At 44.7% G+C, this 57697-nt stretch overlaps 3 protein-coding genes and 1 non-coding gene across 9 annotated transcripts; 1 reads left to right on the top strand and 3 right to left on the bottom strand.

Moving 5' to 3' along the window:
• Positions 1-1085: 1085 nt before the first annotated feature.
• Positions 1086-7530, bottom strand: il34 (interleukin 34). Of its 5 annotated transcripts, none has more exons than XM_028958475.1 (7): positions 7148-7530; positions 6156-6247; positions 4401-4510; positions 3438-3515; positions 3089-3277; positions 2827-2989; positions 1086-1929 (listed from the first exon to the last, which is right to left on the bottom strand). In XM_028958475.1, the coding sequence occupies exons 2-7, from the start codon at positions 6193-6195 to the stop codon at positions 1874-1876; spliced, it is 636 nt and encodes a 211-aa protein (XP_028814308.1). In that variant the 5' UTR covers positions 6196-6247; positions 7148-7530; the 3' UTR covers positions 1086-1873. The 5 variants fall into 5 exon arrangements, with proteins under 5 accessions (XP_028814308.1, XP_028814310.1, XP_028814309.1 ...); XM_028958477.1 differs by lacking the exon at positions 7148-7530 and adding an exon at positions 6754-7122; XM_028958476.1 differs by lacking the exon at positions 7148-7530 and adding an exon at positions 6482-6661.
• A 2153-nt stretch (positions 7531-9683) lies between these two features.
• Positions 9684-26625, bottom strand: sf3b3 (splicing factor 3b, subunit 3). Of its 2 annotated transcripts, none has more exons than XM_028958218.1 (27): positions 26491-26625; positions 25803-25929; positions 25566-25721; positions 25297-25467; positions 24672-24844; positions 23927-24068; positions 23183-23295; positions 22724-22861; positions 22402-22505; positions 21954-22119; positions 21726-21821; positions 20966-21038; positions 19988-20139; positions 19619-19774; positions 19376-19531; positions 18737-18880; positions 18017-18139; positions 17778-17932; positions 16968-17142; positions 15099-15304; positions 14530-14686; positions 14143-14268; positions 13477-13689; positions 12085-12183; positions 11342-11485; positions 10873-10977; positions 9684-10234 (listed from the first exon to the last, which is right to left on the bottom strand). In XM_028958218.1, exons 2-27 carry the CDS (start codon positions 25870-25872, stop codon positions 10094-10096), a joined length of 3654 nt encoding a protein of 1217 aa, XP_028814051.1. In that variant the 5' UTR covers positions 25873-25929; positions 26491-26625; the 3' UTR covers positions 9684-10093. The 2 variants fall into 2 exon arrangements, with proteins under 2 accessions (XP_028814051.1, XP_028814052.1); XM_028958219.1 differs by having other exon boundaries at positions 26388-26519.
• Positions 23025-23107, bottom strand: LOC114767550 (small nucleolar RNA SNORD111). The gene has a single exon (XR_003742971.1). It is a non-coding gene; the product is annotated as a small nucleolar RNA SNORD111 (small nucleolar RNA).
• A 3077-nt stretch (positions 26626-29702) lies between the features above and the next one.
• mrpl23 (mitochondrial ribosomal protein L23) lies at positions 29703-49108 on the top strand. The gene is made up of 5 exons (XM_028958673.1): positions 29703-29807; positions 30642-30764; positions 34929-35011; positions 37853-37926; positions 48607-49108. Exons 1-5 carry the CDS (start codon positions 29791-29793, stop codon positions 48769-48771), a joined length of 462 nt encoding a protein of 153 aa, XP_028814506.1. The 5' UTR covers positions 29703-29790; the 3' UTR covers positions 48772-49108.
• Positions 49109-57697: the final 8589 nt, after the last annotated feature.

The raw sequence follows: 57697 nt of genomic DNA, 5'->3' as shown, positions 1-57697 counted from the left end.
GACCCTGTCATCCTTTCATGGTTCTCATAACGCCGAGTACCCCATGCTGGGAGCACCACACAAGCCCTGCTGTCTGAAAGCTATGGGAGATGCTGAGAGATGCTGGGAGACCCAGGCGTCTAGCAGGACAACTTGATGCCACTGTTTTCCAATTTCACTGGATTCGCTCTGAAATGCAGTGAAATTGATTTAAATGCTTAAAGTCTTTTCAAACCATGTAAATAGAGCTGACTGCTTGTGTTTCGTCAACATAAATGGAATCTTTAATGGATTTGTGTTGTCGACAGGTCACAGTCAGATTCACTTTTGCAACTCCGTCCTCTTCCCCCCGCCAGTGAACCCGAGGGCAGTCTGGTAATAGTAATAACAGGGAGAGTACATTCAGATGACGGTGATAAGATTCTGAAAATGCTGACAACATGAGACAATACTGAGATTATTTTGACCTCTGGTGCCCAGAACTGTTATGAGAGTTTATCCACCCGACTCAGTATTACTTGTGAAAAGGGGGGTAGAATATGTTTATACTGTTTATACTCAATGACTGCAGTGTAGAACTGGATCAGCAGCTCTTGTTGAAGACTGGACTTCCCCAGTGGCCTCAGGAAGTACATCCTCTGCTGGGTCTTTTTGAGGATGGAGGAGATGTTGGTCTCCCACTTCAGGTCCTGGGAAATGGTGGTGCCCAGGAACTTGAAGGTCTCCACAAAAGACACGAGCTGTCTGATATTGTGAGGGAGAGCATTGTTGTGGGATGTAAAGCAATGTATTAAAAAGATGTATTGTCTAAATGTTCTAAGATATGAAATTATTATCTGGTTTAGACCACAAAAAAATGTACAGAGTTGAATTAGTGTTGACAAGTCATAATTGAAACATTTTTGGGCACATCTGGCCTGTCCAAATTCTTAATAATGGATTGCATTTTTTATTGGTGTAGGAATTGGACCATGTCTCAACAAGCCTTTGAGAATTTCAAGCTCACTTGAATCCGTGAGAATATTGTACGTTATTGAGCAAGAACGGTGCGCTCAGCTCACGTAGGGGCTGCCCGCTTATATCGTCACACTGTCAGAACACAGAGGTGATATAATATAACATTTATTTATGAACGTACCACAAATCTTACAAAAAAAAAAAATGGAGCATTAAAAATAAATAAGACCTTGGATAATATGTGACATAGAATCCGTTCTTTCCAAACTTACAATAGATTACATTTACAACTTTAGGATGCATTGTGATGATGACTATGACCAAAAAGCTGTTGTTTGTTGTAGGTGGGGATTCACTGACTAAGCCAGCAAGTCAGGGAATCTGCATGCAGTAAAAAAAAAAAAAAAAAACACAAAACTCAGCAGACACCGATACTATCAACACTATCTTGCCAAAAGACGAGCATCTGCTTGAGCACACACAAATCCAAATATTAAAATATAACATTTTTTTAGCTCATTTAAAGGGGTTACAATATGCATAACCTGTACACACCCTCATACTTCAATACATTTACAACACAGTAACTCAGTCACTCATTAGCTGCGAACTACAATACAGACATGACCAGGCAAGCGGCGGATGGTGGCACAGGCGGGCCAGACGGATGACGGAGCCGAAGCTGCGAGAGCCTGTGGCATCCGCGGAGACAGCTGGGCCAAAATGTCCACAGAGGAAGGGAATACTGGGGACTCATAGAGGCTACCCACAATGTTTTCTTGCATATTTCAATCCCGATGCAGCAGCCTGAAAATAGTCTGACATACTGCTTCTGCCGATCTGGGACTTTTTCAGATGAACTTCACACAATGGAAAGTTGAGGGGAGCGCGAAGGGGGGTTGGATGGATGGATGGAGGTTTGCTGGCAGACGGTGCCTCAGGCCTTTTGCAATTTCGTCCTTTTCTCCCCTCGCCAATGAGCCCGGAGACAGTCTGGAGAAAAAAAAAAAGAGTAAGGGTGCCGTTTAAAGATAGTTTGCATTTCAGAAGATGGTGATAAGATTAAGCGTACGATGACAGGATGAGACAAGCATGATGTGTGGCAGGTGCTACACACCTACACTGCTGATCCTGCGACTAGATCCATAATGGGACGGCCACCGTGGCAATAGGCATGTAGCTGCATGCAAATGTAACTAAACTCACTACATCAAGTGAAACATTTTCACAAAAATACTCAAGAGATCGTGTTTCATCATGATCCCACTGATTCGTTTTAGTCCAACAGTCAACTCGTCACAAGGCTCAGCGTTTTTTTTTTTTTTTTGGGAGCACCGACCGTATTTCGACACAACTCAGATCACATGACCATCACAGGACGTGAACAAACACATGACATCCTTTGTCAAACCGGTCCTGCAGGCAGAGTTTAGACCTGACTCCAGTGGCCTGGTTCTGACTAACAGTGCCTAGTCTTGCGGTAATGAAGCTATTCGTTTTGGATAATCATTGTATAATCAAATCTAACAGTATTAAGGATACACACGTCCCCATGAAGCAATAAGGAACACATTCAAGGCTTTGAAAAGCCCTCAGTGGTGTAATCTAGTCAAGAAAGTCTTTATGCCCGCCTTGCACTACATGACCTGAGTGGTTGTGGTTAAGATGTTGTGGTGAGCGGGCAGCAACTGTACACTCAGGATGTTGTGGCCCTTACCCAAGCCTTGGTATGCCGGAATGAAAGAAGAGCGTCGCAGGGTTAGCAGCCTATTGATTGTGGCTTATTGGCCCAAGAACCCACATGTCAGAACTTCACCCTGACAGATCCCATTACTACCATTGTTTTTGTGGAGAGACATGAAACGAGCGAGTTTGGAGTTGTGGACTCACAGTCAGGCTCGCCCTCCTTCCTCGGAAAGCAGTCGCTGAAGAGACAGTGCATGGTCTGGTAGCAGCTGTCCAGCAAGGATTTGGGCGTGGCCCTTTCCTTCTCCTTTATTGTAGAACTTGCTAATACATCCCATATGCGTTGTATTCGCTCTGGAGGATCCTCCTGATTAAAGAAGAACAATGTGAGAACGTTTGTGGTTCATAAGTTGTGGAAATGTTCATTTTAAGTATGTGTGTGTCCATGCACATGCAGATCAATTACCTCAGTGCTTACCCTGCTAGGGTAGATTTGCTCCACATTCAGGAATAACTTGTGGAGGTTGGAGGTGTAATTGGAAGAGGGGTGTTTACCAGGCAGCAGCACCACTTTTATTTTCTTTAGAACCCCAAGGTTCACCCGCAGCCATGTCTCCTGCAAGTCCCCATCTACCAGACCTTCCACTTTCCGCCTCTGTGCAGATCCAATGAGAAGAAGCAAAAAAAAGAAATATAATGCAGATTTCAGATGCATATATAAACGAAGGAAGCAATTTTCTGAAATGTCACAGTGACTCAGCAGAATGGCTTTTAAAAAAAAAAAAAAAAAAAAAAAAAAAAAAAAAACGACTCACCAGCCGACTGATGTTCTTCAGCTTGAAGACCTCTTCATAGTGAACCCGAATGGTGTAATTAATGGGAAAGTTTTGCTTCTGAAAAGTCAGAAAAAAACCTGGTCACAACACGATGTGTTAGTTCTTTTTGTTTTCTCCCATGGAAAAAAAAAGGTTTTCCACTCGACTGCAAAAAAGCTCTCACCCACTCGACCAACTCATGCTCCACACTGTTTTCTCTGGGTTTTTCTTCTCCAACCTCAGTTTAAACATCAAGCCACTGTTCCCCTGGTTTCTCACATAGAACTGGAGGACGCGGATCTGCTACATTTACCGTGTGAAGACTTTGTAATTCGTGAGCTGATTTGATGGAAATCCAACATTTACTAAAAAAAAGCTCAGAGAAGGTCTCAGTAAACCCTCGGTTCTCCAACTTTGGTGCACGGGAGGGGAAGCTCCCTCTAGGGGTATACATGTGTGTTTGCATACAGTGTAGCTGTATCCTCACTTGCTGTGTTGATGGCATTCAGTGGTGAATTTTATGCAAATTAGAAATAAATGTCCCTATAAAATTACCTCTCATGTAAACTGGCCATATTAATAAAATTCAAAGTGATAACCGAGCTATGCCAATATTATTATTATTATATAACTTAAGTTATAAGAACCACAGCCATGTTTTCTGTCTTGCATTATTCAACCTAATTGCACACCAAACCAGTATTGTAACCTGGTACCCTTAGGCTTGTCATCTAATTGCACTATTGTTCCTCTTACACTTGTCGTCTTCTGTCATTTGCAGTCAGTACAATCCTATCTGCACTTATGTAATGTGTTGTTTTGTGTAGTTTCGTGTTACACCATGGTCTGGGAAGGTTTTTTTTGTTTTTTTTTTCCAATCTCACAGTACTTAAACTCCCATATTTTACTCCAGAATGTTCCGAATAAGGAGCCTAGTTATTTTATATATGAAAGAACACCTACCATGTAGCGTAATCGGTTGGCCAAGCTGAGGCTGCTCTTCACCGTGTTGAGAGCTTTGCAGAGGTCCGGTGGGGTGGAGCTCATCCAAACTGGCAGAGCCAAGAGCAAACCTATGAGCACAGAGGCGGAAAACCAAGACTAATGAAACAGATTTCACTTTTGCTGATAATGCGAAGGACGTAGCCTGAGCAAACATGCTCCCTGTGCACTGAAAGAAAAAGCAAATCACAGCAGCTACCAGGTCATTCTAGTGCAGGTGTGATGCAGTAACCCAGTACGACATAATACAATTACAGGACTTATAATAAGATCCCGGCCAATAGGATCTAGACTTTCTGGCACACAAAGCCCAGGTTCTTCTTTGCTGAGAAGTAGGCACGTGGTGCAAAATGAAGTCACCATAGCCACACACAAGCAGGTCTTATCAGATCGGCCCTTTGTCACTGTTCCAAAACAGGTTGCCCTCAGTTGTTAACATAAGCGACGGACAGCAATAATAATTTTTTTTTTAAAAATCGCCATTCCTGGGGTCTGTGAAGTAGAGCAGTAGTTAGGTAGATAAGGCATCTTTCATTATCATAAGCCACAAACCAGGTCCTGCCCTACTTCTGGGTCCTGCCTCACAACATGAGCGCCGGGTCCAGAGAGATCACCATAACAATGCATTCCTCAAAAAACTTTTCCCAAGAGCTGCCTTCTTTTTCACACAAAAATACGGTCAAATCGTCCAGAAATATCGTCTAAGGAGGAATGTGGTCCCGAATTAGGTTTGGCATTGAATAAACACCTACAGGCCACAGGGCCACAGAACAATAACCCCCGTGGAATTTCTCCACTGTAATCCACATGCGGTCGAGAGCAAGACATGCAATGTACAAGGTGGTTAAATGTGGCACAAAGCACTTTTTTTTACTCTCCCCCCTGTGTCTTCCTTAGCAGATAGGCCTGAGACGACCGAGAGCTTTAATCCCGAGGGCCAGGTTAAGCCGGAGTGGGATTCGGCTTTTTTCTTAAGCACGCCCAGAAAAGCGACGGTGACAGGATGGAGGGCGACTCGACCTCCCCGGGTTCTTCTGTCTGGCTGAGCGCTGTGGTCAATTGGAGGCTTACACAGACCGACTGTCAGCAAAGTCGCCGAGACCGTGCTGCACACTTCACAGCGTCCGGGGGGGAATTTGGCCCACCGCAAGACCCCGGCCTGCCTCTAAACCGCCCCAGTCCCTCCCTCCCCTGTCTCCTGTTTTAATGGACCCTGTGCTATTAATTCCGCCCGTTTGATCACCATCTCTCACCATCTATCTCACAGCCTACCGCTCTGGCACAGGATGTGGGGGTTTTTAGACGTTTTAAGGACATCATCAGCACCCTTCATATTCTTTTTTTTTTTCTTAAGAACCCCGCTGTTCGCTTGAAATTGAGACCACAGTCTCTTTCTTGTCGCACGTCTGCACTTCACGAGGGCGAAACTATTTATATCAACAGCTGGACTGCATCAAACCGATGTTACAACCTATACTCCCAAAAGATCTCTATACTCCCAAAGAGAACTGCGGATAGATAGACAGATAGATAGACAGACAGGCAGATAGATAGACAAACAGATAGATAAACAGATATATAGACAGACAGACAGATAGATTTATAGACAAACAGATAGATATAGACAGACAAACAGACATATAGATATAAATAGATAGAAAGCAGATGTGCTCGGCAGCCTTGGTGAACCTTAAACCCCCCCAGACGCGCTCTTACCCAGCAGAGCTCCCAGGTTCCAGGCTGAGGATCGGACCATGTTTCAGGGTGTTCTGGGACGGTGCACCGGGTTTCCTGCTCGCCGCGCTGACCTGATGGAGACCAGGAGGGGACAGGTGTCAGTTTTGGCTCCTGTGGCAGTCGGCGCTGGGGACGGAACCGGCAGAAGGGCCGGCTGCGTGAAGGAACAGCGCAGCAGCCTCGTTCACTTCCTCTCCCCAGTGCCACTGCACGGAATACTCCAGATGTTTTCTCTCAGAGAAAGTAGGAAGAATTGAGAGACATGCGATTGCGTAGTACATCCGGGAGAAAGTTCTACAACTCACGTTCCAATCCCTCCCTTTCACACGTCTGAGCAACTTGCATTAAAAAAAACTAACACAGTGTAGATAAAAACGAAATGAAAGAAAATAATAAGTCAATAAATTGATTAAGCTGCAATAAACTCCTTAATAAGGTTCTGACTCAAGTTCAAGTCACACAAATGCAGGTCAAGCATCAAAAGCGAGCGCACACTTCAAGCCAACACAATTATTGTGGGAAACAGGCTTCATACTAAAAGCTGAGCTTCTATTCCAACCCACGGTGATGGACCTACTGCTTCTATTCCAACCCACGGTGATGGACCCACTTCTTCTATTCCAACCCACGGTGATGGACCTACTGCTTCTATTCCAACCCACGGTGATGGACCCACTTCTTCTATTCCAACCCACGGTGATGGACCCACTTCTTCTATTCCAACCCACGGTGATGTCTCTACAGCCCTCCCTCCTGCGCGGGATGCAAGACAAGTCGGTCGTGGAAATCTCCCACCACGTGGGACACCGTGGGCATGTTCCACGTGCCTTTCATCGAACGTCACTTATTTCAATCTCTTTTTATTATTATTTTAACAAAGCGAATTACAAGTTGTAAGTCCTTAATAAGAAAACGCTTGATTGTACGGCCGCCGTTTATTGTTAATACGTGCCTACAGAAAACGTACTTACCCCTCCGAAATAAAGCGCTCCAAAAATAAATATTATATGGAAGTATATAAAAAAAAAAAATTCCAAATGAGACTTGATGAGCCGGAGCGGCTGCGTGGTGCGCAACGCGTCCCGCGTCTCAGCGCGTAACTGGACCCGGTGCGCGGAGACCCATTTTTTTTTCCACGCCACACGCCGGAATTTCCCAATCTCACGTCCCAGTCCACTCCTTCCAATAATAATAATTTTAAAAAAAAGGAGGAGAAGAAAAGGAGAATAGCGGCGTGTCCGAGTCGCTTTTCGGGTCTCCTGCAGCTGCCGTGATGAAAGACTCCCACGAAGCCACTTTCACTTTCGCTGAGATTTTTATCCTGCGCCCGGACCTCCGCGTTCGGCCCTGCGCGGAGTTGCCAGATCCGGGGGGGGTTTCCGGCCCGAATAACAAGCGACCGTGAAAACGCCGATAATATAAATCCATCGTCAGATTTATTAACTCTGAGTGCGACTACAATCATTAGGTGTCGGAGAAAAATGAATGCGAGAGTCCGGTCATGTTTGAGAAAGAGCATTTACAGATTCCAGATAAGAGTGGTCCTGTAACTGAGCCTTGTGGGACTCCAAACACCACAATTGATGAATTTCGCAGATCCCATCCCACACAAACAAAGCAAACGATCCAATTATGCCATAAAAATAACCTGTATGGGTCTGTATTACAGCCACTTAAATGCATTTAAAATCAGGTAAAATTGCATAACATTCTTAAATGGAATAAAATAGTATTCTTTTAAATGATAATAAGAAAAATTGAACTTGTAAACATGTTGTAAACAAGCCCCAAGAATCCCCCACGATCCCGTCTGCTTAGAATGAGCCGACTCGGCAACTCGTGTGCATGGAGTTTGCGACTTGACAGCCGAGAATCACCGCAGGACAATTTGTCACGACTCGAACACGTTTGTGCCGAGTCAGGGCCCACAAATTTGAAACGGGAGGGGTGATCCGCCATCGGCCCAGCTCTCATGCCCTCTCCGGCCAGCCGTCCCACCACAATACGCCGCCTCCGTCCGCAGGCGGTTCCTGGAACGCTCAAGTCACATTTACAGAGACGGTTCGGGGATTAATTGGCATGTCAGTCTCGCTACATCCTCCTCGGAGAAAAGTGGGCCCATACAATCACACAAGTCGTCTCAGATTACACACTATTCGTGTTCTGCTTAATTCAGTGTTGGCTTGCAGGACCGTGGGTCCCTCAGGAATCGAAGCCATACATGGACCCCCGCGTCGCTAGAAAGGGGGCATTCCAGACGCCCTCACCACTTTTGAATATAGGGGGAAAAACGTGGATAATTCAGACGAGACTATGTGGAAATGGGAAAATCCCAGAAGAAAACGGGGGGCAGAACATTCCCCTGCATGAGCGATGAATGCCAAGAGGGCCCAGTTTCTCACAAATGTGCCGAGAGCTGATTCACATGGATGTATTAATGCAGTGAAATTATTTCCTACACACACACACACACACACACACTCATTCAAAAGTTTAGGGCCAACTAGAAACAACAAGTTGAGTGCAATAAAATACGGGACGTTGTGAATGACTGGTAGCTGGGAATGCCTGTCAATTATGGAAAATCTGCAAACATATAGAGGAACTTTTATCAGCAACAATTAGTCTTCCAGTGAATGCTGTGTTAATTAACCAAAGTCTGTCACTTTAAAAGCCTCACCCATCATTATACAATTTTAAATGATTGTAGTACCACTGAACATCTATAAATTACCCTAAACATATAAACAGGTTGATCGATAGAAAGACGTAAACGGCAATAATTTGGTTCTCAGAGAAGCTATATGTGGTCGATCTAACCAGAGTTAACCAAATCTGCGTTAGTCGTGTTCGCAATGCCCTGAGAGTCATCGACCAACTCTGAACAACAAACATTCCAACTACTCAAGGCGGAAGGCAATGACTAAAACCTTGGTAACAAGCCAGTGCCTGAGGTTGGGGAATAATCAGCATGGCATCATCAGGCCATACAAGGCTCTAAACGTCAGCACGAGACCACTTACACCAGCATGGTACAAACAAGCCCACCTCAAAATAAAGCAACCCCCCTATTTACTGTACAAAAAAAATCTTACTCATCAGCAAAGACACATCAGATTATCCTGTTTGTCTGGGGTTTGACTTCTGAGAAACATTTCAAAAGAATTTCTCAAAAAAAAAAAAAAAAAGTGGACATTTAGAACATAGTAAGGCCTTGCTCAACCCATAAACATCAGTCCAATAGTGCAGGATCATTCTTTCCTAGTAAAAAGGTAAACATGCTCTCCTCAAATCAGGCATTACATATACATAAAGAAAACATGGTTCTCACCTTTTGTTTGATTTACACTTGTGACCGAGTCATTTATCAGTCGCTGACTACCTAGATCAAGCCAAACTGGACCGCAGCTTAAATTCTTTTGAATAACACTTTGTCCAAGTAGTCATGCAGAACACACACAGTTGACCAGTCAAGTCACTCAACGAAACCCAAAAATAGTACACCGATACATATAAAAACTTTATTTACAAAAACAGTTTTATGCTGATTTTATAACAAGATAATTATTGTCTAAAGACTGGCAAGGTCTGTGCAGCGATTAGGAGAAAAACCATTTAACCATACAAAAAAAACAACAAAAAAAAAAAACTAAAACCTCAGATTATTTTACAAAAGCTTGGACAAAACGAGGGTTGCGGTGTGATCTTCCGACCTGTTCTGCTGGCATCTTACAAGAGATCAGCAACGGGAAGCCAGCGGTGTAACTTGCCAGCCTGCTCTGACTATGAGGAGACGGCTTCCTGTTGACTCAGGCACCGGTTTCTGTCCGAAACACCAGGGTAACTCGTAATCTTCCACTGCAGCAAGCGATGGACGCTGGCCCGGCGAAAAGACGCGCGATCAACTCAGAAGCGTTTTAGAAAGCGTAACGCGTGCGAATGTCCTCCAGTTTCTTCGACACCTCTGGTGGCGTGCGGTCAAGCTCCTCGGCCACGCTCTTCTGTTTGTGGGGGTCCATGGAGTTGAACTGCTCACACAGGTCTCCGTCTATCACATTCTGTACAAAAATAATAATAATAATAATAATGAATTACTGAAATGTGATTTATTGAAGTAGACACATTTAATAGAAGCCAAGGTGGTACACAAAGCCGTGAGGGGGAAAAAGAAGCGAAAACCCCTGATGACATCAATGCTCGATAAATGAACAGCGGAACTATTGTAGAGTACGTGGTAACCCAGAATTCAGTCAGTCAATCATTACCCCAAACACTGCATGGAAAGCTGAACTCCAGCACTGAGCAAATGCTGCAAACATGCCATTTGGCACAGAAACCCTTCGATAAATAAACTGTTTCATGCTTCACCATGTAACAGAAGCCAAATTAACTAAATAAGTGGACTTTTGTGTCCAGTATTAAATGATAATTGAGAAAAAGGGTCACAAACTCTTTGGTTGAGTTTATTTACTTAAAAGGTGCTGCAGACCTTGCCGCAACAATAAAAGAGTGAGATGCATGCAGCATAACTAGTGGATGGAACTCCCAGCACTGTGCAAATAAAGGTGTGAGTCTGAGACACCGGGCGTGCTGCGCCTTTTTAGGAAAGTACATGTATATGAAGCACGCGCGCACACACACACACACACACGTAGGGTAGGGTATAAGGGAAAAAAAAAAAAGTAGGGTAACTCACCTTCACAGGAAAGTAGTAGGAACGGAAACTCAGGTGGTCTCTGCCACAGAGAGGGGGGAACTCAGATCGCATGTGCATCTCTAAGTGCTGGAAGAAGTCGTGGTCCTGATAGGAACAGGAGAAATCACAGATTTATATATGTCATGCATGTCAACATATTCATGCAAATTAATATATTGAACTATATTCATAATAACGTATTTGTGATTATTTCCTTTGATTGCACTGCTGTAAACCCAGGAGAGAATGTGTATTGGTCAATTTTGTAAAAAGGCTGTGGTGATAGGGCAAAACCGCAAGGCAGCACAAAATCCAAGGGTGTTTGCTGAATATGCATTTGTGGCTGCGATTGTGACATCACCAAAAAAAAAAAAAAACTAAGTCCTTCCACTGGAAGCCTAGTAGGATGGCACTAGGCATATGCATGGACAGATGAGCAGAAACAGGGATGAAATCACATCCAAATCACCTCATGAGAAGTGAAGGGCACCAGGATGCCAATGCCCCCTGACAGCGTGGTGTAAACCAGAGACTCCGAGCCTCCAGGAATCAGCGTGGTTTTCTGCAGAGACAGCACCGTCTCACCGATGTGGTAGTTCATGATCACCTCCGCCTGGGAAGAATTACAGGGAGCGCGACAGTGAAAAAGTAGCAGAGAGAAAGCCAAGAGAGGGGGGGAAGGGGAGGGGAAAAAAAAAAAAAAAAAGAAAGAAAGAGACAGACAGAGATGGAAATAGACAAAGACAAAGGGAGGGAAATTTTCAAACCAGTAAGAAGGAGACAGATGTTGAAAATCAGTTTCGCACAAAACACCCCAAAAACCACCAACAGCATACTCTCCACTCATCCCGGGTTTCGGTCACACATGCATTCTGCATAACCTACAGTCCGCAGCGGCAAACTCAGTCAGGAGAGGAGGGAAATTCCCTCGTGACTACCTAAAAATTTCCACGTGGCCAAACTCTGTAATAATCACGGCTGCAGCAGAGCTGCCGCCCTGGCGACGGACAACCACTCCGGGAGTGGGCCAGTGCTTCAGAGGACAGGACCAGAGTGTGTGGCTAACCACAACACCAATCCAGACGCAAACACCCATCCCGAAAGCCCAGTCTGTCATGGGAAACTCGGGGAAACAGGCAGGCGGGCTTAATGGGTCAAGGGTCAAACTCATTTTAATTAGACTAGCTGGCATGTTTAGTTGGAAATTCCTACCTTCTGTGAAGCGCCGTTCAGTAAACCCCTGTCCCACAAGGCTTTGTTTCCTGTGGGGTCTTCATCCACATCATCACTGGTGTTCGGGGGCAGACGAACCTTAAATGAAGGAATCAAAATCTAAACTTTAATTCAATTGTAATAATTCTATGTTTAGTCATGGCTCCAAAGTTTTATAAAAACCATCCTCTCAGTAGTTGCCATGGTCCACGCGGGAGCAGGAGAAAAGTGTCACACAAAACCCTTATCTGATCTTCAGAATCAAAATATGCAAAAGCAACCACAAAATCTGCTTACGGCTAAAGCACAAATGTAGGTGATAAACATATAAACAAGCTGACTTTTCACCACCAGGTAAGTGAATCTGCTTTTCGCTGCAAAAATAAATAGATCAATAAATCAAAACCTGTGGGTTACATAGAAATATCCAAATGTCTATAAATAGATGGACCATGAAAAAAAAATGGAAAGGCCGTTTTGTGAATTAGCAAGAAGAATCTCAGAAGAATTACAGAAGCATGAAATATAAGGTGCCAGCAGCATGAGAAAATGAGCATATGAGGTTTGAACTATCTGTTCAATGAACAGAGAATATATATGAATAAAATCACATAAAAATCATTAGAATTCTGAGCAAACAAAACTGCCTATTTCCACTTTATTCCAGAATGTTGAGTATGTGGTTCTAGAAAGCGGGATGAAATAACAGCTGGGTTTAAAAAGCTTTGTGTTTACAATGAAAACTCATATATATATATATATATACACACACACACACACACACACACACACACATTTTTTTTTTTTAATCTATGGTTGAATTTCAGTTTGTGGGTATGAAGCGTGTAAGTACGTGTTAAATCAAGATTCAGCTCACAGCAGCAAAACCTGATTAATATAACTTATTCATGCAATTAATATTTTTAATGGTTAATCCACTCGATAAACCCCTAACATGGGGAAATACTGCGGGGGAAATGTAATTAAACCCTACAACACAAAAATGACAGAAATGACAGTTGTTGAAAGCAAATGAGGTTTGTCACTTTAATTAATATAATAGATATAATAGATAATGTTTCAACAATATACCAAAAAAAAAAAATAAAACACTGAATAATTGTGTGACAGACGGCGGCTGTCTAGGAAAAGGCTTTGACACCGGTGACCTGCATCTCAGCCATTTGGGTCAGCCGAAGAGCCTCCAACCTTCTGATGGCTGCCACCCAAAAACCGTTAACCAGCTCCACCTACACAACCCCGGTGACTCACCAACACCAGTGACAAGGGTCAGATGTAACATGTGCGCACGCAAACACACACACACACACACACACACACACACACAACCACATAACACACTTGCTTACAGCAGGGGACGCTTGCACTTACAATGCTGATGTTGCCAAATTTATCTGCAGATGCCATGGTGTCATAGTCCAGCAGGCAGGCGGTGGTCAGCCAGCGGGGGTGTGTGTCATCTGCAAAAATAATGAGCTGGTTCTCATTGCGCTTGTACCGAACCCAGAACAGGCTCTCCTGGACGTCCGACACGACGACGCGTTGCCCGATTACGTGGATGCTGGTTACAAGGTTGGGCACATGCTGCAAAAATAAATAAATAAATAAAAAAAGGTTACAGGACAAAACAGCTGGACAGTGACTCAAGAGCATGTGCAGGAACTGGTGGGAAAGTGTGGGTGACATCCTTCCAAACACAACAGTCTCCATGGTGACTATCGGTATAGATACCCTGCTTTTACAGTCATGGTGTCAGCCAGTCTATATTTTCCAAAGATGTTGTATAGATCATGTTTATGCACGTTTAGAAACAAGAGCCACAACTTCCTTGCCGCTTTAATAAACTAACACATAAATAATATGCAGAACCAACTAAACACACCACTGTACCACTCAACTATAAGCATTGTGTCCATTTAAATGCATTTTTAAAGTTGACCCAGACAAGAAAACGCAGATAAACGCTAAATTGGTAAAGACGTTGCAGGGCCCTGGCGAGGGTTTTCTCCCAAATGGATGGAGGAGGTGGGGTCTCACCTTGTTTTCACACTTGCGTAGCAACTTCTTTTTGCCCAGGTCGTAGATGCGCAGCAGCTTGCCCACACCCACCATCACCCTGCCCTGGAACGGCGCAATGGCCAACGGGGCGTCCTCCACCGGGGTCTGTCAATTAACCAGACAGACCGTTTAAACAAATGTGCAATATTTTTAGCATGAAGAATTCAGTAAGAAATAGGGGAAAGTTGCACGGAAGTGGTCAAGGCGTAAACATCTGATAAAGGAGTTTTTGCAAACACTGGTTTCAAGTGGAAAAACTGAAATGTAATTAACGCAGCTGCACAATAAAACAAGTGAAACAGTTTCAGGGGGATTTCCTAACTCCAATCTGGAGCAAAAGCATGAAGCTCAATCCCGCTCACTCACTTTGTGTAAAAATTCCAACTTCTCGCCGCCCCCGACCAACCGATAGGTGTAGATGTAGCCGCCACCCACAGAGCGAGGATTTAGGATAAGATCCCGGGCCACGCCCACGAGTACATACCACTCATCCCCTCCGTTGATAAAGCGGCACACAGCCACACTAGGGGGGGGGGGGGGGGGGGGGGGGGAGAGAGAGAGAGAGAGAGAGAGAGAGAGAGAGAGAGAGAGAGAGAGAGAGAGAGAGAGAGAGAGAGAGAGAGGAGAGAGAGAGAGAGAGAGAGAGAGGAGAGAGAGAGAGAGAGAGAGAGAGAAGAGAGAGAGAGAGAGAGAGAGAGAGAGAGAGAGAGAGAGAGAGAGAGAGAGAGAGAAGAGCAGAGCAAATAAAGGTTAAGTTAAATGTCTTTTTTTATTAATGAAAAATATATTTGCATACACCTAACTACAGACACAGCAATAGTCCATTCAGGGACTATTTCTCAATTTGTAAGTATTTATTTTTATCTATTTATTACGATCTACATGCCACAGGTCCTGATAAAAAAAAATATATATTGAACCTTTCTGACACTTACCTGAAGGCAGCCTCGTTCTGCTCGAGCTGCACCAAGTCCAGGGTGGTGCCCTGGATGGGGTTCACTAGACGCACCAGTGAGGCCCACTGTCCAGACCCAGCCTTGGGAGATCCAAATATGGATTCCGGAAGGTTCTCGTTGAGAAAGGCGGCAGCCATCTCTGCGGCCAGCTCTCTCTCGTCCTCCCCAGCAGCCTCCACCATCTCCTATAGGACAAAGAGGGAAAAGAAAATATTAAAATCACAGATTTACGCTCTAATAATAATAATAATAACTCTGGAAACAGAAAACAAGCATCTAAAAACAGGATAATCCCAGATTATATTAATGGGTAGACTTTTACTGATTTAAACATTTACAATGCCTTGTAGAAGTAGTATTCACCCCACTTGGCCTTTTTACCTATTTTCTTACATTTTAGCCTGTATTTGAAATGTTTTTCAATCATATTTTTACTACGTTAGATAAGTGAACTACTGAGGGGAAAAAAAAAAAAAAAAAAAAAAAAACCTGAAAAGTGGCACATTCTTCTTATTCAGCACCTTTGCTCTGAAGCCCACAAAAAGTACTGGCGCAACCAATTACCTTTAAAAGTCCCATAATTTGTGAAATTAAGTGTCACATGTACTGTTAGTATCAACACACCTTTTAAGCCAAATGGGCTGAAACACCATGAAAACCAAGGAGCTCTCCAAATAGGGCAGGGACAAAGTTGTTTAGAAGTACAAGTCAGGGCTGGGTTACAAAGAAATATCCAAATCTTTGATAATCCCTGGGCGCGGCATAAAATCAATCATCTTCATATCGAAAGAACATGGCGCCACAACAAACCAGCCAAGGCTGCACGCCAAAACTGGGAAACGAGGGCATTAATCAGAGGGGAAGCACAGATGCCAAAAGGTGACTGTGAAGGTGCTACAGAGTTCCACAGAGGACACTGGTGTATGTCCACAATGAGCCGTACAGCTGGACTTTATGGAAGACTGACCAGAAAAAAAAAAAAAAAAAAAAAAAAAAGGTCACATCTTGAAAGTCATGTGGCAGACTCCCCAAACGTATGGAGAATGGTGCTCTGGTCAGATGAGCCTAACTTCGGCAACAAAAGGAAAAATTCTACATCTGTTGCAAACCAAACACATCTCATCGGCACAGTGAAATGGTGGTGGCAGCATCATGCTGTGGGTTTTTTTCCAGCAGCAGGAACTGGGAAACCTGTACAAGTCGAGGGAAGAATGGATGGTGCTAAATACAGGGATAGTCTTGTTAATCCATCTGTGATTCGAGACTGGGACTGGGAAGGTTCACCTTCCAGCAGACCCAATGTATACTGCTAAAGCAACACTTCTTGGTTTTAAAGTGGAAAAAATATAAATGTGTGGGAATGGGCAGGTGAACATCCAGACCTCAATCTGTGGTCAGACTTGAGGGTTGCTGTTCACTAGGTAAAAAATACAATAAACAATCCAACCAATGAACAATTATTTTTCACTATTTATTTGTTTCCAAAAAAAAAAAAAAATCTTCAAAGTTATAGGCATGTTCTGTAAACTAAATGATGCAAACTCTCAACCAATCAAGTGTAATTATAGGTTGTGAGGCACCAAAACATGCCACATTGCCATATTTTGAATAAATACTTTTGCCAGGCAAGGCATTAACATGGACGCAGTCCGCACATGTTAAGTGAAATTAGTGGAGGACCTGGGTTGGCCATACTTTGATCACATGTTAGATTACATACGGCAGGCTACAGAAATGTGCCATGTGAGACTGAGTAAACGAGTGAGCAAATGACTAACCATGCCTGACGGGGATGATCAACATTTCATCTGATCGCGGGAGGTTCTCCCCAGACTCATCGGGTCTTACCTCAGCCATCTGCTGCTTGCGCTGAGCCTTTGTGGCTTCTGTGTAGGCGTTGTGGTCTGTCTCTATCAGAATCAGGTTGTTAGTCTCTGGGTGGATGACGAATTTGCGGGGCGTGTACTGGAGGGGGAATGCCACCTGATTGAAGACAGCGCCCAGCTTCTCCAAAGCCAGAATCCTAAAGCAAGACAGATTAAGGCATGAAATGTTTTTTTGGCATAACCAGTACTAAGCAAGCTGCTTAACCACACTAAAACAGAGAACCAAAGTCAGGTCTTCGCTTTGTGGGCAACAATGTGCAACCTACACATAACATGGTTCTCCTTCAAAATCTCACCAATTGCATGAAAATGCATCAACTTTTGAATGGAAAACAGGCAGCACGTTGCCTCAGTAATGATCATGCTGATGAGTCAATTTCTCCACCAAGACAAATCGCAACCCCATTTACTTTGAACATCTGCGCGGTCACAGGAAATTAAATAATGTGTGAAATCCGCCCAGCAAGTGAAGCTTTAAATTTCATCTTCATGCCAATAATAGCAAGCTACCACCTCGCTACTGTGAAATGTGGTTAACAAATAGGTGCACTACTTGAATAAATACTAATACAATTTATCAAATCCCATAATATAAAAAGCATTGTGATATTAATATGGCATCATGATTGACACCTCTAGTGGTGATGCTGAGAGGAAAAACAAAACAATTGAGCCATCTGCGTTTTTACTACACCACTGCATACCACAGCCATAATGTCACCGATGTGGAGGCAGGTTTTACAGTGTGTGCGTGTATATGTTTTTTTTTTACCTCAGTGTGTTTGTGGAAATGGCCACTATGCCTTCTGGACACTGCTCTGATGCGAATCCGGAGGCATACTCTAACGTCTCATAGGACAACGGAGTGAGGTGGAAACGCGACTGATAGGAGTAGCTGAGCCACGATCGACTGGACATGGCCAAAACCTGTTGGGGTGAAAGGTCAGCCTGTCACACAAATGACTTCTTATACAAATACGAGACAAGTGACAGAAGTGCGGTTTCACTTACGGCCTCCTGTCCCTGCATTCTGACACGGAAGAGCTTCACAGGTCGTGACCCCAGGTAGCGAGTGCGAGTGTCAGACAGGTCGCCTGTTACAGGGTCCAACACAGTACGCAGCAATACACCATTCTGAAACGAGGAGCAGGTAATACAGACAGAGCGTGAGAGCGATGACAGAGTGATCAGGAAAATTGTTAAAATATGCTTAGTCAAGTTTTTAAGCACAACACCGACACATGTACACAAAGCTGCTAAGCAAAGGTTTACTGCATATGGGGGTAGACAGACTATAAACATTCCAGAACCTCAGTGCAAAGCCCATAAATTTTCAGCAGCAAATAGCTGCAGATCAGTCACAGGCGTTTAACTACTCACAAACATAAAGAAAAGAGAAAAACGGGGCAACGCGCTGATGGAAAGTAAAGGTGACTTTTAAGGGTGAGCCACTAACTGCTGTAAAACTTTATATTCGGCCTGTCAAGTGCCAAATTGGCCAGAATTAAAAGGTCTGTCAAGCTTTTCATTTTCCTGTTTCCCAGGACAAGTAGATTCTTTGCCAAAAAGGTACGCTGCTAAGTCAGCAGGATGCAAATTGGTGGCTACACACGTTGAGATTTATTTATTTCTTATCTACAGTAAATGAATCCTGGTCCATAGCCTTCAGGAATTCTGGAAGAGTAGATGAACGATAGCATTTCTAGTATCGCAAAATGGAGCGAGGTTCACCTGCAGACCGATGTTGAGGTATAGGAAGCCGATGGTGCTCTTCTCCCCCAGTTCATCCTGCTTCTCCACACCCCCCATTTCCACAATACACAGAGACTCTGGCTGCGCAGGCAGAGCCTGCATGCTCAAAGGCTGCAGACAGTCCTACAGAGGGGAAAAAACAGGGTTACGAGGGTCATAACAGGGTCATTATTTTTTTACACTTATATCCTTACTGAGCAAGACACTGTATTACCACATTATATTTTTTGGGGTTTAGACAAACACATTATACAACTAATCTTTCATATTGTCTGGGGACAGGAAAAAAAAAAAAATGTAAACATTCCAAAGGCACCAAATCACTTCTGGAATCAAAATTCCAGAAGTGGAACTACCTTGAATTGTTTCCAACAAGAATCCTTATTTGTAAAACTTATTGTGAGATATTGCTTTAATGCCAAAATCACCCGTGTCTCATCTGCACTGTCAATCTCAAACATTAACCTGCATAAAGACAGATCAGAAACAGTGAAACCACAGCTGGCACAACTGCACTTCCTCAGAGCTCTTATCTAATCTCGAGGCAGTAAGAGCCGGTGACGAGCTGAACATGGACGGAACCACACAGAGACGGAATATCAAGGAAGGGGTTCGTACAGAAGGGTCCAGAGAGATTATGCGGACAGTGTTGTCCGCCAGTCCCACTGCCAGGAAACGGGACCGCTGCTCTCCTGGAGGGACGTTAGCAAGACTCATGCACACAACGTCAGCAGACATCTCCTTCCTCTCTGTGTACTCGTTCAGTTGACCTGACTGTGAAAAGAAGAAGAAAATGAATATTAAGTGGAATGTGTATATGAATCTTGTGCAAAAATGATGCAATCGCAAATCACAACTCACAGGGTCCATCTCAAAGTAGACCAGCTCTCCTCCAGTCAATGCAATGACCACCTGTCTCTGGTTGACCGCGCAGCGCACGATTGTCTTCTTTCCCGGGGTCTTCCACTCGTTCACACGCTTGTCTGCGCGTATGTGACGGATTCCATCAGGATAGACCTAGCATCCAATCAGGAACATTTGGGACAGAAATTACACTGAATGCAATTTTAGCATGACATCCTATTAAACGTGCTGCTATTAATATCTTCTGAATGACTTTGTGTGCAATGAATTTATGTTTCGATCCAACTAACTGGTTGAAGTGATTAATTGGTGTAAGACAGGCTTTGTTAGAAACAGTTAGTGGAAAAGAATGGATGCAAGTTGTACCTGAACTAGGGCGTCATCCCCAAGAAGCGAACAGGACAGTGTGGGTGTTGTGCCCAGGAAACCAGAGTCTGTAACTTCCTCCACAGTCTCCCCAATAGAGAGTACCAGAGTGGCGTTGACGAAAGACACGATAATGTAAGCGTCAAACTCATCTGCGATGGAAAGGGTGACAGGTTGACACATTAAGAATAAAACTAAACCATCATTCATCCAGCAGGCTGACTTGGCTATCCCTATGCAAAGTGTGATTGTGATGGATCCCACAAACATCACAGCAAGGTGGATGCCTCTCAGCACAAATGTGAGTCAAACGTGAAGTCTCTGACCCATTAGTAATGCTTAGTGGGGGAATGTGGTTCCTGAATATTTGGAGTTTCTCTTTCATTTTCCATCAGTTACTCAAAAAGAGGCTGTCACAGTGTGTAAAACATCAGACCTGAGCGCCGTTCCTGTTCACTCTCTAATCCGGGAAACCAGGTGCCTTTCACTGAAGTCACATGGTTTCAAGGAATATCCTGGCTCCTGCAACACTGGCCGCTATTCATCGCACTGCCGGCATTTCAGGCATGCCTCAGATATGCAAAGTAAACTTGACTATTCCTCATGCTTATCAGAGCTTAGGAATACACACCACTTTACCATGAGGACTGGTGGACCACTGGATACTTCTAAATAGTCATTATTCTGTTATTGTAATTAAACAACAAATAACAAATTAACCAAGTTGCCACTACCAGTGACTAAAAAGGAACAATGAATTTAAATCACATGTATTAATCAGTCCATCTGGGCACTTTGAAGAATGAAGATCTTGCCGACATTCTTGGATCTCACACACTGTTAATTTGACTTGGCCCCTGATCATCATTATTTCAATTTAAGCTGGCTGCTAATTTAGTGAACTGGCCAGAGCTTAGCTGCCAGGAAACAAACACGACAGTCTTTAAACACCAATGGGTATCACCGATGAGCAATTACCTTCAATATGCCTTCGCACCGTCCACACAGCGTTGGGGTTACCGGGCAGCTCTGATACGGCCATCTCGGAGACCTGTGGAAGGACAGATAGCATTTAAAACATTAGATATGTAAAAAACAATATGGAGAAATTTTTCGGAATATTTTTAAAACATTTAAACATATGCTCTGAGCAACCCTGTATTACACAAGAAAAAGACTCAAATCTAAACCAATCAAGAAATAGTCCATATTAATCTTAAAGCTTACATTTATGATGAGTGCTTCTCCCTGAGCAAATTATGCTCATTTACTCTGGCTAATGCACCTATTAAAGTGAACACATTGCCAAACTGCTGCTGCTTTTGCTTGCTTGTCTCTCTTCTAATCGCACATGGAGTTGCACTTTGTAAAAAGTGTAAATGTTATTTCCACTCACAATAAAACAGCACCATAATGAACACTGCATGTATGCGCTCACAACATGGTCAAGCTTTAGATGTTTATAGAAAAAAAAATAATATGCAGGTTCTAGGAAATTACACAAATTTCTACCCACTATTACGATCCAACTACTCAAGAACTCCCACAAAGTAGAAAAAGTGCATGATTTCATCAAGTTAAGAGAAGTAATGTTAGAGTAAAGTACTGGAGCGTGCCATCTGTGGGTTTCCACAGAAGATTGCACGTCTGAAATCTGACCAGGTGCATGCATGCAGTTTCCAGTAAGAGAGCTTGGTGTGAACATTCGTTTCTGGTGGTTAAGGGTGACAATACAAACCTCCAGCCCATGTCTGAGAATTCGCAGGGTAGATCTGGGGCCTCTGCCACAAGCCGCATACAACTGTGGGGTGTCCTCATTTGCCAAGTCAGCAATCTGGAGTACAACATCAAAAATTGTACATTAATTTAAAGAGGGAATTAGATAAAAATAATAAAGTGTATTATGTGCCAAATACGAAAAAAAAAAAAAAAAATTCAAGGATACAGGATAGATCAACTAACACACCTGGCAGGACATGATGGGTGACAAGTTCTCCTGCTCATCCACCAGAACAAGGTTCTTGAGAGGACGAGGCTGGAAGAAGAAGGTGTCGCCTTCCTCTAAAGGCATGGCAGAAGAGAACTCAGGCTCTTCATCATCATCACCCAAGTGTGCTATCTGATAAAGGTAACTATCACACACAAACACACAGAGAGGGAGGTCAGATTAGATTAGTACATAAATCACAACAAGAGCAGACAACAAAATTACACTGAATGCAAGGTTGTTTGCTATGTAGCTAATTTTAGTAAAACTGAAAAGTTGTGATTGTAACTAACATTAGAAAAATTCCAGAATATTAACATTACATTGTTTTTTTTTTTAAGGGCCTCAATATTTCTAAATGGAAATGGTCCACAGTAACCTCATCAAGGTAATCTCACAATGCTGTTTCCCAACCGCCCCAACTTACTGGTTTCCAAACTCTGAAGACACAAACAGGAAGCCAGTCTTGAGAACACACATAGCGGTGGCCACAGGAATTGTGTCAAAATACTTCATTCTAATCTCCGTAACCTTGAAAAGAGAAACACAAAATGTACAGCCGATCCAAGTGTTTTCCCCTTTGGTATGAACTGGGTTCTAAAATCAATTCTGCAGCGATATTACACACAGCGATATTATCACCTGCAGCCAGATGAATACCACAGTCTTGTATTATATGCACTAAAACTCTAGTTGAATAGATCTGCAAAAGAAAAAAAAAGAAAAAAAAAAAAAAAACTTTCACGCACCATCTCTTCATCAGTCTCCAGGGTGACTTTAAAGATGTCACCTTGTTCTGTCTGAGCCAGGAAGAAGAACATTGATTTGGTTTTGTGCGTGGCTGAGCAGACAAATATCATTCCCCTCTCTGGGTCATCCAAGTCGTTCTGCATGAGGCCAAAAAAAACAAACAAAAAAAATTGCAGTTAGGACTTAATCATATAAATTCAATCCATTTTAAAGACCATCATAGTAATCAATCAAAACAGTCAAGTAATTCCTGACATTTGCTTTACACTTATTGTACGACTACATCTTCGTGGAAATGAGTGCTGTGATCAGAGAAGTAGAAAGTCTCTCCAAGGTTTACAAGTCAGAGAAGAGACATGAAAAATCTCATCACTTCTACAGCATGTTGGCCCCCACTTGCACTGGTAATGATGCAGTGTAGTAGTAGTATTGGACCTGGACGTCAGCAGATGACATACCCTTCTGCGTGGGATGGGACAGCGAATGTCTGGCTGGTCCCCAAAATTCTTGTAGGTAATGTAGTTTTCAGAGCAGATTAGGACTCCGCTAGGACCATCCGAGCCTCCAGGCACTGCCAGGAGAGAAACGGCCATAGCATTACTTAAAATTGACACAAACACAAAGGATGCCACAGAGCGTGCACATCTGTGAGCAGTTATCAGAGAATAATATCTCTTCATTGTTTTATCAGAGAAGAGACATGAAATCTCATCACTTGCAGTCACATGAAGTACCCTAAGACAACATCCATTTTTAACACTCACAGAAACATCAATGAGTGTGTATATGTGTGTGTGTATATATATAAAAAGCCACACACACACTTTACAATTAAATGTCTATTTTTATTGAATGCTTCATTTAGCGTATTTAGATCTTGACTTGCTACCTTTGACTCAAAAAGTCTTGTTACTTTGTGGATTTAAATTAGAACAATTTCCCTGTTTAAATTCTTACTTTACAGTCGATATCAATTAAAATAACCAGACATAGAAAGCGACCATTTGCAAAAACTGCCCGTCTACCATGTCCATTAGTTGGTGAATTTCACAAGCATGATGAGCAGCTAATTAAATGATCAGCTCAACCAAATCACTAAAAAAAGAAATTTAATCTGGTCTTGACCACTGACCACAGCTATATGAATAGCTTCAATAACAAATATGACCTAATAAAGAAATAAAACCTAAAAAGTGCTGTACCAGTGATGAGGAAGTTGCCGTGTTCCTCCAGGGCCTCACTGTATTTGCGCACCACGTGGTTCAGACCCAGATCAAGCTCATAGAAGGTCAGGGTCTGCTGTGTGTTTGCTGCTGCTTCACCAGTGGGGTCATTATCTGCTTCCTGAGAAAGAAGCAGAGATGCACTTTTCAGAAAATGAACAAAAGGTAAGTTTCCCCCATCAGCTACCCTGGTTGAAAAAAAGACTCCTGGGTCTTATGAACGAAAAGACCCCTGGGTCTTAAACTAACAAGCATTTATGCAAATAATTTTGTATGTATGTATATATCTCATGCATGAATATATTCTAATAGTAAATTTGTACGAAAAGAAAAAAATAATATCCAAAAACATACATCAACAAACATTCCCCAGCATTCCCCTGGTCTCATTTCATATTTGAGACCCTTTTTTATTAATATTGAACACCCTTTGCAAAAGGCAACTAGGGGATGCGATTAACTAATTTAGCCACTTTAAAAGGAGTTGTTCGTCTTTGTGCAGTTTAAGTGCTGAGATCAGAGATTTTTAAACTTTCTTCAGACACTCAGTCAGAGAAGAGACATGAGAAACTCATCACATCTGCAGCATTCTTAGAACATTCACACATACACCAACAGAACATTAAAAGTAAGTTGAAAATTATAACTTGAAATAAGGGTTATATCCCTTAAAAATATGAAGACAAATTCAAGAAAGGAAAAAACAAGTCAGGAAGCTTCCCACCTCATAGTCCATTTCAAGACATGCAAACATGGGGTTCTCAAAGCCCACGTCTACCCCGACCACATGGTACACCAGTGTGTTGGCCTTGTGAGCCTCCAAGGGGGAGGAGATGGTGAGGCGAGCTGCAGCATCTCGGTTCAGGATGTAAACCAGCTTCTGCTTTTCTATAGCACCTGAGAGACAGTAACCGAGGGATGATTACCAGACATGTCTGTGTGTGTACGGGGGGGGACATTTACATTTACAGCATTTATCAGACGCCCTGATACAGAGCGACTTACAGTAGTCAGTAGTTACAGGGTTAGTCCCCCTGAAGCAACTTAGGGTTAAGTGTCTTGCTCAGAGACACAATGGTAGTAAGCGGGGTTTGAACCTGTGACTCTGAAGTCTTCTGGTTCATAGGCGAGTGTGTTACCCACTAGGCTACAACTACCCCATTTTAGACTCTCCAGATTCTACAAGTCAGAGAAGGCACATGAAAACTCCTGTCTGCAGCATTGCCCATAAAATTCCTAAATCCAACCCTGTCACCTCTCGTAAAAGAACGTCTCCAGAACAATCCTCACGATTCAAGGATCAGCTGACTGACGTACATACAAAGAGGCACAATTGTATGGAGTCCTACCAATCATGACTGCTCTGCCTTTGGGATCCACAGCAAGGAACTGTCCTGGCACAATGCGTCTGCAGCCACTCTTGCCAAACGTCTCCTGGTGCACCTTCTCAAACATGTTCTTGGATGGGTGATACTCCAGAATTACGATCCGACCTGAATCACTGCCCACCACTATGTAATCTGGAGATCAGAGAGAATTGGAGAGTTGGAAAAATCACACACGATTACAAGAAATCCACATTCAGACAAAAAGCGAAGTACGGCGAGGTGGCAAAAACCTTTAGTTCCTCCAGTCAGTCTGAAGGCCATGAGGGAGCGGACGATCCCAAACACCTCCATGGTGAGCAGGGTGTGAACCTTCCCTGTGTTGGCATCAGGACGCAGCAGCTCCAGAATCTTTCCACGTGACACAACAATTTCCTGCTGCTTGGTTCCTAGACACAAGAACCACAAAAACATTGCAGTTTAGCAGAGGACCAACAATTATGGAAAAAAATGCACCAAACGTTACGTACCGGAGAAGTTTCCATGGATGGCGTGGGTAATGCCGGTGGCTCGCTGCAGCGTTATGTTGTACAGAAACATGGTGTATATCGCTTAAACGTCAGCCACAGAAAGTAGGGCTCCAGCAACACCCGGCACCTAACACAACAGAAGGGCATATTTATCTCTCACCATACTCTCAAACCATACCCACCCACCAAAAAAATGTATCTGGTTTTGCGGCTGTGACCCCACTTCTGACTACTGGCTATCTTTACTGTCAGAACTTCGCACTTAAGTGGTGCGTTTATATACACACTGTACCATCTTTAAAGGCTCAAATTCAGTTAATTAACGAACAAAGGTACCGCATACAATGTTACCTAAATAACTTCAGACCTTTGCTACAACTTGGGTTCAAGGTTTATACCGTGCAAAAAAAAAACTATGAAATAATTGAACATTTTATTAAATGGGGCGGAGAAATTAATGCTAAACGCGTTATAATGCAACGGCGAGAAACACTTGCTGGAACTAAAACCAGGAGAACCGTGTGAATTAGCCGGCTAGCAGCCCACGACCCGCAGTTCCCATTCATCCTGTGCGCAGTTACCCACCAACAACTACACCAAAACGAGCACGGCCGCGACCTCACAACCGGCCCATTTAACCGCGCCGTCGTGCGTGCGGCTGTGCTTTAGACGGACGTAGATGCTTTACCGGCGCAGCAGTCGGGATGTCGACGATTTCTACTCGACGGATGGACGTGTTTGAACCATAAATGTCTGTGCGCCGCGACGTTTCGCGCTTCCGATACGTAGGAACAACGGCCGGGGTCCTGGCGGATCGTCTGCGTCGGCGTCTTAGGCGTCCGACGTTTTGCCGGGTCACAAATGAATGAATAAAAATGCCAAATGACTTCTCTGGTGACATCAGAAGTAAAGTTATAGTAAATTGTACATTTACTTCTGAATATGTTTATTTAGGACTGTGAAAATGAGATTTTGTTGCCGTAAAAAAACGCTGGATGTTTGGTTGGTGATGGTTTCAAGCACGCGTTTTCGCCACCTAGGGGACGGGGTGGGCTTGGCAACGTGCCTTGACTCGAGTGCGCCCTGCTGTGCTTCATTTTTCGCCTCCGTCCTTCCACACAACCCACCATAACATCTGCTCTGACACACGTATTAAATTCTTCACTCGCAAGAGGAACATTTCCCACTGCTTTCAAACAGGCTGTCATTGCTCCCCTGCTCAAAACCACACACTAAATCCATCTGTACTGGACAGCTACCGCCCAGTCGCCAACCTTCCTTTTCTTTCAAAAATTCTTGAAAGAACAGTCCTGGCTCAACTTTCTTCATCTGTCCTCGTCTTACTTGATCTATCTGCTGCCTTTGACACAGTTAATCACAAAATTCTTCTCACCACACTCTCAGATTTAGGAATTACAGGAACTGTACTACATTGGTTCACCTCTTACCTTCAAGACAGGTCCTTCAAGGTATCATGGGGAGGAGGTGAGACATCTGCCCTCTCTAAGGTACCCACAGGTATCCTTGGTATCCTTGGCCCCCTTCTATTCTCAATATACACTATACATTTGTCTTTCCCACCAGAAGATACCACTATTGCAACAAAAATCTCGGCCTGTCTCGAACATATCGGCATGGATGTCTGAGCAACATCTCCAATTGAACCTATTCTGATCTTTCCAGGCAACAACTCCCCTCAGCAAAACTTCTTGGAGTTTGGATTGACGACAAACTGAGTCTGAACATTCATGTTGCTGCGATCTCCAGATCCTGCAGGTTCACTCTCTACAACATTCGCAAGATTAGGCCTTTTCTTTCACAACAGCTCCTCATCCAGTCAATGGTCATCTCTAAACTCGACTGGCTGGACCTTCTGCAAACCCCTTCAGAGGGTCCAAAATGTGGCAGTCCGCTGATTTTCAATCAGCTGAAACACACCCATGTCACGCCTCTTCTCACCTCTCTCCACTGTCTCCCGGTAGCTGCTCGCATTGAGTTTAAATCCTTGATGCTTGTCTCTATAGGGCTGTAAATGGAAGTGCACCCTCTTATATCAACACGCTATTAGTTAACTACACTCCTTCATGCCCTCTCAGATCTGCAAATAAAATGAGACTCTCCTCTTCATGGGGTCCCTGATCGACTCTACTCTCCTTTATTGTCCCTGGCTGGTGGAACGACTTGACCTGCTCCATTCGACTAGCCGAGACTACTACCATCTTTAAGAAAAATTTGAAAACTCACTTGTTTAAAAATGATTTCAAACGAGTCTAACACTAACACACGCACACACAAAAAAAATTGGCTAGCACTTAACAATTCCCTAGCAGGTTCTATTCCTGACAAGTTAGGCCTTATCAGGGCTCTTAGTTTTTTGACTCACAATCTATGGAAACCGAATGAGAATTGCTGGTGTGTTCGCCTTGTAAGTCCCTTTGGATAAAAGCGTCTGCCAAGTAAAGTAAAGAACATGGGGCAGTGGTGGCCAGTTAAGAAAGCAGCCCCATAATCAGAAGGTTGCCGGTTCGAATCCTGATCCGCCAAAGTGCCACTGAGCAAAGCGCCGTCCCCACACACTGCTCCCGAGGCGCCTGTCATGGCTGCCCAATGCTCACTAAGGGTGATGGGTAAAATGCAGAGGACACATTTCACTGTGTGCACTGTGTGCTGTGCTGCTGTGTATCACAATCACTACACTGTACATAGATTTCATAATGCAATATAAGAATACTCTACACTTTTTCAACAATTTTTACTTCTTCTCGTTTCATGTATGATTTGGTTTCCTAAAACACGCAGTTAATCTGTCTTCCCCATCAGTGATTTTTTTTAAAGCCTATTTGTCCTAGACCAGGAATGAAGCAATTTTGTCCTTAAACAATATTGCAATCCATTAATATCTATAAAAGTGTTCTTCTACAAGATTGTTTTATATTGTGTTAAATATAATTTAAATAGACTGGTGCTCTAGCCACCCTGTGACCCCCACTTTTAGAAGGAAGTAGACCAAGGAGTCAATGTATTAGAATACATCACCTTTTGACTTGATTGATGTTCTCGCCACATCCTCCATTTTGGAGCAGGGAACTGTCCAAACATGCATTAAAAACATGCATTTTATACATGTTTGAGGGCTACTTAAATGTCTAGCATTCTTGGTTTTAGTCTGACCACTCACTTCCTCAGTTTTATGGTCATTCCAGCCACTATCATTACCACACGCATGTTAAAATATTTGCGTTAGTCATTATGGTAAAGTGTTGACAGGATTCTTGCTATTTAAACTCGTATATATATATAAAAAAAATTATCGCTGCCAGTCACAGGTTGTGATGGGCCAAGTGTCAGTGTCCATGTTGAAATGGCGTGGTTCAATTACGGCATTAAACACTGAATACAATGCTGTTATCATGGTCTTAGATAAAATATTACTTTATAAGACTTACTTCACATCCATAGACAGATTCTAGACATCTCATGCTTGTCATCTTATTTTTTAATTCCAAATCACTTTTCAGGGCTGACATTCAAAGTACGAACACGGACTTCTAGTGGTGCTTATCAGGTGCGTCTTTAAATTAAAAATACATATTTACATATTTTATAGCACGTTCCAAAAGGAAATGTTTATGCTGCTTACCCACTGTGTGCAGACATTTTTATAATTGTATTGTAATACAGTTATTATTACACCGCGTTGAGATTAGTGGCGAAGACACTGATTATTCGCCTACTAATATTGTAACGTCACACACACTATATCATTTTCGACTTTTTGCTCATGTTTGTCGCGTATAAACATTTATTTAACACGAACATTTCAAATGACACTTTAGACTGGTTGACGACGTAAACGCGTTTAAAAAGGAAAACGAGAAGTGCGCATGCGCACGCTGTCCGTCCACCGGAAGTGTCCTCCAGGAGCCGCCGTGATGCGCCCGAAGACCTTGAAAGCACCAGTCATCTACTAACGTGTCGTCCGGGCGCCATGGCCAAGCGACTTATGTAAGTGATCGGTATGCATTCCGGATCAATATGAATATGTCCGCCCTGGAAGTGGCGCGGCGGCGCGTGTTTAGCTCCATGGCCGCGTCTTGTGCGTGAAGTCACGTTGTGCTGTTTAGGTCCGGCGAGGTTCACCCGTTAGCTGTTCTCCTTTCATGCTGTTGATAAGCCATCAAATGGGTCAGAACTCCGGTCCTGACTTTGCTGATGTTGTAATTGATTATGGTAGCTGGTAATGGCTGGTAATAAACGAATGTTTTCATTTATCAGCAAGAATTAGTCTTGATGCTTTGTTGGTTAACCAAAGTCTGTCACTTAAAAAAGAAGCCCTTTTGATAAAAGAAGCAATAAAACTGGCCAAATTCACCCCCCTCCCCAGGACATTTCTAAATGCCCCTTAGCTTATAGGAAAGTACTTAATAAAAAAATATATATAGTACACATCTCGTATATCAGCTCTGTTTTTACATTTCCACTTAACTTTTGGATATATTCTGACACATTAACATAATATATAATGATATAATCATATTGTAAGATCCCTGTCAATACACACCCCTGATTATTACTTTAAGCACCTTTAAAACTATACAGTAATTGTACATTTATCTTGATCTTATATGTACTTGATCTTATATGTGTTGCAGCTGCAATTAAAAGTTGATTTAAGGTTGTAGATTTTATAGACATAGTCTTGGATCACATATACGTTTATATAAACCATTGATAAACCATAGATACCGTTGGACTTACATCTTGCGCCTGTGTGAAGAACTAACAGAGACAGAAGAAAGCCTAATTTAGAATGTGATTTATGTTCTTTAATTTGTACAGATTCCCCTTTTATCAGCTTGGAAACCCCCAGCTTCGAATATTTCGTCCCAGTTGGTTCCTCACCTTGGTCCGACCTGGAAAGGAGCAGCCACCAGACACGGTCCAGTTCCGGATACCCATGGAGTAAGTATCCCATGTAGGAGAGGATTTCTGAGGTGTGTTCATGTTACGTTCTGCTACAAATTTCTGTAAACCCATCATGTCAATTACATTTCCTGCTGAATTTCTCTAAATGTGATATTGATTGTTTTTGCAAGCACACATTGAAATATGTCCTCTGTGTTTAACCCATCAACCTTTAGGCAGCATTAGGCAGCCATGTCACCTTGGTTGTTCGGGATTTTTTTTCGGCCACAACACCACTTCCTTAGCCTCTAAGCCACATGTGTCAAACTCGGCCGCGTTAAATGTTGTGAATGTTATAAATGTTCATGTAATTAAATCAGAAGAAATCTCAGTTTAAACCACTGTGAATCTTTCAAGATTTAAGTTTTATTTTCCTATTTTTAATTTTTATTTAGAGTATGTGGTAAGCTCCCCGGTCTTGCAGACATTGAGCAGTAGGTAGAATGAACCCTTTTTATTGCTGCAGGGAGCCAGTCTGTGCTGCATTTTTAAAAAATGAGAGACGTTTTTGCTTTTTTCAGAAGATCTCGCCCATGCTGAAATTGGACTCTGTCCTCTCCACCTTCTGCCACAAGGTGGCAGTTGGATCCCAAAAATGAAAAGCAAATAATGCAGTCACGATTTCGTGAAGTTAGCACAATTAAAATGTGTGATGGGGTGAGAAGAGGTTTGTCGACACCTTCATCTCCCCCCCCAAAAAAACGTAATAGAAAGAGCTGAAAAGCTTATAGTAAGATGATCTTCAGCAGCTCTTTTCAATCCTCAGACATTATTGTGTCTAGGACAATTCCTCCGAACTCCCGTTCTTACCAGATGGCTGGTTTGTTTACTGTCGGCACATGGCCTTTGATTCGATTTGCCCCTCGGATTTCAGCTGTTTGCACCTTGATGTTGTTCTGCTGTCCCTCCCCACCATTTTGCCCAGATTATTGATGACGCTTTCTTGCCCCTCCCGAAAATAAAAAAGCCATAATTACGGCATAGCCGCTGTGTAATCTGAAACAGCCCGTGGAGCCGTTAATGAGTGCCTTAATGGAGGTTTTCACATGGGAAGCGCACAAAGTTGGCTTTGTTTGCCGCCGTACCTGAGGGCGCACATCAGGCCCCGTGACGTTGGTGCTGTGCGTCCTATTTGTTACCTCACTTGCACGCTGTCAGAGCCATGCCTGCCGTGACCCCACTCGGTTTGATCATTCGTCTCAGTAAATAAACCTTCCTTCAGTTGTCAAAATCCTGCTCCAGATCCTGGATCCGTGCATTCATCCAGCATCAGATGCCTCAATGAATCCCACACCAATACTGTATTGTAACCTCCACAGCTGGCTGCTATTTTGATGCATACGGCCCCGTCCTACTACTGTCTTGGGAGGGACTTGGTGTTCCTTTCCCTCCCAAACTACATTTAGACATAAAAAAGCCATTATGACTCCTAAAGAAACGCTTTCCCCCATGGGCCAGTGCGATTTGATTTATCGCCATAAAATGTCCATCAATAAAACCATTTTTATGGCTCTTGTGTCTTTTTGAATTTACAGCATGGAGTCTATTGGTCTGGCCGGGGCACTTTGTTTATGGTAGCCAAATCTGGTTAGCACCCAACGTTTAGAAGCCGGAATGCATTTGAAGTTCGCAGATGCTTTCGTTGTAAATATGTTTCCTTCAGAAAAGCATTGTTCTGCCATTGTTCACCAGCGCGATAACATGACACAGACTGCATAGCGTGTTCTTTTCTATGACATTTGATCGAGACAGATGTGTTTTTCCCCCATAAAAAGATTTTTTAAAAATTTGGACACCAATATAGCAAAGCTGTTTATGGTGTAAAGTTTTTGTTAAAGTGACAGTCCCCTGAAGAGGCAGATGAGCGAGAGCCAGCCCTTTCAATGTTCTATCATATCTTTAGACCGTATTTAGAAGCGTTTTAAAAGTTTTTGTAAAGTTTTTTTTTTCCTCTCACTTACATCTTCTCCATTTCTGAATTAGTTCAGATGTGTTGTCAGGACTTTTAAAAAATAATTCACATGTACACATAGCAGATGCTCTAATCCAGAGTGACTTACAGTCAGTTTTTACAGGGACAGTCCGCCCCCCCAGGAGACTCAGGCTTAAGTGTCTTGCTCAGGGAAACAATGGCAGTAAGTGGGGATTGAACCTCTAGAGGGAGCCAAAGCACCGACAGTGTTCTGTGTACCACAGTTTAAGAACCACAGTGTCATGCCGCCCTGACCCTGAGTTTTCCTACACGTCTTTTCCCTTCTGAAGTACGTTTCGCAGTTCACGTGAGTTCACTTGCAAGAAGATAACAATAGCTCTATTATATTAGAAGTATCGATTAAATTAGAATAAAAACTGGATGAGGGGAATTCAAATAGTCTTTAAATGCATTTTAGAATTTGTTTATTAATGCAGAACATGATTGGAACATATTTGGATATAAGAGTGAAACACTGGTGCTGTCCCACACCATTTTGGTCACACTACCTGACTGGTCTCCTAAGCTTTCTTGTGGCTTTCATGTGAGCCCCTGAAGGCTTTGAAACATTGTTGTGTGTGTGTGGGTGTGTGCGTGCGTACGTATGACTATTTGCGTATTGTGGCCTGCTCGTCTGATGAGTCGGGTACACAGAGCTGAGTGTCCCTTTTGTTGTGCGCTTCTTTCATGTGTGCGGGGTGGGGCCCAGCTGGAACTGGGGAAGATAATCTGGGATGAGGGAACAGTTCTCCACACTGAGAGCAAATACGAGATGAAAAGGTGTTTCGGCAGAAGCCTCGGGGCTGTGGGTCACCCCCCCACCTGCCTGAGCTCCTGCCCAGGCCGTGGTTAGCGCTGCGCCGAGTGTAGGTGCAGCAGCGGCGGCACTGCGGACGGACAGGACCGCAGGACAGGTGTTAAGTGCCCTTCCTAACTCCTGCGGCCAGTGGCTGTTGGAACTCCGGCGCGGTGGGGTTTGGAAGTGTGGGTGGAAGCCCGCCAGCAGGGGAACTGAACAGCCGGTGCGGAATTCGGTGTTTAATGTGCGGAGAGGAGCCTTTTTGGCTCATCTCGGTGGGAAAATGTTGCCTAAAATTTCAAACAAAGTTTGTGATGAATTCCCACATGCACAAGCCTGACTGACAATAACGCTTTGATTCCGAACTCATTATAACAAACCAACCCGGGAGGAGTCAACACGACCCTCCGGAGTTTATTTCTATAGCAACCCTTGGAAATCCATCTACTGTACTACTGTGTAAACACAGAGAACACAGGACAAAGAGCAAATTTTTGCCTTCAAACACCTTGGTTGCTAGGGCGAGTGTTTTGTCACCGTGCCGTTGTAAAAAAAGGCCGGAATGCAGTAACACCAGGCGGCTGGAGATGCGATGCGTGCGCGTCCGCCGTACGTTCATTTCCCAATTTAAACAGCCCCGCTCATTACGAGACCCCTTTTCCCGTCACCTCCTGCAGATCTCGGAGGCGCTGATGTGGAGACTTCGCACCAAATGGTTTTGTTGCCATGGCGGTGGAGAGCAGCGGCGGCTCAGCGGTGGCGCTGGCGGCGGGGTCAGCTTGGGTACGGCGCGAGGAGCGCGCTCCGTAATGCGGTCCAGACTGACTAATGATGCAGAACGTACTTTGTTCTGCTCGGCGACTCCGGAGGGGCATTGCTGCGCTTTCTAGGAAGTCGTGGCTCTTTCGATCCGTGGGGCCGGGGTCCCTCGACCTGGCACTAGCACAGAGGGAAGATGATGCACAGGAGGCTAGAATCACATCTGCGGGCTGTGCCTTCGCGGCGCACTGTTCCCCCTTCGGAAAGGAGGAATAAATAAAGCGGTGTGTTCGGTTACACTTGAATGCGCGCCGCCTTTTGAATGGGCTGCGAGTCTGGCTTGTGCTTTAAAGAAATATGACCTCTCGTTCCTGAGCTGAAAGCTTCCTCTCTGGTGCCTTTCCTTTCGACCAGTGCAAAACGAGACGCCCAGTACTGCTGTAAACAAAGTTCCGCTGTTAGACCTTTCCAGCAAACCGTAAATGGACTCTTTAGGCGTGTCATGACCTTAGGAAATTACAGATTGTGCTTTTCTCTCAGGAACAATCCAATAACCGGGGCCCTGTGTGTTCTTCTGTTTCCACCTCCTCTCTGTCCTCCCCACCTCACCCCATCTCCCATGCTTCCACAGAATGACCAAATTCGATGTGAGGAACTACCTGCAGAAGATCTATAACGTGCCAGTGGCGGCAGTCCGGACCAGGATCCAGTACGGTGAGTAGCAGGCGCTTTGGGGCTGATGCCGTTCTTCTGAGGATCAGTTCATCTGCACTTCAGAAGAATTTCAGAGTCGAAAAGGCCAATCTGGGTCAGGATCCCACCCCCCCACAGCACACCAGCACTGTGTTAGCTGTGTACAGTACACAACGACACATTTTCACCTCGCCAAGAGGCACTGAAAGAGGGCAAAATGTCAGCAGAAGTGGAGAGAAAAGGGCTTTTTGCTCTCATGCCACGCAAGGTTCTCGCATTTCACTAGTTCAGATTTTGAATGTGTGTGTGTCTATATACATATAAATACTTATATAGACACACACACACACACATTCAAAATCTGAACTAATATATAGAAGGAGCTATTTGCCTGATTGAGTTTTCTCTTATGTTCAAATCTGCTGGTGCAGCATTCTGGCCGCCCGTTGTCCCAGGATGCCCCGGAGTTTCACCTTTTGTTTTTTTTTTTTTGTTTTTTTTATAACTTTTTTTGTGCTGAACAGATTACATAACGGCTTTTCATTTGCACATTTGTGACCGTTATGTCCGCTGACTGAGCAGATGATTGGCGGTACGCAGAACATGCCTTTAGTTGCTGGGAAGTTATAGCTAAAGGGAAGCCCTTCATTATGGAGGCTACCATATGGAACAGCAGGTTTCGTAATGAAGACATTTTACAAAACCTCTGCGGCAGCTCTGTTTGGACTGGGGTGGGGCCACAAGGCGCTGGGAGCCCCCGTTTCCCTGCAATGAAGCCAATGAGGAAGCAGGATTCCCCATTTATGAGCACCTTATAAAAAAAAAAAGTGAGTGAAAGCATGGGGGGAAAATGGGAAAACAACCCCATGGAACACCCGTGAGATAAAATGCAGAGAGGATGGGGGGGTGCGGTGTGCCAGAAAAGGCATCCCTGCCTGCGTCAGAGGTTCCACTCCATTGGCAGTGTATGGAGGGGAGCTGAGGGAGAGGGGGCCTCAAAAGCCAGCCCGCCACTCAAGGGCCCCATTCTTCCTTCCCCAGGCGCGGAGTATTTTGGAAGCAGTTTCCATAGCTACCCCTCTGGCCTAGGATTTGTAACACGATAGCCGCTGGTCAATCCAGGCTCCCCCGAACGCAGAATTCCGGTGCAGGGGTGTTGGGATTTTTTTAGGGGTACAGGGTGCAGAAGGGACAACAATGGAAAAGTCCCACTTGCCCAAATGCCTGATGATTATTTATTTATTTAAAAAATTTTTTGGTGGTTTTGGTAAGAGCTTTCCCTGAGGACCCTCTCCGCTAACACGCAAAACAGATTCCAGTGAGTTATTAACGTTGAAGGCTCCTTCTCCCATGTTTTCATCCCCTTACTTCTTCATTGAAGATGAAGGCTCCCATTTCCAGGGCTTGTCTGCCTTGGGAATATGTGCATTTGTATTTCATACATTTATTGCTTGATCTATACAGATATGAGCCTGCTGGTGGGGTCTTCCTCCTGGCCTCGCCCCTCGGAGAGAACAGCTAGCATCAGTGGCATCATGTGCAGGCGGAGAAAGGTTCACATGGATTCAGACGTTTTAACACGTAGCTCACCCACTTTTCAAAATATCAGCCAACAGGTGACATCATGGTGTGTGACAGTTAGTGGGATGTATTAGGCAACAAATGAACAGTTTGGCTTTGAAGGCGATGTGCTGGAAGAAGAAAAAAAATCCATGTTTTAAAGATTACAGTGACCATTGGTCCACCATTGGGTCACTGCAACTCCCAAACTGCAGATTTTGTGGGATGTTCCACAAAATGCTAATAGCCTAGTGGGTCACACCCTCGCCTATGAACCATAGTAATAATAATAATAATAAAGTGTAGTGATTGTCACATGTGATACACAGCAGCACAGCACACGGTGAAATTTGTCCTCTGCATTTAACCCATCACCCTGAGTGAGCAGTGGGCAGCCGGGCACCCGGGGAGCAGTGTGTGGGGACAGTGCTTTGCTCAGTGGCACCTCAGTGGCACCTTGACGGATCGGGATTCGAACCGGCAACCTTCTGATTACGGGGCCGCTTCCTTAACCGCTTGGCCACCACTGCCCCAAAACCGTGGCCAGTACGGGGAACCAGAAGACCCAGGTTCACTTACTACCATTGTGTCCCTGAGCAAGACACTTAACCCTGAGTTGCTCCAGGGGGGGACTGTCCCTTTCACTACTGATTGTAAGTCATCCCTTGTAACCAACAAACCTAAGAAATATTATAAATTATTACAACATAGAAAAACTTCACACGTTTCCAACCAGTCAGTTCGATCAGTTTTGACCTGCAAAGACAGGCTTTGTATGGCCTTGTGTAACGATTAAGGTTGATTTGGTTACAGATTTGCGTTCTTCACAGGGTTTTCACAGAATGCCTTGCTCTCCATATTGATTTAACAGTAGAATCATCTCAATTCCAACTTTTACCACAGGAATATATTTCCTTGGTTTTTTTTATACCTGCTACGGCATCCCCCATGAAATGAGATAATAAAATCTAACAAAGTATTTTTATTTTCCCCTTGACCATCGCCTGGAGGTTAAACAGTCAAGCCTGGAGGTTAAACAGTCATGCCTGGAGGTTAAGCAAAGTGACCACGAGATGTATTAAATATTAATATTAACCGAGTTTACTAAATTCACCAAAACTACAGGAGGTTTCACAGACTCAGTAACACAACATCATAGTCGCTCACATTGTGTGTCTCAAAGCAAGATACTTAACCTTATGTTCCCCCCAGGGGGATTAATTCTCTCATTACACTTGAACTGATCCGCTTTTTTTTTTTTTTTTCCCTCTCTCCTTTTTTCCACTTTAATTGTTCTCTCAGGCACAAACAAGAAGAGGAACCATTTAAACCAGCGTGTGAAGAGGCCGGACTTTAAAGTGGCCTACGTTCAACTGGTGAGTCCAGACCCTGCAAACGGGGCCAGCGAGAACACAGAACACCCAGCGCCACCAGACCTCCCATTGCTGGTGTCCATGCCCCACCTCATCTGCACCTGTGCTCCCCGGAGAGCCGGGTGAGGATAAGGGTTGGGAGGGGGAAATAACCTCCAACAATGGCTCTCCCTTGCCCTTTTTCTCAGAAGACATGTCTTTATTGAGTTCAAGTTATTTAAACGAAACAAGCCCCCAAAGGAAGCAGAGCCCTCAGCTTTTGTCTGGCTGGCTTTTATTTCTTTTTTCTTTCCCTTTTTCTTTCTTTCTTTCTTTTTTTTTTTTTTTTATGTTTTTTTTTTTTTTTTGCTTTCGAAGCCTTGTCAGAGCTTATGTTCCTCAATTGCCCTGGGGTGCAGGTATCCCTTTGATGAGAAACGCTCAACTTTCTGAGATCTGCTCCCCAGGTCCCAGCATGGCTTGTTTAACTTGAATCTCTCTCTCTCTCTCTCTCTCTCTCTCTCTCCCCCTGACACACACTCTCTCTCCTGCTCTCTTGAGAAAGCGGGTCTGCTTTTTGGCCCGGGACGGGGGCAGCAGGTCGTCTTCAGTTACATGGCAGACTTATAACAGGAAGTGTGCTTTTTGCGTTTGCGAGAGAGGTATGGTTATCATCTACGGTTTTAGGAGGGCAGCGTTTTTGGAGGTGGAGGGTGGCGATTCTGAGTGACCCCCACGTTGGCCCCCTCACACCTCGGGCCGTGGTTGAAACGATCCGACCACGTCTGAAGGGATCTTCTGCGATGCGGGCGGAAGGCCCCTTTCTGTTTGAAAGTTTTCCAGAGGAGCGAGTGGCCTGGCAGGCTGTTTACTCTCCCGTACTCAGTCATCGATCTGGAAGTGCATGAATAATTGAAGTTGTCAAAACATAACAGTTTGTAATGGGATACATAATTGAAGCATAAGTTAATCTTTTAAAGGGGAGACTTCCTCCTGTCAGGCAGACTTCCTGCAAGCCTCTTTGCAGTGTGTTTACGCTGCTCGGCAGCAGCGCCACACAGGACGTCCACCGGCCAAGCTAACCTTATTGCCTGAGGAGTTTTTTTTTTTTTTTTTTTTTCCCCCCTTCCTTCCCTCTCTCATTTTTGGGATAGCTTACACACGCACACAAACACTCATCATGCTCACACATACTCATTCATGCTAAAATATTCAAAACCAAGCACATAAATTACACTCGTAATGAGAGTCATAGTTGGGCCGTGTTGTAGTGTGTTTTGGAGGTCATGGGAATAGCATGAAGACTAAAATGCTTAGGCGTCTGCTTAAATGCATCGATATAAAACTGAATTTCCATTTTTTTTTTTTTTTGTCTGGCAGCTCCAGAGTGAAAAAATGCTCTACACAGAAAAGCCCTCCTTTCTTTTCAGTGGTGGGTAAAAAACAAGATTGTTCCTAATTGACTCCACATGTGGGGGAGTGTTCTGTGGTCTGATACCCTCAGCGTTTCCCCTCCGCTACTCGCTACCCCATCGACTAATATTCCAGCAGCACTACGGAGGGGTACTTTCAACCCCCCCCCCCCCTCCTTCCCCATTTACAAACTGCAGGCATGCTGTTAAAGGCAGGCCTCGCATTAGCAGGGTTTCTCCCCAACGCAGTCGTGGGACCCCGCGGTGGGGAGGAGTGTGTGCGTGTGTGTAAAGCAGGAAGGTGAGCGAGGGCATGGTGGCCCCGTGCCAACGCAAGGAGCTCCAGCCACGGGGGCACGGGGTCGAGCGAACGGGGGAGGGGCGCGCCAACAAAGTAAAAGTCTGAAGGGAGCGAAGGAGGCGTTTCAAAACTGGCCCGACATCAGAAACAGTCCACAGTCTTGGTCACGGTCCACTTAGGGCCTGTGAAGCTCGAGCTATCGCCATAGTGATTGCATGCGCCTGTCGTGCAGCGCGGTTGTGTGTTTGTGTGTGTGCGTTGCTACCTCAGGCAAGATTTGTGTCTGGCCATGACTGGCCATAGATGAGAGTCTTCACAGATAGATGCTTCACACACTTCTTGCGTTTAATTTGTTCTGTAACACTGGTCAGTGTTAACATTGTGGGTAAATTTTATGCAGGGGGCTTAATAAATACCAAAAAACACTAAAATAATTTTACCATCAGTTATTTAATAATACATTTTTACTTTTTTTTTTTTTTTTTTGCGCAACACGTCCATATTTGTCCATGTCAAATTAAAGTAAGGAAGATATATTTCTTTGATTTTGTGGGATGTTGCAAGTATGCAGCATGGGAGGCAGCGTTCTGCTCCGAAACATGGTGTTTTTTGGCATGTACCACGGACCAGAAGATTGTTGCAGACCAAGTACAGCCATTTGTGATTTGCAAGACAATGTGCCGAACAACACCTCAAAAAGAGTTTATGATTTATCAAAGGATCTTCAAGTTGTTCTTCAGTTGGCCTCCCTGTCATGGTGGTGGTAGTGGCCTCACATGCTCTCCTATGAACCAGAAGACCATGAATACAATATACAATACAATATTTGTTTAGGCTTTTGCTTGTAGGAGATCATTTATTAGTTTACAGAGTTTGTCTAGATACCAACAGTTTTTCCTCAAACCAAATTATTGCCACTTTCACTTTTTAATTATTAATGATTTATGTATTTTGCACATTTAGATTGTCACTTACTGAGCAATTTCAGAGTTACTGTTACATCCACTGTCATTTATTTCACCTTTTCAGAGTACTAGAAAACCAAGCATGTGCCGCTTTACAGTACAGGTACCAACTTATGAAGTCTTGTACAGTTCATGCCTTGGAGAGTCAGAGCAAATTTTGTTTTTGCATTTGACGCTGAATTGTGATCCTTAAATAGTCTTCACATGTTCACAATAGTCTTCAGCATTTAATCATTACGTACGTAGCAGTACGTGCAGGTGATGACAGAAATATTTGCCTTATTCACAAACGAAGTCCATGTAGTTCTGCACCGTTACTTTTTCACAAAAACAATACTTATTTGTATTTTTCCGTTGTCCTGGCGTCTTATCATGGCTTCAAATTAGTGTTTGGCAGGACGAGGTGACTGTTGCGGCTAATGGCCGGTTGTTGTTTGAGGACTTGTTGCTGAGCCTCCAGAATCCAGTATTTTTTGGGGGGGGGGGGGGTGCGGGCCGGGGCGATTGTTTCGGGTTCAGCCCAGCCGGTTGCCAGGCTACCTCTTGAGATCGGATCACACTGTTCCACCTGAACTTAAAGACTGTGCCTTGCTCAATTACCTGCCAACAAAACTGAAACCCGAGACTGGTAAAGCATACTGTTATTTTTCTATTGAAGTGATGCCCCTCACCCCCCACTCAGGGCCCTTGTGTACCCTGGATAAATAACTCCCATTGAGCCGGTGTTAATGCAACTGGCGGCCGATCCAGCCGACACTAGGTGGCAACGTTTGGCCTCGCTGCTCGCAGTTCAAAGCCAGACCCCAGACCCCGGGCCGCTGAGTTATTTTTCTGAGAATTGACGTGAACTAAGGCCCCCTTTCTTTCCCCGTATTTGTCCACCAGTGCCGGCACCAGCAGGAAAGTGCTCTGCTCTCTCACACACACACACACACACACACACACACACAAACCCTTCTAACACTCCTGCTTCCTGCTACACTCCACGTCTGGCCAGTGTGAAGCTTCAGCTGCTGATTCGGTGAATTCTGTTGAGGTGGATATCCTGCTATCTGGCCGCTATTTTATTATCTTCGGATCACAATAGCTCATCCCACCCAGCCCTCCCCTCTCACCTTGTCACGCAACTATTTTCTATTTTGACTCCTCTCTTCTTCTTCCCCTAACATCCTGACTCGGTTGAGGGAAGTGTCACCGCTCACTGCTATTTTTTCCTCCCGGACTGCAGGTGGGCAAGGAGGAAGGTAGGCGGGTGCACCGCTGCCCCTGGATTCACGGAGAACTGGCATTTTCTGTTCCCTTGAAATAGCGGTTTCCCTTTCGATCACGTGCGGTGTGAAATGTGTTTACTGCGCTTCATAAACACGTTAACCGCTCTTCATAAATTTCACTCATTGCCAGGGGCCTTTTATTTTTTTTTATCTTTTAACTTAAATGTCCATTTTAATGCTTGAACCCGCTGCCCGCTGGGTAACCGGAGGTTTCATAAGAACTGGAAGGAGGTGTACGCAACTTGGCATGAATAATAGAGCACAGGGCTGCGTATCTGGCGTCCCGCGTGACACAACCCCACACACACGGCACTCCAGCGGACGGCTTCGGCGATGATACTCGTCCCGCTTCCTCCGCCTCCAGAGGCCCACTACCTCCCGTCTCCCCACCTCCTGCACTCATTTCCTCCAGGTCACTCTCGTTTAGATATCACCGTAAACACATTTTCCACCGTAAAGCCTCTGATTACGCCTGACCTTTCCCTGCCACTCATACGCCTTTGATCAGCGACGCCACCCAGATGCCTGTCAGGGCCACTCTGCACAGATGCCACAGATACTGCTGATGCACTTCCTGTCTTTTTTTTTAGTTTTTTTTATTTGTCCTCCGCCTGTCTTCCCCTTGGGCTGTCCATTATTATTTATTTTTTCATTATTATTTTTGCCCCTTTGGGGTGGAGATGGGTGGGATGCAGGTGGAGTCTGACATGTTCTCCGATTCCTGGCAAATTTAGCCACTTGCAGGATTATCTCTGGAAGATGCCAACGGGGTTCTGTGTCATCTGTGACGGAAGAACATAGACGAGAGCTGAACAAGTCTGCACATGTGCGCGGGGCTGTTGCATTGCTGGGCAGAACGGGCTGGACAAGGTGACTCAGTGTGACATCTGTTATTTAGACTCCAGGCTTACCCGAAGATGTTTTGGGGTTCCCCCGCATTTGATAGCTGTGCCAGCTGGAGTTTTTTTCATCAGCGTGGTCTGCTCTGCCTGGTGACTGAGAGACCAGTCGGCCACTCGGGCCTCCATGTCCATTTAAAGGGCCTGAAACGGCTAAGAGTTAGAGCTTGCCTTGCGCATTTTTGCCTTGCTAGTAACTCCTTATTGCTGGTTGTGGGATTGGGGTATCACTCACATGACTTAGGCACTTTCTTACAGCTGTAAGCTTTCTATTGCAAAGTGGGTGGTAACATCCAGTGGTTATCACAGTCAGCATATCACTGCTTCCATTTCAGCCTTTCATCTTGATTCAGATGTTCAGTCATTCCACTGAGTAAGGAATTCAACATTCAACATGGGAATTTGAGAGTTATCCCCAGAGCTGATTCATCAAGGCTTCGGTTTCAATATCAAAACAGGTGGAGGGTGGCGATCCAGCCTAGTAACAATCCACAATTTCAACATGAGACAGACACACAGTCTCTAGACTGTTCTGTCTGGGATAAGGTGGGACATTATCTGAACTCAAGGGTAGGGTGTCATTGAGCGGCTTTGTCATTTCATCATCAGACTTGATGTGCGCAACAGAGAAACAAATGTTGTTAGCCGGAGCAGATCATCTTGAGAGGACCAAACTGAAAAAGTCTTTTCAAGTGGGAACTCTTGTCCATGTACTAGATGTACTAGACTCAAGGGTCTGAACCATTAGGGTGGGGAAAATACTGTGACTGCCTTAAAAACCTAGTAGAGAAGTAGAATATTTCTCAATTTGTGGACACATTGGACACTCTGCTCTGCACAACTGAAACTGAGAAACTGCCTTTAATGGCATTATTTAACTCATTAGTCACCGGGGTTGATATGGTCACATCTCATGATCTAAATGCATTTAACTAGGGACAGCAGGGAGACATATCTGGTATTGAAACTCAGTCAACGTCTTTTTTTTTTAGGCAGACCTGTTGCCAGAGGATGAGGTTAGAGGTGTTTGTGGTCTTGTGAAGTTGAAATATCTGAAAAATCTGGAATCTTGTATTGGGAAATACTTTTGAATATCATAACATGCAAAAACAGTCTCTGTATTTTGTACTTTGGGAACTCGTATGTAGTCCCTGTTGGAATAACCACACATCTTAGAATAAGATGTGTTGAGAGATCCATTAGGTTCAGTGAACAGTCCTGCTGTGGGTCACACATCGGACTACCTTGTGGAATTTGTGTGTCATTTGGAAAAACAAGATGTATTTTTTCAGAGTATCAGGTTTTGTAATGGATTGGTATTTCCTGTCTGATCTGTTATCTGTTCTGTTCTTTCTTGATTTGAGCCAGTTCCACTCTGCTTCTTCACCAGAATGGCATGTCACGCTGGGCCAAGTGAATGTACGTCGGCCAATCATGAACCCATTTCTGCCAGTCCTGTTGACCAAGCCATCATCTGTGTGAATGAAAGATCCCTCGTCTGTTGAAAGGAGAGAATATTTCTATTCAAAATGATAACTTCCCTAAGAGTAACCAAGGCCCAACACATGCAGAGCCCCCCCACACACACAACAGATGTCCCCCCCCCAAATAGCTCAGGGTTACACACACCCACACACAAACACACACTCATACTCACCAACAAATCCATCCCCCAGCATCCACTCGGTTGTTGTGGCAAAAAATAAAATCTCCAATACTCAGTAATTTATAGTTTATTGGCATCCCTTAGGTCATGCCCTGGGTGTAAACTGTACGCTCTGGGATTGTGGTCAGGTCTGGTTTCCTTTTTTATTTACTTATTTATTTTCTCCCACGGTTTGTTCCATCCAGCGTTGGATCCTTCGTTGCTCGCACATTATCTTCTCGTCTGTGCTTCTTCACACTTTCCTTGGCATTGCCCTCTGCGATCTTAAATCAGAGCCTTATCAGGAATGTCCTAACACAGCCCTCACCACACGCACAAAAACACATCCACCCCCAAACCCTCACAACCCCCACCCTAATTTCTGGTATGGTCTGCGTCAGACCCTGGGGAGATGAGGTCTGCGAGGGCAGCCAGAGGAGTGTGGCTTTGGTGTATCACATCACAGCAGAGGCCCTGGATCCTGGAGGAAGTCTGAGTGATGGCCACCCAGCGAGACTGGCAACAGGCGCCGTTACGAGCATCTCTCCATGCTTCCTGTGCCCCGCATCTGCTAATGAACTTGTTAATGGATTCCCAACATTACGCAAACAAGGCTCCCCATTGCTAAAGAGTCTGAAACACATACATGCGGAATAACACGCATATAAAACTCAAATGGTTTCGATTTATTTATGCATTTCGCCTGTGGTTTCGCGTCTCAGGGCAAAATAAGATGAGGAATGCCATTGGGCCTTTCTTTCCTTCTTCTGCCTGGACTCCTCCTGGAGGTTTCTGGCTCGTGCTCTGGCTTCGATATAGCCCCTTCCACCAAGAGTCTCTTTGAAGTCAGTTCTCTGCGTTTGGTCATTCTTGAAAAATTCGAAATCTGTTGGAGAGTGCCGTGCTGTTGTTTTAATGTACCGCCAGAAGCGGCTCACCCCTTGTTCAGCTTCTGGACTTGCACAACCAGAAAACATCTTCATAACGCAGCTTGGAAAATAGATCAATAAATTAGAAACGTTTTCGCGGATTTGGGAGGAATTTGCGGGATCTTCCCCTAACGAGGTTTAAGAGAACGTGTCTGAGACCTCAAAGCTCACAACGCGTATATCCACTCATGGGAACTCACGCATGCGTTTTGCACATGTTCTGCGTTCAACTGGGCCTGCATGCGTGCCGTAGTCAGACAGGACAGGACTTTAGGCGGCAGAGCTGTCCATGCTCGCCATGACTTGGGTTCATTTCTTGGTTCACTCCAGGCAGCAGGGCTTCCAGATGCATCGCCATGAAGACCTGGTGTCCTCACAGGAAATCTGTTGTTTCCTCCAGCTGACTTCCAGACCAAACTGATATCAGTCTGCATCCAGTAATGAATGATAATCGAATGACTGTCCTTTTCTGCAGTGATCACCAGGTCTTGATGGGCCGGCAATTATCAGTTCCAGACGTTTACCGTTTTTGTTCAGGAAACAATGTAGTTCTTATCCAGTGCCGCGAAGCATGCAGGAGTCACTGCCCAAGTATTTTTATTAAAGGTCCTCACACTCTTAACCAAAACCGCTAATTCTGTTTTTTTTTTGTTTTTTTTTTTCCTCAGTTTTAATGAATTCAGCTTATGAATAAAAAAAAAAAAATCCACCCGGTACGATTTCTCGGTATTGATTTCATGCACATTCTTCGCCTGCTGGATACACATTTGTCTAAACAACATTCTTTGCCGCTCAGTAACATGACTTTTTCCCTTTTCTTTATTCCTGCTGCTGTTTGTGCAGGGCAGCTTTTAAATTTTTTTTTTTTTTTTTTTTTTGGAACAGTCTTTAACTTGAGTATAAAATGTGAAAAAAAAGGAAAAAACATTGGGACCGAACCAATGACAACATTGGAGTTCCACATTGGACTCATTTTTTTTCCCGCCTTGCATATTGGGGAGGGAAACACGGGATTTAATGAGTCGTGCTAGTGCGTAAGAGCATCTTGGAACTTCTAGGAAAAATCCAATGGTTAAATGCTCGTTTTGTGTTAACATACGTAGGTTAAGCACTAATCGCCGTGGAGAGTAGAGCAAAAGTGACTGAATTCTCGATCGGACGGTGGATATCTGCCCAGACAGAGTTTGTACACACAACACACAAACATGTGTGCAATCCCTTCCCCGCTGCCAACTATAAAATAATTGTTTAATGTGCCGGAAAGTCTTGTTGATCTGAATATCTGGGAGTGTTGCTTTTGTGAATCGGCTCGTTTTTCGGACTATTAATCCCCGTCTCCTCTGTTTACGTGCAGGGTTCAAGCTTGAGGAACCACCACCCCCCCACCCCCCCCTTCTGTCACATCACACTGAAAATTAATGAGAAAATATGTTTTGTGGGGGGTCGTGGGGTTTACTACAGGTGAAAGGAACAAGCATGCTTTGAAGTCACCATTGGCCGTGGTTGCTAAGTGGGGGTTACCAGGGCCTGTTTGTCCCTTGAGGGGGCAGAGTGAGGTCCTGCATTCCGAGATGCGAGGTGAGGCTCCGCAGCCTTTCTTGTAGGCTCGCCTGTTGAGTTTGAGGGTTGGGTTTTTTAGTTTTTGGAACACTGTGCCGAGAAGCCAGCGCCTCCCACAGCTGCATTTGTACTGAGAGGCGCAGATTCTTATTAGATCAGGTTGGTCCTGTTGGTCTTTATATCCCCACCCCTAGAGCTCTTCAGTGGGAAGCATGAGGCAAAAGGGTGGAAGAATGCACGTAAGGAACGGGAAGGTTGCTTAGCCGGTAAATGAACTTTGTTGAACTTGTAAACCTCCAGAATGTAGTGACCTGTGCAGTTTCTGACTTCGTCAGACTCGTTACCATTGGGGTCACCCTGTTCCATCGTGCCTGCCGCCCAGCTTTTAAAATGTCAGAATACTCAGGAGATTTATTTATTTTTCCTGTCTTCCTTTAATGAATGGATTACATCGTCTTTCGTTTCCCCCTGAACCCTAAGCAGTTGTGACGCTGCTCGGACGCATTTGAAACGTCCCAGTCATTTTGTCTCCCTTTTTCTTGGTAGAGGGCCCTTCGATGCTGTGCCGGGTATCAGTGCAATGTTAAGAAAATAAGTAAATCACTTGGACGCCGTTGAGCCGTTCTAATGGCTGGATGGGGTGAACAAAGTCTTCTCGCCGAGAACAGTGTCCTGAGCAGCCTCGCAGTGTGTTGAACTGCTCCGGAGCCTGTCATGTATGCCTCTGCCCTACAGGATCCCCTCGCTGAACCAACAACAGGATGTGTGGTGTTGGATGAGTGTGTGTGTGTGTGTGTGTGTGTGTTCTGGCATGTTGCCTCCATTAACAGCCTCCACGCTCACGATATTGATAGAGATGTTTTTGCCTCCTGAACATGCATTTTGGTGATTTATTCCGTGGTGAAGAATGCAATTGCGCTAAACATTTAGTTTGATTCATGAACGGCCAGCGGAGCATGAGAACATCTAATGTAAATGCCTTCTCAGAACCTCGTTTAGGATGAGGCGCTCTGCACGTACACAAAACGTGTATTTATAACCGTTTCGCCCCATGCCACATGTGTGTAGAGTTTTTGCGCCCCCTGATTTCTAAATACGGCCTGGTTACAGAGACTGCTATCAAATAGCATAGGTGCCTGAAGATGGCCCGTTGCCTGGCTTCAATAATGGATACGTTCCCGAGCCTCTAAATAAATGAAGACCACGCGTATCTGCAGGGAAAGCGGGAGATGGATAGTGAAAGAAAAAGAGATTAGGGACCTGAGTAATGGCGCAGGTCTGGACACTGCAGGCCCGGCTCATCGGCGGTTATTAAGAGAGACGTCGGTCGGGACCGCTCTCCCACTCCTGCATTCGAGCGTCGAGCGCACCATCATCATGATGATGATGATGATGATGATGTTTTTAGCAGTTCTTGGTTTAGTGCCATGCGTCGCGGCCAAGTGGCGCGAAGAACACCGGCCTCAGTGAGAGATCGACTGCGTGGCCAGAGAGGCAGCTGGGATTTCTGTGTCGGGGGGAGGAGAACGCTCGGTCACTGTTTGTAAAAACCATCATGCTCATTAGCTCCGTCCGTACACCGAAGGCGGTTTCTTGTTCGTTTGGGCATAAAAGGTTTTGAATGAAAAGCCGTTTAAAGGTCTCAGCGTAACCCGCCTTGTCCTTTTCGGCGTGGGCTGGGATCGAGACTGACCCAGTTGCATCCTGTCTTTTGCCTCGCAGGGCCAGGAGCAGACGTTTCAGTTCCCAGACATCTTCCCCGAGAAGGAGGGGAAGCCAGTGGAAGACTCGGCGGAAGGTCTGCAGCAAAAGTTCATGGAGGACGAGAGACAGAGGCAGAAACCAGACCCTCGGAGAGGCGGAGTGACGGAGTGGTTCGGCCTGTAGACACAGCGTCTGAGTCTTTGTGTACATGTGTGTATTGGCGGGTCACGGTGCCTTGTTTGGACCCAGTCCACCAGGGAGATTAATCCATTTCATCCACCATAACAGTTACTGTCTTAACGTCTCATTTCTGCATTTCCTTTAAAAACAAAAAAAGTGGCAACCAGTATCTCTGCTGGACAGACTCCCACAGCAGAGAACTGAGATACTTATATATTTAACAGTTATGATCAACAACATCTCGCTGCGTGACCACAAATAATAAATTGTGTTATTTTGTCAGCTTTGTTATTAAATGTCACTGTAAATAAATTGGGCCGCTGTGGCAATTTCCTTTTGAGATGACTTGGAATGGTTTTCATTCATCTTTTTACAATACAAATAATTGAAACTGCTAAAAAAAAAAAAAAAAAGGGGGGGGGGGGGGGGGTTGTACTTTCATTAAATGAACAAAAGCTAATACAGAGCCCATTGTGAGGAAACGTGAGTCATCTCAGCGCTAATGCGTGCCCATTTACAAGGCTGAGCAACTATAAAACGGAACAATTTAGCACAACAACACGGGTAGCAAAGACCCCATTGTTGCCGGTTGCCGAGAACACATTAAAGATTTGGAGTGACCCAAAAAAAAAAAAAAAAAGACAGATCACCGTAGTCCTTCCCAGATCAACTCAAGCAAGAGTGTGTTGAAAGTTGCACTGCCAGAATGACCACAGCTACTGGTCTTCCCTTGGCCAGGATGCTCATCACCAGGGAGAAGGTCAATATTGTCCACGTATTTTTCCCGCTAGGAACGCCACCTCTTGCATTTCTGTAAAGCAGTTACATTTTAAGCAATGTTTTAAAAAAAAAAAAAAAAAGAGTAATGGCTTGTAAGACAGCAGCTGGACAACAGCTTCTTCTCCGGTAGTCTTCCTTGCCAGAAGAGACCCAACATGAAAGTTGGGAAATCTGTTGCGGGGTGTTCTGGGATTGGCAAACATCACACACATCTTGTCCTCATACCCCATAAAAAGGCACAATGCGCAGAGTTTGCCTCGGCTGATACAACTGGCACCATTTTCATGTTTGTTCACATCATGTTCCTCACGCCTGTCAGCGGATCCTGGCCAGGGCTTGAGCAGATGAGGGTCGTGGGACCAGAGCAGTGATACGGTGAGTTTTAGCTCCGGGTTATCCTAGGGTAAAGAAATTTGATAGAACACAAATAAAGGATGGAAGGGGATGAGGAGGCACCCATGAGGCACAGATATGCTTTTTGTCTCTATCCACCATCCCTCCTTTCTTGCTCCTTCCCTCTTTCTTCTGGGATGTACAGTGCAGCTCCTGTCCATGTGTAAGGGGCTAATGGAAGCAGGTTGAATATTTTAAGGCAGCCTCATGTCACTTCGCTGCGTTCTGTCATGTCATCAAGTGAGAATGACCCTGTTTTTTTTCCCCCTACTTCTCCCACTCTCCCCTTGCTCCTAAGTTTGGTATGGACATGACATCATTCCCTGGTTTTAGATGGTGAGAGATATATAAAGGTTCCCTGTGGGTTGAATTTGGATGCATGTTCTTGCATTTTATTCAATGCATTTTCTGAATAAATGAATATTTGCCATTATTATATGAACTTTTTTGTCACACCTGCTGTCTCGGTGAGGGTACACATAACTGCACAGTTGGTTCTAATTGTGCTTGACATAAATTGTAAAAAGTATTTTCTCTCTATTAAAATATAAATGAATGGAGTCAACACTGAACATATGAAGAAATTTTATGGATTTTATTTTAAGTGACCTTGCCACAGTCACAAGGTGCGTCTTTACAAACTAAGGTCTCTGAACAAGCTGTGGGCATCTCAGACATGTAGGTCTCTGTATCAGATCTGCAAGATTCGAGCTATTTGGAAGAATTCGCCCAAAAACAGCGGCACTTGTTGTGGACAGAGGTTGTTCCTCGATCCGGACTCCAGGGGCGCACAGAACCCACCCCTCCACAGCCCCTCTGCAGTGCCCACACACTGATCTAAACCTGTGCTAAATCTCCACCATCTACCTCCTGACAAGACGTAATGCCTTGACTCCTTTTCGAACTTGTCAGCGGAGGGTCACACTCCCTCCTCCACGTGCATGTCCTGAGCGAGCATTGCATGAGTTACGCATGTGGCAGAAAGGCCGCTAAAGGTGGGTACGGCGGCGAAAAGCTACCCCTTCTGCGCCTTTGGTGCCAGGTCGGACAGAGTGCTCGGTGAGTGGAAGAATCCTCATCCTATAAATAGCTGTAAAAAGCAAAATCTTTAGTAAGCCCCAGTGCACAGAATGCACTTTCGTGTCTCCTAATGTTCACTAAGACAACCAGCGCAGGCCTCAGCGAAGCAGGAGCTGGCAGCGAGCCACAGACATTCCTGACTCCCCCAGGTTGCTGTTGGTTCATCTGAGCTCAGCAAGTGCACTCCGTCACCCCGAGACTGCAGCCCAATCTGCCCCAACGGCGGTGTGTGTGGGGGGCTCTGGGAAGGGGGATTCAGAGTGCCCAACCGCACAGCTGTAGAGGAAGGGAGTAGGGGGACGGGCCGTTACCTTACAGCAGGGCTGGACAAAAAATACGTGGAAAGAGCGGCGCCCGTTTCTCAGTAAGTGACAGTTTGAAGAAAAACACTTCCTGGTGGAGAATTAAGTGGGATAGGCTGCGAATATGAGAACATGTGCGCTTGATAGATGCATCCCGCAGCTTATTAAAAATGCGTCTACAGCATGTTATTAATGGAAACTCTAACCACGGAAAAAATCCACCAAATTGTGACGGAGCCTATAAACTAGCTGGGTCCGCATCTGACGAGTTCGGTCCCCTGCAGAGACCTCCAGGCTGGTGCTCACCAGACGGCAACCAGCAGGATTGGCCAAGTTAATCAGACAAAAGTAACAAGTTCGTTTTTACTTATTACTATTTTTAAAAGTATTAATATATCTTATAACTTAGGGGCACTTCATATTAAATGTGGGGCTTGCTTCTCTAGTGTTTAAGGTCTGACATCTTCAGGACAATATAACATGAAAGAATGGCTCGGTAGTTATGTGTGTCTTGAAGAAATGAAACCTTTTTGAAATTAACATCTTTAATGATGTTTTTATGGAAGGAGTTTAAAAGGAAAGGATATTGATGATTGACAGCTCCTGGGCACATTTCTTTCTCATTTTGTCGGATTTAAACCCACACCTGTCAATACATCAAAAAACATCATCATGTTTCCTTCTTGGTTTATTTATTTTTTATCATAAGTCTTGAAGAGGCCCATCTACACTTTGGCCCCACCTTCTCATTCGATGTGTTTTCTTTATTTTCATGACCATTTACGTTGGTAGATTCTCACTGAAGGCATCAAAACTATGAATGAACACACATGGAGTTATGTACTTAACAAAAAGTGGAGACCTGGCCTCCACAGTCACAGGACCTGAACCCAATCCAGATGGTTTGGGGTGAGCTGGTCCGCAGAGTGAAGGTAAAGGGGCCAACAAGTGCTAAACACCTCTGGGAACTCCTTCAAGACTGTTGGAAAAGCATTTCAGGTGACGACCTCTTGAGGTTCATCGAGAGAATGTCAAGAGCGTGCAAAGCAGTAATCAGAGCAAAGAAACTAGAATATAAAACATGTCTTCAGTTATTTCACCTTTCATCATTTAATAATTAATAATTAATAGCACTGCAAATTAATAGCACTGCAACCCAGGACTTTTCCACAATGAACAAGTCCTCTCGCTCACATGACTGTAAAACTACTGTAAATGTGGCATATTAGCTGACTGTGATGTCTAGAGGAATGTCCTACCTGGTCAGCCGGGTACAGTATTAGGATTTGTTCCTCACAATTATTTTTTAAAACTGTGTGTCGTGGTAATGCAGCATTACGTGGATTTACTAAAACATTAGTGAATAAGATTTAGAAACTGAAATCCATTTTACTCGGGAAAGTTACTGGGAACCAGCCATCCTGCAAGAAGACTGGGGTGAAAACCTGTGGCATCAGCTTCATACACATCAACACGCTCCTTTTTTCTTTTTTTCTGGGGGAGGAGGGGGGACTGGGAAGCCCTCTAGGCTCTCCGTGTGCAATCCCTTATTTTGTAGCAGCCTTGCCTCATCAGTGCAAATGTTATTACACCCAATAAAGCTGGAAGGCTAATGCACGTTGCGTTGTTTTTTTTCTTGCTTTTCCTCCTTTTGCCACCGATGTGTTTGCCACCCCCATGCCGTGCAGTTTGGCCAAGAGGCATGGGAGGGAGTCAGAGCATCTCGCGGCGGCTTATCTGCAATCAACACGGCTTTACACCCACTGGGTGGTCTTTGTTTTGGGCAGCTGTCCATTAAATACATTTGCATATAAAAAAATGAAATAAAAAAAAGCGCAAGACTGATAATAATAATGAAGTTGCGAGGTGTCATTTGGAGCGAATTGGGCCTGGCGCTGCTTAAAGGGCTCCGCTTGTTATAACAGGAGTCAGCGTTACTTTGAACCCAGAAGTGCTGAAACGCGCGAGCCGTTTAAAAGACAATAACACGTTTCTTCTGGATTTTCACCGCACAGGGACTTGTGTGGTGCAATCACTGTAAAAGGGAATGTAAGCAAATTAGCTTCTCCCGGCACCAGAGACCCGGTGTCTGCTGCGGAGCTTGCAGGCCTCTCGCAGGGTTCATTTGTGCGAGAGGCTTTGGAACCTTCAGGTCTAATTACTAGAACAGCGGCGTTTGAAAGCAACTGATGAGATTAAGCGTGGGGGGGGTACAACAAATGTTTGAGGATCACATTAGGAGATTCTTAAACGTCTGAGAATGCCGCGGTTTCAGGCTTAATGATATCTGACGCCTCCCTTGGCCAAACGCAAAGGGAGACTTCTGGGAATGTGGCACGCGCCGGTGTTCTTATTGTTCATCGGCACGGGAAAACCGGCTCCTGTCTCATTCACGCTAGAAAACCCCGGACCGCCTCGGCCCACAGGAGGCTGGAGAGACAGGAACAGGTGGGCGCGTTTGAGGCAGCGCGCGCGATACGGTCTGCCGTTGGCCTGGAAGCCGGGGGCCCGGGGCACCACGAAGGCGAGCCAGGCCGCGGTGAAAGACGAGCGGCAGGATGTGTGGCCCGGACCCACACCGCTGTCTGCGGACACAGCAGCCCGGAGGCCCAGGCAGGCGAGGTGACGGCAGCGCCGCCCCCCCCACCCCCCGCCAGTGGGGTTGCGGGTGGGCGGCCGGGGGAACGGCGAGAGGGGAGCCAAAACAAACCTCTGATTGCTTGGGGTCTGACCCCGCAACCCGTCATCATTCAGATGTCGCGGCAGGGGGGGAAGGGAGGTGTGGGGGTCACCGGGATATCGTGGGTGGGGTGGGGAGCTGGCACCCACTCGCTCACCCACTCGCTCATTCCCTCGGCCGCTGCACACACCCTACGGCTAATTAAACTCTCCACACCAGGCAGGGTCGCTGGCTCCGTGGGTGTGGCACTTGGCCACCTCCTTCAGATGAGTCTTTCTAATCAAGCGCCGCCGCTGCACACTTTGTCCCGTAATTGGCTGTTGTTTGAGGTAATCAGGGTCGAGGCCGAGCGAGGGTGAGCGTGACAGGAGGAGGAAGGGGGGAAAGTGAGAGCGAGCGGGGCAGAAGGAGGAGAGCGTCCCAGTCTGGAGAGCGGCGGTGTGGTATGGTTCGGGTTATGTTGCGGTTGAAGCCGTGGAGGAGGGAGGAGCGTGGGGCAGCACTCAGATGGAGCTCCCATTGGGAGGTTTTAGGCTTCAAAATGGTTTCCTGTGACGTCGATAGTATGTTTGATTTGCGCTTTGAGGGGTTAGCGCTATTCTCGGGAGGGGAGAATCTAGCACGCTTTCATTTCCGTTACGCCAACAGCCAGCATAAAGTTGGCAGGGCGAGGCAGGGGGGTTGCAAAGACAGATTTTCCCCCCTCCGTAAGAGACGCTTTTGTGTGTTTGCATGCGTGTGCGCCAAAGTCATTTTGCCACAGCTTGATGAATTGTTCTTAATAATTGGAACAGTTCGGACGTGAATATTTTCCTGCTGCGCGCCGAGAGGTGCGGAAAAAAATGAAAGTTGTTTCACAATTTTCAAGCCGGGGTTGAAACGCTTCGGCACTAATTGCACACAATGGATACCGGATGGGAAATGGGTTGCTGTACAATTGAGTCCAGTTTGTGTTAGTTCAGCTGGGCTTTGTTGCGCGGGGAGCTTTGCGATCCCTCTAATAACCCAGCGGTGCCCGGCATAAGAAGTGTGCGTTGTCGAGCCTGCTACAGGGCCAGGCTGGATCTTTGGAGGACCTGGAGGAACCCTGGCATGATAGAGTCAACGTTTCGTTGTCTAAGGAGTTTTCTCTTGTTCTAAAACCATTGCTTTTTTTTTTTTTTTTCCCGCTGGGTGTAGCCTAGCTCTTATTAGCCCTCCTAATACTCTTATGTAAATATGATTTAACCATGCCTGCCCTGCTGCCAAGGACATATTAAAGCCTTTGACAGTAATTTCTTTTCTTCTGAGGATTTGAAGAAAATGAAATGCCCTCACTAGGTGGCCTCCATTATGCTGATGGAGGTTAATAACACCGACTGTTTTGCTTCGGTGCTGTAGTACAGGAGATCTGTCAAATCTCTGTGAATGAAACAATAACACTCTGCCTCTTCTGCCCCGCCGTCAGCTGCCGCCCGACCTGGAAGTCTTGTTCTTCGCTGTGAGCAGCCCTTTGTACCACGTTGCGGTAAAAACTGAACACAGCTACTTCACCAGACAACAAGGCGAAGGGAGAACAGGGTTTTGTGCCTCGCGGGGTGTCCTGAGTTAGTTAGCTGTTCTGTACAAAAACACTGGCCTGGATCAACTCTTGAGTAACTCTGCGCTGCTGGAAGGCAGACAAAAGGGAGTGGATCCATCCAATCTCTCTGGAGTTTACAAAAAAAGACCACACAACAACATCATAGCAACCAATCTATTGTAATTAAAATGTTTTTCATGATGTCTTCCTTCAGACGACAAACCCATCTGTTTTGTTTGCTAGACGGTTTCCCTGTGATTCCGTCAAAACTTTTCCGCCTCCCTCTGACGTTCACCTTCATCTGTCGTTCGTTCTAAGACAATCTGGAACAGAAATCAAACACGAAAATAACGTTTCAGAAAGCTGTGCAAATGGACACTTCTCAAAGCAGGGACTGAAAAAAGGTTCAATGAATGAAAACGAAAAGCAGAAACAAATAAAATTGTGTTTGATGAACCCCCTGGGCATGAAACGATTATAGTTGCTTGATCAATTTGATCATGTAATGCTGTATATTTTGAAACAATGTTATTACAATGTTATTATATCATCAAGGTAATTTGTATTCCCAGATGGGCTCCAGCATCCATGACCCTGTTTAGGAATCAGTGATTGTGGAAGGTGAGTGAGCTATTAATTGACTGAGGGCCTTCACTGGAACAAAAAATATACATTTTGACTCTAAACTTAAGTGAATGGACAAAAAATGTTTTTAAATCTCTAGCGCAAATACACAACTCAGTAATTCAAATGAATTTAATCAGCTTATGTTGTTGTTGGATGTTAAATATAAGGTTTTAAGTTTAATTAGTTCAAGCATTTTTACATGAACTTTTTTATTTAACATCACTGTTGTCCATGGTTGCTGTGGGAAACTTGCCATTTGAGCAGTGAGAGCACCAGACACATCCAACCCGCACGATCAGTTGTCACCTAAAGGTGCAATCTGCCAGATCATCAAATGACACAAGCCGGTGTGACACTTTCTCGTTTCCAGGATTGAACCTGCCCCGTGGAACGTTAGGAGCACATCTGAAAAAAGTTACAGCAAAGAAAAGACATTAAGGAACATTTAGTGTAAGAACACCCTCCTACATGCACATAAACCTTTATGAAGTTCTTCATAGTTACTGCGTTAAGTACACAGTCGCGTAATAACAGAGCAGCTTTACTTCACAGTAACAGCCTACGGACTAGTAACACAGTGGGAAGAACGGAAGCTGCGAATGAAACAATACTCCCGCGTGCTCCAGATATATTTGTTCTTGTGTGAACACCCCGGTAATTGGTCGCTCCTGATCGAAACCTTGCCGTGTGATAGGTTGCCTGGCTTTGAGGAAACGGGGCTCCTCTCCCGGCCTCTGACTGAAGACGGGGGTCTGGCAACATGCACCATGGGCACCAAGGCCGTCCAGTGAGTCAGCTTTCCCCTTGTAAGAAGATTGGTGTGTTCTGCACCCCCCAAAGTTTAACAAGAATATAAAGTCTTTACTGGGAGCAAAAAAACAACGAAAAACATGTTTCCTGCACCACAACAGTTTGTCTAGCATTAAATGCTAACAAGAGATTGCACCCATGCACAATATTAGCTTTATATTTTTTTCATAAATGGAATCCTTTCACTCGGTGTGTGTCCTTCAAGGAATAGGTTACATGTGATCCTCCAGGGCTAGCTGAACTTGTAGATTTCCTGGTTTTTGCACAATCGTTTCACATATAAATATTCGTTTCAGTTTATTGGCTCTGCTCCTTTACTTGTGTTGGAAGGTGGGGGATGAGGTAAAGGAAATCCCTTCTAGTGTAAGAGAGTTGGCTTTTTAAAAAAACATTCTATCTTCACGTTCCCAACCAAATGTCTTATTGGCCTTAAGAACACAAACACGAGAGCCCTGGCAAGCAAGGTGACTGGAAATTTGCATTTATAAAACCCACGTAATAAAAGTAGCTCCAATGACTTTTTGATTTTATTCACATGATAATCTGGTTGTCAAAACAGACCGAGTTGTTTGGTAGGAAACACGTCTGAAAAGTGTCAGCTTTCTGACATTTCACATGCCTGAAAAAACACATTTCTATGTTCACAGAGTATGCTTCAAAAACGTAAAATTATTGTAATCGCAAAACAGCCTTCAA

Source organism: Denticeps clupeoides, chromosome 17 (genome assembly GCF_900700375.1).
Source record: "Denticeps clupeoides chromosome 17, fDenClu1.1, whole genome shotgun sequence".
Classification (NCBI taxonomy): Eukaryota; Metazoa; Chordata; class Actinopteri; order Clupeiformes; family Denticipitidae; genus Denticeps; species Denticeps clupeoides.
The sequence above is the reverse complement of the archived record's forward strand: the minus strand, read 5'-3'. Positions and strand labels throughout refer to the sequence as shown.

Coding starts and splice junctions, on each gene's coding strand:
- il34 (XM_028958475.1), bottom strand. CDS start 6,195: ATGGTCCGATCCTCAGCCTGGAACCTGGGAGCTCTGCTGG. Junction 3,516..4,400: donor CCAACCGATTACGCTACATG/GTAGGTGTTCTT, acceptor CTGACTTTTCAG/AAGCAAAACTTTCCCATTAA. Junction 3,278..3,437: donor TGAAGAACATCAGTCGGCTG/GTGAGTCGTTTT, acceptor GGATCTGCACAG/AGGCGGAAAGTGGAAGGTCT.
- sf3b3 (XM_028958218.1), bottom strand. CDS start 25,872: ATGTTTCTGTACAACATAACGCTGCAGCGAGCCACCGGCATTACCCAC. Junction 24,069..24,671: donor GTCTTGAAATGGACTATGAG/GTGGGAAGCTTC, acceptor CTTCTTTCTCAG/GAAGCAGATAATGACCCCAC. Junction 22,120..22,401: donor TCTTCAGAGTTTGGAAACCA/GTAAGTTGGGGC, acceptor TGTGTGTGATAG/TTACCTTTATCAGATAGCAC.
- mrpl23 (XM_028958673.1), top strand. Junction 30,765..34,928: donor CAGTTCCGGATACCCATGGA/GTAAGTATCCCA, acceptor ATGCTTCCACAG/AATGACCAAATTCGATGTGA. Junction 37,927..48,606: donor AAGTGGCCTACGTTCAACTG/GTGAGTCCAGAC, acceptor TTTGCCTCGCAG/GGCCAGGAGCAGACGTTTCA.